The sequence below is a fragment of the Urtica dioica genome, chromosome 7, assembly GCF_054948205.1.
Source record: "Urtica dioica subsp. dioica isolate 48M chromosome 7, U.dioica_male_clone48M_v1_H2, whole genome shotgun sequence".
In the NCBI taxonomy this organism is placed as follows: Eukaryota; Viridiplantae; Streptophyta; class Magnoliopsida; order Rosales; family Urticaceae; genus Urtica; species Urtica dioica.
The window spans coordinates 27,077,959-27,150,047 of NC_142762.1; the positions used below are offsets into that span (position 1 = coordinate 27,077,959).

At 39.9% G+C, this 72,089-nt stretch overlaps 3 protein-coding genes across 3 annotated transcripts; 1 reads left to right on the plus strand and 2 right to left on the minus strand.

The window, feature by feature from the left end:
• The first annotated feature begins 19,510 nt into the window (after window positions 1-19,510).
• Window positions 19,511-22,652, plus strand: LOC149390603 (L-Aspartase-like family protein). The gene is made up of 6 exons (XM_089619444.1): window positions 19,511-19,920; window positions 20,271-20,651; window positions 20,946-21,094; window positions 21,268-21,559; window positions 21,809-21,973; window positions 22,053-22,652. The coding sequence occupies exons 1-6, from the start codon at window positions 19,630-19,632 to the stop codon at window positions 22,302-22,304; spliced, it is 1,530 nt and encodes a 509-aa protein (XP_089475570.1). The 5' UTR covers window positions 19,511-19,629; the 3' UTR covers window positions 22,305-22,652.
• A 33-nt stretch (window positions 22,653-22,685) lies between these two features.
• On the minus strand, window positions 22,686-26,017 carry LOC149390604 (chromosome-associated kinesin-like protein). Its single transcript, XM_089619445.1, has 11 exons — window positions 25,778-26,017; window positions 25,209-25,322; window positions 24,980-25,096; window positions 24,821-24,901; window positions 24,565-24,636; window positions 24,393-24,486; window positions 24,241-24,272; window positions 23,974-24,047; window positions 23,704-23,766; window positions 23,477-23,621; window positions 22,686-23,398 (listed from the first exon to the last, which is right to left on the minus strand). Exons 1-11 carry the CDS (start codon window positions 25,880-25,882, stop codon window positions 22,964-22,966), a joined length of 1,332 nt encoding a protein of 443 aa, XP_089475571.1. The 5' UTR covers window positions 25,883-26,017; the 3' UTR covers window positions 22,686-22,963.
• Window positions 26,018-38,267: 12,250 nt separating this feature from the next.
• Window positions 38,268-46,533, minus strand: LOC149390605 (P-loop containing nucleoside triphosphate hydrolases superfamily protein). The gene is made up of 27 exons (XM_089618991.1): window positions 46,430-46,533; window positions 46,184-46,324; window positions 45,282-45,428; window positions 45,034-45,186; window positions 44,681-44,934; window positions 44,311-44,489; window positions 44,097-44,221; window positions 43,909-43,945; window positions 43,739-43,830; window positions 43,532-43,648; window positions 43,328-43,441; window positions 43,141-43,224; window positions 42,840-43,041; window positions 42,319-42,416; window positions 41,932-42,033; window positions 41,730-41,843; window positions 41,530-41,646; window positions 41,345-41,425; window positions 40,862-40,933; window positions 40,674-40,781; window positions 40,484-40,569; window positions 40,265-40,336; window positions 39,927-40,154; window positions 39,705-39,849; window positions 39,506-39,580; window positions 38,949-39,419; window positions 38,268-38,832 (listed from the first exon to the last, which is right to left on the minus strand). The coding sequence occupies exons 2-27, from the start codon at window positions 46,307-46,309 to the stop codon at window positions 38,488-38,490; spliced, it is 3,744 nt and encodes a 1,247-aa protein (XP_089475117.1). The 5' UTR covers window positions 46,310-46,324; window positions 46,430-46,533; the 3' UTR covers window positions 38,268-38,487.
• Between the last annotated feature and the right edge of the window lie 25,556 nt (window positions 46,534-72,089).

Here is a 72,089-nt window from a genome sequence, read left to right on the forward strand (position 1 = left end):
ACCACTCCAAAACCCTATTCTATCTCCAAAAACTAAAACCCCTAATCAAAACAATCAAACCACAACGTAACAAACACAAAGCAAATCTCGTCTCCCAAATAAAAAACAATGGATGAAAAAAAGTAAAATACCATTTTTATCCTTAATTGTTTAACACCGTCACAAAAATTTTGACAGAGGGAGGTGTTTATTACAATGTAAAAATTCAGGGTTTATGGTGCACAATTTCATATTTGAATGGGTGAAACGTTACGCGTGATATAGTTGAGAGGACAAAAATATAATTTATATATATATATATCTATATATATATATATCTCTATATATATATATATATATATATATAGTGTAGCAAAGTTTGTAATCTATTTTCTCATCTTATGTTCTCATTTTTACAAGAAGTTGAGGTCATCTAATAGCTAACGAAAGAGGTCCAGCCACTAACTTAATCTTACAATAATTAAATACAAAAATGGGAGTTTGCTTTAGGTATAAAAGTATTTTAAAAATTGACCCGTAGTTGATAACAGTACACGCATTAGCGTTCAAGTCTAACAAATTGCTTCAAAGAGACACAGAAAGAAGTCAATTAAATTATTCGAAGAAGTTGCTCTTTTCGTAGCCAATATCTGGCCTAGATAATATTGAGGCTAACTTTTGCATTTACCATCCACATCCAAGTGGGGATTAAGACGCTAACAAGAGAAAAACAGCCAGTTTTGTATTTGTCTTTCAGGCTCTCTCAAAGCCCAAAAAACGAATGGTGTCCACAAATTTGCCATATATTAGGATATTTGCACTCTCATTTTGGGACCCCTTATTTTTATATAGATAGTATAATATTAATCTATATCTTACGCAAAGTTCGAAATATTGTTTTCGATGCCGTTTCGAGCTTCATGATTTACTAAAAATGACACATCAATAAAAAAATTAAACAAAAAAATGTGAAAAATGGCAACTGTTATGTCGCTTTCCATTGAAACCCAACATGTCGATGAAAAACTGAACGAAAATAATGTTGCAAAAGAAATTTATATATAAAGATACTTATAAATATAGTCTAAATTTAAAACTCTACAAATCATGCATATCAAACACAGATATTCCACACTTAAATCACATCACAAAATGTATAAAAGACGAAAACGATAAGTATGCAATTTTTAAACATATAAATATATGATATTTAAGATCTAATAATGTCTACATTAGTAATACGTATTTATATGTATTGGTATCTATTTTTTTTATATAAACTCTATATATTAAGAAAAAACAGTTTCTTTTATAATATTATTAAATTTTAAACTTATAAAATACACGAGGACTGAAGGCCTTATGTATTTTTTAAAAACTTATAAAATTCCCTTTCTATATATATGAGTTTATAGGCCTTATGTATTTTTTTAAGACTAATGTATAATTTATACATTACATATACATTGATAAAAGTATATGGAGTGTCGCAGCATTTTAGTTAATATGACAAACATTAACAAACAAACCAAAAAAAAAAAAGGTTTATAGAAAGGGAATCCAAAAAGAAAAAGCCCAATTAAAAACCTACTTCAGCTTTCTCTCAGATGTTGTAATTGTATAGCAGCTTTTTGGAGGGCAATCAACGGCAAATCCGACAACCTTGATATGTGATATGTGATATGTGATATGTGTTTTTAGTTTGTTTTTTTTTATTATTTATTTATTTTCCTCTTAATTTTCTATATCTCATTCTTTGTCGCTGTCTATTTTCTATTTCCATGGTCGCGAATAAGCGACGACAACTTACAAGCTTTGTTCTTTAAATACAAAAAAACTTTCGACAGTATTTTTTGCAAAACGACATCCGACAGCGAAATGACAAAACTTGTCTTCATCGTCCATCAGTGCCCCGACAGCAGCTTCTCCGACATTTGGAACCTTGATCTTACTCTCTTTTACATCAATCATTTTTTTTACCAGAAGACATCAATCAGTCATGAGTTGAGTATGTGTGAACCAACAAATCATACAATTACACATGGCAGGTGATCCACTTGACAAAGACAACAAATCAACCCAATAATGATTCTTTTGTGGCGTGCGTTTTTGGAAAATACGTAAAAATCTTTCTTTCTTGTCAATATAACAATTTTGAAATTTAAATGTCATCTATTTCATGGCATGTTGAAATTGAATTGAAAATTAATCGAGTTATCGGTCAATTTTTCCCCTACAATAGTTACACCTACCATTTCTTGTGCGCGACTCCGACTAAGCCAAGGCTATAATGACATGTTCTGATACGTATTCGAAAAGACTATAAAATTTGAAGTGTCTAGAAGGGTGTCGCGGCTCGTAGTTTGTTTGATAGACAGGATAAATGATGATGAAAAAAATGTAACTAAAGCGCTTGAGCCTCCCCCCGATTGATGTGTGCACCCGACTAGGTCCGTATCCAGCCCAGCCTGATGGAGGTACGCGCTTGGCCTATCCGAAAGATGTGTGATTGTGACCTAATGTAACTAAAGTACGTGAGCCTCCTCCGGCTGGGTCCAAATCCAACCTAGACTAATAGAGGCCCACGCTTGGCCTAACTGAACGAATTTCCCGAGAGCACGACCAGGACTCCCAACAACCATGTTCAACCTGTGTCCGTACCACACCCGCGCGGCATCGACCTGGGCTCCAAATAGCCAAATATCTGAGCGCCAAACCCAATAATTGGTGACCTCACCGAGCCCAACGCCAATGCTCAGCTAAGGTATCCTCCACACCTCATAGCTCAATTCGCATACATGGGCATATTTGATGATAATAAAAAAAAAAAAAACTATAGCTACTACTTTTCCTTTGAATATGAAGTCATTTCAAGGCATTTGGACGACTTTATTTTATGAAATTATTTAATGTGACTAAGATGATTGTTCAACTACTGGGTGAAACAACTTGTTGAACAACTAATTGTTTTTAGCAAGATTAATTCAAACAAGCAATCAACAAGAAGAAATAACGGACGAGATTTCTAACCATCTTTGGTAATAAAGCACCTACTAAGAGGGGTTGATATGTCCAGGGGTGAAAAGCGATCCACTATCTCAATAGTCAAACATACAAGATTTAAGTTTGCAGACTCACTCTCAAATACCTTCGTCTTTCACTTCTCCAATGGATGGTAATTTGAGCTCACCTCATATCACAGACACGTTCTCTCTTTCACCCGATCTTTTCCCGACGATTGACAAGCACGTCAATGCAAAAAAAAAACACGCACTTATAAACTCTGCAAAAATAAAGATAGAGCAGTTGCAAGCACCAAGAACTAGTTGTCGATGAAAATCTCCAATGCAGAGATACTAGTTCGAGGTTTAACGCGACGTGAATTTACCTAACAGAAAATTAATTAATCTAATTCGACTCATAAGGAGCTTTATAAGGTTAACACCAAATCTCTCCCGAATCTGTTATTCTCATAAACCAAAAATCCGAGAATATCTCACCATTTAGTTCATTTGGAAACATGATATTTCCAGTTATATTCATGCGGGAGGAAAGTGATTTTGAGTAACCCAAATCTTGAACATCTTCTTGCAGCTTGTCGCGAACAACTTAAACGAAATTTTTTGTCAAACTAATCATGCCACAGAGGATCCAACATTTTCAATTATATAGAATGACTTAAAGTTGTCAACCTTTTCAAATTTCTCCTCATATTCACTTAAATAAAACCACTCTTTAGTATATATATATATATATATATATATATATATATATATATATATATATATATATATATGTATATATAAGTGTTCAACGCACCATTTTATACTATAGTGACATCAAGCCTCTATTTATGGTTTGCGCGTGTTCTTACTCTTTGTAGCCATTCTTACCAAGGTTTTAAATGCCGGCGAAATTCCCCGATTTTCGCCGGCGAAGTCGCTGTCGTAGGGTCAGCGGCTGGCGACAGCAATATTTGTCGTTTTTCGTCTGGATGTCGTTCGAAAGTCGCCGAAACGACATTTCGTCCGAACGAAAAACGACCGACCCTTTTTCATGGTCTTATAGCGTTAAAAAAAACTTCGATGTCGTGGGTTGTCGACCGAAAGTCGGAGAAAAGAAAAAAAAATCAGGAAGGAAAGAAGAAGAAGAGGAGAGCGGAGGTAGTTTGTCGGCGATTTTCGGCGGCAGTCAACGACTTTCCACTCGTTTCGGTCCGACAGAGAACAAATTTAACGCATTTTCGGAGAAAATCGGCGAAGATTCGTCGTCTAACGTTTGTATCCGAAACCCATTACACATTTTTTTTGTGCGGCTGACATGTGATGAAGAAGAAGGAAGACGAATAAGTTTACGCGCTGGAGAAACCCTAGTAGAATAAGCAAAAACGTGGGCTTAAAGAAATTTGCCCAAATGAGCTAATGGGCCAAATTTTATTGCCCAAATAAGTTAAATAAAGAGCCTTTAGTTTAGTGTATAATAAAGAGGTACAAATATTATAGTTTTTTTGTTTGTTAAAAAAACGCACTAAATAGTATGTGTATGTATTACCAAAAATAAATTGTGCAATAGGTATAAATATATTTACTCACAGATATATTTATATATAGGTAGGTATACATATTTATATAGAATGTGTATCGGATACATAGGTACAATTTTCTATATAAAAAAAATTATACACATAAAGTTTTTTTTTTCTTTATATATGGTTAAAAATTGAAGGATGTATATATATAATATATACATTATATATATATAATACATCCTTCAATATTTATTTTATTTTCTATGTTAGATATGTACGATTTGAAGTGTTTCAAATTTGGACTATATTTACAAATATATATGTATTCGTTTGTTTCGCCATATTATTTTCATTCGGTTTTCCGTTGGCACGTCGGTTTTCCATCGAAAACGGCATTTAAAAACGGCATTTCATCTGTCATTTTCCACATTTTTTTCGTTCGGTTTTCCGTCGGCATGACGATTTTCCGTAAATCAAGAGACTCGAAACGGCAACGAAAACGGCATTTAAATCCTTGATTCTTACTCATCAACACTTGTTAGGTCAAAAAACAGGAAGGTTCCTAAAATTGGCCATCCACTTTCATTTTATTTCATCCATAATTTTGGTTTGGTATGTTTAAGCGTTATCTGACACACTCGGTATTACTCATCGACTCTTGTGCTTTGCCAATCATCTCCCACGAGGTTAAAGTATACATCTTTCATGATATTTAGTTCATCATTCCTTAGCACCTTGAACTCACTTATGCTGTATAGGTGTTTCATAAAAGTTGGAGTAAAAGAAGCGAAACATAGAGCTCGTCTACATGATTTCAATATTATAAATAGAAGAGTTTGAATAATATCTTTGTAGAAGTGGTCAATGGAAAAAATTAAAACAATACATCGGCAAAGCCTAGGTTCCCGTTGTAAAAGACTTTGTTTCGGGCTAAAATGTGTTTCTTTTAAAGCATAATGCGCAAGCTTTAAATGGGACTTGGAGTTTCAAGTAAAAATAATTCCAATTTGATTTTAGAAGGTGAGATGGAGAGATCAGGAGGTAAGAGCTTTGGCGATGAATTTTTTCATGACAAAAGTGAAGATTTAAGCATCAATACTTCATTGTTCTTCATTATATTCATTATTTCTCATCTCCAACTCTTTGATTATGGATCATGTTTATTTTCATTTGTTCTTAGTTAGTATTCTAAACGGTCGAAAGACATTTCAAATTCCTAAGCATGACTTGATCATTGTGGCTTCTTTTATTGTGTTCAATATTTATTTTTAAGTTGTTTTCGTTCTTTCAATAAAAAATATATTTATAATTCTCATTAACCTTGTTTATCTTGATCACCTAGACAAAGAATTGTGATTTTCTATTGCTTTACTTAGGTTTTTAATCTGTAATTGCTTCAAACCTAAGTAACTCGAGCAGGATTATGCTTACGATTTATGTGAGGGTTTATGTAATTATGAGTAAAGAACAAAACGTAAGTTGATCGATCGCGCGTACTGAATCTTTATTATTTTTTCATCTCACTTTCAAATTATAATGCTTTTGTTGAGTTAAAGTTAGGACATAATGCGCTTTCTCGCATAACATTTATGATGCACGTATTGTGGAGGAGTCCAACTACACAATCTTTATGATGTACGAAGAGGTTTTCCATCCCTTAATTTCAAGGAAATATAGCGAATTGGGGACGAGACCCAAATGGCCACAATTTTCAAGATCCTTTGAGAAGGTCAACCAAGATGGTGGTGGCGGAGATCTCTTCCTTTGGCTGCAAAAAGATCATAGCAAATTGGGGACGAACCCGAATGGATCTTGTCTCCAAGGAGCCTTAGAAGAGTCGATCTTGGTTATGACAAACCTCTTAATGCCATTCACGTAGTGGTAATTGGGTTGACTCCTTGTATGTTTCCTTTCCCTAAATCAAGCACAGAGATAGGGAAAAGATTGGGATGTTCCTTATTTTGGAGGTGACGAGATTAAAAATTAGATTCAGTCAGCTCTTAGACTTTGAGAAGGAATGTAATATGGCATCGTCCAAGCCCTGGCTTGTGTGCGTGAGAAAATATGAGAGAGAAAGAGACTAATTATTCTTCAATTCTAGAGAGAAATGAAGGATAATGCTCCTCTTTTATCTTTGTTCTTTGAGAGATTAGAGATGAAATCTGGTAATGAGAGATAAGATGCCATTTTGATGTCAACTTGCTTTTGAAATTATGTTTGTTGAGAGAAATTGGGTGGAAAAGGATTTTGCTATAGTTTTTACCTTGATTTTTGTGTTCTCATATTCGAGTGATGAAATTTGGGGTTTCATACTGTTTTGAGATGTTAGGGTATCTTTGGTGAGTGTGGGGACCATTTTGGGCATTAAACCGAGGCATGGGCTGCCAAAATGGCCATAGTGAGCTTATGGGCTCGGAAAATGAGGCTTTGTGAACTTATGGGCTCAAAAAGGAGGGCTGGCAAGCTCAAGGGCTAAGAAAGGGTGGGGTGGCAAGCTCAAGGCTCAGAAAGGGTGTTTGGTAATCTCATGGGCTCGGGAACATGGTTTGGTGAGCTTATGGGATTGGAGAAGGAGTTTAGTGAACTCTTGGGCTCGGAGAAGGAGCTTGGTGAGCTCATGGGATCGAAGAAGGAGTTTGGTGCGTGCTTGGGCTTGGAGGAGGAACATGGTGAGCGCTTGGACTTGGAGAAGAAGCTTGGTGATCTCAAGGGCCCGGAGACATGGTTTGGTGAGCTCATGGGCTCGGAGACATGGTTTGATGAGATCATGGACTAAAATACATGGCCGTTTGGGCATATGGGTTGGCAGAGATAGCCGTTTGGGCTCGCTCGGTGACATGGCCGTTTGGGCATATGGGTTGGCAGAGATAGCCGTTTGGGCTCGCTCGGTGACATGGCCGTTTGGGCTCGGTGACATGGCCATTTGAGCTTACGGGCTAGGAGATATGGATACTTGGGGTCATAGGCTCGGATACGTGGCCATTTGGGCTTATGAGCTCGGAGAAATGGCCATTTGGACTTATGGTCTCGAAGACACGGTTCTTTGGGCTCATAGGCTCAAAGGCATGGTCTTGAGGGCTCATGGGCTCAAAGACATGGTCATGTGGGATCATGGGCTTGGAGACGTTGTTTGGATGGGTGGAGAGCAAACCATGATCAAGCGAATGTTGTCAATGGTACCCACAAGAAGAGTTGTAGTCTTTATTTTATACATTTGATGTAATAAAGTCTCACGAAGACTCTTGCTTGTAATTGCTTATTCATTAATAAAAAGTTGAAATGTTCATTCATTCTTCCTTGTCTGTTTGAAGCTTTATGATAAAACATTAGTCTTTAGTCCATAAACAAACTAAACAACTTACGAAGAGACAAATGTAGATTTGCATGAACAAACTCTTCGTAGTTTGCTTAAAACAATATATTCGCAATCTAAGGGTCAAAAGACTATTGACCTCAGTACGATTGTTAGGAGAATATATGATGTCTGGTTATGGGACATTGAGAGTTGGAGGTTCTATAGTTCTTCTAGGTATCTTCCGAAGGTACTGAATTGACCAGTGCACTTCTAGAGACAAAATAAGAACAAAACCATTTAATCTCTTATGTCTCGAAGTCACTACGTATGAATTGCATCATGCTTACCTTAATCCTGAAATGAGACATGCCATTTCACAACTTACGTATTCTCATTTGAGAAAGTCAGAGTTCGGACTCACTATGTGATTCCGAACAGGGCCTATTGGTGAAGTACTAAGTTGTGAGAATGTCATGAGTAACTTTGTGAAGTTCTCATAGATATGGAATTCATGTACAAGATTGCTGAAATGCAATGTATATCACCTCATGCTTTGTTCCTTGGAGTGTGAATAAATGAACTGGCCAGTGTCCAAATTGAGTCTTGACACTTTTGGATGAAACAATGTGACTTGTTAGCTCCTCGTCGATACATTGTTTCTAACTTATTCACAAGCGACAAAGGAGTTGAGGAAATAACATCTAGAAGGGTAAAATGGTAATTTTGTAAATCCCGAGTAGCTGATGATATTCATGAAGGGTAGACACTGATAATATTCTGTGGATCCACTCATCATAATTTGGTTGAATTCTTGAGTAGAAAATAAATTCATTTGAACCGAGAGATTTTCAGTGTCAACTCTTTAGTGGAGTCAGTTGACATTAAGCTAAACTTGGAAAAGGTTTGTGAACTTTTGAGTCCAAGTGTCTAGCTCAAGCTTTGTTCATTTGGGTCCATGAGGTCACTGTCACGAATCACATCGAGTAAGAATAGTTAAACCGGAAGCTAAGTCAAAACAAGAACGAAAATTGTCAAAAGGGTATTTTTGTTTTTTGAGACATAGGATGAAATGAATGTCAATAAATTTTTTGACATGGTCATTTGATGACATGCATCACTCGGCCAAAACTAGATTTATTGGGCCTTGTGGATTAATTTCATTTCATAAGAATTTTATTGAAAATTCTTAATGGGTCTTTTTCATGTTGTCATGAACAAATGGAAAAGCTTCTAGAAGGCCTTTCTAGAGTAGAATAGGCGCCTACCACCCAAAGAGAGAGATAATATTTTGTGCATGAATGTATCAAGATACTTGCCAAAAGAAAAAGAGGAAACAAATTTCCTCTAAGAGGAACTAAGAGAATCGGCCAAAGAGGGAGAGAACAAAATAGGAAAGAAATCCAAGAGCTTCATGAAGCCTTCTTGGCCGTGTGAATCAAAGAGGTAATGGGCAATATTTGCTCATGAATATGTGATATTCTATAGAAGAGGAAACTACCTTATTGAAGGTGAGACCTCTCCTATAAATAGGAGCCTCATTCCACATATTTCATTCATCCAAAGTTTTAGAGATTGAGAGCTTCTCTCTCTAGACTTGGCCGCCCCTCTCCTCTCTCTCTCTAGTCAATTTCGTTTTATTGTTTTGGCACCTAGGTCCTCATTTGACCTAATGTTTAGCTCTGCGACTTCAAGACTCGTTCTTAAGTCGTAGTGTTTAAAAGTTCCCACTCACTAATTCCTTTCCTCTCGAGTGATTTAGTGATAGAAACTTTCGTGGTTGCTCGAGTTGTCGAGGAAGGAAGAGAGACGTGCTGCGAGGGGAGACGAACGTTGCAACCTTTTTCCAAAAGCTTCTCAACGTTCAAGCGTCTAAAAATGTTAGTAAACTTCTATGCTTATAATAGTTTTTATTTACATGTGCTTGCTCTTTGTCTAGGTTAGTAAAATCGTTTTACCTGTTAAAATAAAATTTTTAAAATTCCGCCGCTTACCGAAGCGTTAAACTTTTTCTTAAACCCTAGATCAATTCCAACAGCGAAGACCGAGTCATGGTCGAGGAATTTTGTCCATGCCGCACCAGTGCCATGAGCTAGAGAATCTCTAGGTTGTTCTTGTACCATGACCGATAGCCTAACCGAGAGGTTTGTCTATGTCACTCCTATTCCATGACCGAGAGAATGGTCGGGCTGTTTCCATGTCATGAACGAGAGCCTCCAAGAGGCTTGATTGTGTCACTCTCATGCCATGATCAAGAGGTTTTTCTATGTCACTCGCATTCCATAACCGACATGCATGTCCATCACGTGCCATAACCAAGAAGTTTGACCATGTCACTCTCGTTCCATGAACGAGAGGCATTTCCGTATCACTCATGACCGAGAAGTTTATCCGTGCCACTCTTGTTCAACGACCGAGAGAATGATCAAGTTTTTCCCATGTCATGACCGAGAGGCTCGTCTGTGCTGCTCTCGTGCCATGAATGCAATAATGAATTATCCATGTCCCGATGTCGCTTCTTGATAATTTTCTCTATTTTGATCCTTCTTTCTCGTTTGAGTTTTTGTCACATGCCATTTTTATTGTTGAAGGTCCATTTTTAACAATGTGTTCTCAAGATTGCTTGATAAATACGATAGCTTTCAAAATGACTTAACAATTACCTATTTTTATAAGATTGCATAAATTATCAATCGTGTGTATTGATCATTTCTGGAGGTTGACTTTGTGAAGTAAATTGCAAGCATAATCAATCATTGGTCAAATTGATCATTTAGTTTCTCACAACCAAAAACTCATATTTCTATTGTGTACTCTTATTTGTATTTGTTTCCTAAAACTCATTAGTTAATTAGTTTAAACAAGCTTTGTGTGAGATCGACCTTTAAATATCACTACACTAAAGTATTCATAAGGTTTATTTTCATAGTATATTAGAATGACGCGCGATCACTACATTCTATCGTCAATAGGTAAGAGCGGCTCTTAGTCCCACGTTATTGCATCTTTCACTAGTGTTGGGGATCGTGGGTTACAAACAACGAATATAACCCTCCCACTTAGTTTTTGGAGTTGGTTCATCGACTCTTATAAGTTCGGAAACAAATTTCCTAGTTAGAGAGCGACAGAGCGGACAACTAGAAGAGAATCCTAGATCGACATGTTCAGAGCAGTATTAGTGCATAAAGGCACAAGGTACATACTCGATCTTTTCCTATTTTCTATTTCGGGAAAGTGCGTGAGGGAAGTGTGAACTTCAACTCACTCGAACACTTGAAAGTTTGAGATTACACATCTTTTTATTTTTCGGCTTGTCTACAAGGAGACCTCCCACTCAAATTTTCAAGAGCATATAGATTTTGAACATATGTGATATAGATATAGTTTTGAAAACATTTTGAAAATTTATTTGATTTGGATGACAAAATATTTTTCAAGTTTGAAATTGAAAACGGTTTTTCAAAATTCAAACTAGTTTTGTAAAAATTCAATTTCAATTAATCTTTCAAAAATCAAAACTCTTAATCTTACACATCATGTTTATAATCATACGAAAAACATTTTTGCTCAAGAAAATTTTCTCATTAGAGTTCTATAACTCATGGTAGTGGGGTTTGAAAATCCGGATTTCTAAAAAACTGGAGTTTCAGACAGCCGCGCACCTCGGAGTAAAATCGCCATATCTGGCGGCTCCGATGTCTTTTTGGGCCGAAACCGGTGGCATTGGACAGAGGACAGACAGAGCTTTAATTTGATTCAAGAATCATTAAATTTCGATTTCTGAGCAGAGAGTTATGCCACTTTTAATGCGGATTTACTCCAGCTCGAAGAAAAAAAAATAAATTAAAGCTTGGTCCTTTTTAGGTGCGAAAAAGAATCGAGTGTAACGGAACGTTTTAAGATGTTGTTTAAAGCTTTTATTTGTGTTTTATTAGCAGGGTAATAACATAGAATAAAAGAAATAACAACATGCATAAAACGATTCAAGTAAAAATAAGAAATTAGCAAGATATCAAAACTAGTCACAAAATTTTACTCGAAATTTCTCAAACCTTTAAAACACGTTTTTCAATATAAAACAGTTTGAGAAAATAATTAACGCTTCGATAAGCGGCGGAATTTTAAAAATTTTCTTTTACAAGTAAAACAGTTTTTACTAACCTAGACAAGTGCAAGTACATGTAATTAAAAACCAATATGAGCTAGAAGTTTAATAACCTTTCTTGAAGCTTGAACTTTGAAGAAGCTTTTGGAAAGTTTGCAACGCTCGTCTCCCCTCGCAGCACGTCTCTCTTTCTTTCCTCGGCACCTCGAGCAACCACGAAAGTTTCTATCACTAAATCACTCGAAAAGAAGGAATCAGTGAGTGGGCACTTTTAAACACTACGACTTAAGAACGAGTCTTGAAGTCGCAGAGCTAAACACTAGGTCGAGTGAGGACCTAGGTGCCAAAACAAGAAAAATCGAAAATAAACTAGAGAGAGAGAGAAGAGGGGCGGCAACCACAAGTTCTAGAGAGAGAAGCTCTCAATCTCTAACTTATGTGGAATGAGAAAAATGAGAAGAATGAGGCTCCTATTTATAGGAGAGGTCTTACCTTCAATAAGGTAGTTTCCTCTTCTATAGAATATCACATATTCATTAGCCAATTTCCTCTTTTCCTCTATGATGCACTCGGCCAAGGTGGGCTTCATTAAGCCTTGGATTTGTTTCCTTTTTTGTTCCTTGCCTTGCATCTTACTTGTGTTGGGCGCCTACCTCTTATTTCCCTTAGAGGAAATTTGTTTCCTCTTTTTCTTTTGGCAAGTATCTTCATACATTTATGCACAAAATATTCTCTCTTGTTTCTTGGGTATTTGGGCGCCTATGACTTATCTAGAAAGGCCTTCTAGAAGCTTTTCCACTTGTTCATGACAACATGAAAAAGGCCCATTAAGAATTTTCAATAAAATTCTTATGAAATGAAATTAATTCACGAGGCCCAATAATCAAGTTATGGCCGAGTGACATTAAGTCATCAAATGAACTTGTCAAAAAATTTATTGACATTCATTTCATCATATGTCTCAAAAGACAAAATTACCTTTTTGACAATTTTCGTTCTTGTTTTGACTTAGCTTCCAGTTTAACTATTCCTATCGATGTGATTCGTGACAGTGACCTCATGGACCCAAATGAACAAAGCTTGAGCTAAACACTTGGACTCAAAAGTTCACAAACCTTTTCCAAGTTTAGCTTAATGCCAGCTGACTCCACTAAAGAGCTGACACTGAAAATCTCTCGGTTCAAATGAATTTATTTTCTACTCAAGAATTCGACCTAATTATGATGAGCGGATCCACTGAATATTATCTATGTTTACCCTTCATGAATGTCATCAGCTAGTCGGGATTTACTAAATTACCATTTTACCCTTCTAGCTGTTATTTCCTCAACTCCTTTGTCGCTTGTGAATAAGTTAGAAACAATGTATTGACGAGGAGCTAACAAGTCACATTGTTTCATCCAAAAGAGTCAGGACTCAATTTGGACACTGGCCAGTTCATTTATTCACACTCCAAGGAACAAAGCATGAGGTGACATACATTGCATTTCAGCAATCTTGTACATGAATTCCATATCTATGAGAACTTCACAAAGTTACTCATGACAGACTCACAACTTAGTACTTCACCAATAGGCCTTGTTCGGAATCACATAGTGAGTTCGAACTTTGACTTTCTCAAATGAGAATACTAAGGTGTGAAATGGCATGTCTCATTTCAGGATTAAGGTAAGCATGATGCAATTCATACATAGTGACTTCGAGACATAAGAGGTTAAATGGTTTGTTCTTATATTGTCTCTAGAAGTGCACTGGTCAATTCAGTACCTTCGGAAGATACCTAGAAGAACTATAGAGTCCCTAACTCTCAATGCCTCATAACCAGACATCATAGATTCTTCTAACAATCATACTGAGGTCAATAGTCCTTTGACCCTAAGATTGCGAATATATCGTTTTAAGCAAACTACGAAGAGTTTGTTCATGCAAATCTACATTTGTCTCTTCGTAAGTTGTTAAGTTTGTTTATGGACTAAAAGACTAAGGTTTTATCATAAAGCTTCAAACAAAGAAAGAATGAATGAACGTTTCAACTTTATTAATAAATGAATAGGCAATTACAAGCAAGAGTCTTAGTAAGACTTTATTACATCAAATGTACAAAATAAAGACTACAACTCTTCTTGTGGGCACCATTGACAACACCTTAGACGGATGATTCCCTTTTGTCTAAAGAAAATAATAATACATGATAACATTAACGGATCTAAGCCCTCTACTTATATTCGGTTTCTTAAGAAGGTCATCAGAGTAAGACCAAAAGCAGCGCATACAAACCACTAGAGGAAAATCACTAGCTAATGTAGATTCTACAGTTGCTAGGCACATTTCGTGTTCTTTGGATAGTGTCAAGGAACATAAAAGGCAAAGTGAACTTGGTAAAGTCGATAGGCATAATAATATTGGGTTTTGATAGTTCATATATCCTTTTGAGAATAAGCTTTTCTAACAAGGGTACGGAGAATTTTAGCAGTAATTGTTCCGTTACTTTTGCTATAGTTTTGTCACGACCCACGAGCGTCATCACCTCGCCCGTAAGTCGCGACTCATCGGAACCAACATCACGTATTCCGAGCATGTCATCATATAAGTAATAATATTTAAATAAATAAATAAAATACAAAATACTCAAAGCGAATATATAATTTATTAAACATATAATAAACAAAATACAACATTATTTAAAGTGCGGAAACATTTAACACAAAAATGGTTATAAAAACTCTCGGAAATTTTTTTCGTTTTTTGTTTAGAACTTAGAAGTCGTATATCGACCCTTATACATATATATGTGTACATAGAAGCTCCCGAATTTACTCATATACACGGGATATTATTCTAGAAAGAGTCGATATTATACAAAATATTATATAGAAGATTACTTCCCGAGTCAGAACCCATAGCCCGTAGGTGAAGAGATACCCGTCCTGTCTCGGTTTCCCTTCTCGCTCCTTACATTGCCGTCTTGCCATTATCTACATTACCAAGGGACATAGAACTATGAGTCGAATGACTCAGTAAACGGGAGTCTAACTTAGGAAAGAAAAAACAAGCTAATGCAAAGCATATGACGTGTGAACAAGCATATAAGAATGCATGATGCAGCTATCATCTAAAAGTGACCAATGAGTGCGAATCCTAGAAAATACTTGCCGTCCCGTAAGGTTATACACTCCCCACTGCTATAACCCCCGGTCCGACCAGAGACTAGCTTCAGACTTCGAGCAGCAGTCGTCAGCTGATCTAAGTTTTAACACTTGTCTGAGATCTACTAGTGGTACTTTCTTCATCGTGACGTCAGCGTCGCTGGTCTATGGCATAGTGAGCTCGCAAACTGCGACCTTCATCCACTGCGCCCCGGTCCGCTCAAGGCAGCTCCCATTGAGTCTTCCAGCTAGCAATGAGCTCGCGATGGGCGACCTTCACCCATTACTTAGAGTACTCGGCGCACGGACCGGCATGGCCCGCTAGGCACAAGTCGTTGACTTGTGAGTACCACCGACACTAGTTTAGTTAAAATTTGGGTACTCTGCAGCTAGTAGCATACACGTTAAACTTATATACCGAAGAGCCTAACGGGATAAATCCCGAAAGAACTTATTGTTTTCCTTTGAAGCTCGTAAATGTTTTAAGCTGAAAGCTCGAAATGTGACTTTCGAACCTTCTACTCCCGATTGAATCCGAGAGTCTATCGTTCTTCCGTCATCTCGATTCTAACCTACTTCTTAGAGTTAGAAGAGAAGTCTAACTATACACATTGTAAACATGGTTGGTTCAAGTTAGCATTTGAACCTAATGGGCGTACCCGATATAAGTTTCCAAGCAAGAGTGGCCGAAGCCTTAACTTTCAAGTTTATATATTTTAGGGCTTTCACATACTCTTGTTTACTAACAAATAAATGCACAAACAAACAGGGCTATCCCCTTGGTAAGTAGTTGACTTATGTCTCCTCACTTATCTGGAATAGTTTGACCGAAAGCTCGACGACTTCCGGCGATGTCTTGCTTTTCACATTCTACGAGACACTTGACACTTGTCGAAACGTCGAAAGAACTAGCATCCGAGGTTGGAAGTACGTTCGTTATTGGATTCGAGATTACTTGAAGAAGATAGGGTTCGTTATCGGGATTAGATTCGAGTCGGTTCGGAATTCGAGAATTTAATTCATTATTCTCCGGTTTTTCGGAATTTAAACTTATTTAAGACTCGCGTACTTTCGTATCGAAAATTATACGAAATAAAATCCAACAACATATTTATGAGTCTTAAATAAATTAGTTAATCCGAATCAAAATAACCGAGAATAGCAAAGCGAATAATTAAATTAAATTCTTAAATATTGTTAAATAAATAATCACAAGTTATTAATTTAAATAAAGAAATACGCTATATAATCAATTTCGAGAGTATTTAAATGCTATAAGCGATTAATACACTCATGAGTTAATCGAGCTTTAACTTTGATAACTCTATATCGAAAACTTCAAATTCCGGCTTCGCTACCTTCGACTCTGCCAGTTCCCGCTCGTCGGCCTAAATTTGCAATCAAGTCGCGGAATACGATAACGAGTCAATTTAATTATTTCAAACTCACATAAATTTCCGAAATCAAAATCCGACATCTCGACCCAAAACCCGAACCCAATCAAATCAAGCAAACCCAACACGAATCCAAACTAACCAAAACGTTATAACACATAACGATCACGAAAATAATTCCCGAGGCTCAGATTTACGTCTCGACACATAACGGCCAAAACAACCACTTGGCCAAACAAAACACTCGGCCAAAACAACCACTCGGCCAAGACAACAATTCAATCCAAAATATCCAGAACCTCATACAATCATCACAGCCTCAACAACTTAAAATCCAGAATTCAAACAAAATATTCATCAAAATCACACGGCCAAGGCAATGAATCAACCAAAATTCATCCAAAAATTACCATAACTCACAACGAAGATTCTCAATCAAAATCCGAACACTAAAAGAGCTATAACACGTTTCAGAACATCAATCAATATACAGTCCAAAAAGACCCAAAAATGTACTCTTCAAACACTAGTTCATGAGACTTTCGGCCAATTTCATACTCAATCCAAGAAATCTGAAACCAAACATCAAATCCAAGACATAAACATCATCAATCGTGCTCCAAGACCAAATAACACCAATCAATTTCACATAATTCATCACGGATTCAAAACCCCCAAATTATTGAACCATGAGCCTAATCACGAATCCAATCCAAGGAGAGAAATTTCTCACCTCAAATCGTGAAATTAGGCCTCCTTGGTGAATTCTCAACCTTCCCTGACGTCTTTCTCTCGGTCTAGCGTCACGCGGCTCACGGCGACGACGCTTCTTCCTCGGCTGGAGCGCGCGGTGGAGGGACTCGATGATGGAGCGCGAGGAGAGGAAAGGAAGAAGAAGGGAGATGGAAGGTAGAGTTTAAATTTTGTACAGGCATACCATGTTCTCATGCAATTAGTTGCATTTGGTTCAATAAGGCTGACCCTATGAGTTATGTGTCTGATAGGTACAAGAAGCCAGCTTACCAGAACACGTATGCTCACAAGATTATTCTAATTAACCCGTTAGAACAATGGCCACGAACTGGTTTGGCACCTATGTCCATGCCACCAGACAGAGTCAAACCTGGACGTCCAAAGAAGCTCAGACGACTCCAACATGATGAGATTGTTCCTAGGCGAGCAACAAAAATTACAAGGAAATATGTCATCTCAAAGTGCTCTAAGTGTGGTCAAGACGGGCACAATATCAAAACATGTTTCAGACGGGAGCAAAAAAATCAAGTAAGGTTCATTTCAGTTTATTATGTATAACACATTCTCATATAATGTATTCTGAATGGTATACGTTTGTTGAGTCAAACAGAGGCATGGAAGACCATCTCAAGCATCACAAAACACACAACCACCTCCAATATCACAGTCTACACAACTACCTCGAGCTGCACAGTCTACACAACCACCTCCAGCATCACAGTCCACACAACCACCTCGGGCATCACAGCCTACACAACCATCGCAGCCTATGCAGCCATTAAGGGTATAAATTGGTACACACTTAATTCACTGCCAAGTTAGAAGATAGAATTGTAGAAGATAACATACTTATTTTGTTTTGTACAGAGAAGCCCTAGGTTTAGGACTCAAAGCACAAGGAAGGACATGATGCAACCCCGGGTTTTATTCAGAAACACTTAGACACAATCGAATGGACTAAGATCCAGCCTGTCAGACGTCTTCATTTTGTAACTCTTTTGGTTTACTGCTTTGCTTATGGACAAGGTTGTTTTGTAAAAAAGGCTAATACATTGTTAACTATTATGTATTCTATACTTTGCACAGTTTATGTATTTTTCTAAGTTCACCTGTATGCATGGTTTTGCACAGTTTATGTATTTTGTATATATGTATTGGACCATATTGCAATCTGAATATTGGACCATATTCTCAAATTCGGTGTGTCAAGTGTCAACGTCATTGCTTTCACAAATACACAACAAAAACAAAGTTCACAAACATCCAATAAACTACACTGCAATTCGTTCATTTAGTTCACAATCAAGGTTCACAAAAAGAGTTTACAACAATTTGTAAATTGTTGTAATTTACTAGACTTACTTATACAATAATACCCAACAAAAACTACAATCAAGGTTCTACAACTACAATCAAGGTTCTACAGTCGATCACCAAACCAGGATTGTGCATTTTTTTGTAAATCAACACCATCTTCTACCTGACCAAAAGTACAAAAACAATAACTAATACAACACATAGCATCAACTTAATATGTTTCAGATCGGTTGACTCATTTATTGCACTGTGTTCGGTGTCGCGAAATTCTTCAGTGATCGACTCTGACATCGTTCCGTCAAACGCATTAATCCCCTTCAACAGTCCAGGTATTATCACCTTGGATCTTGAGCACATTGGGGGGTCTAGCCACTCATGAAATTCACATCCTGGCATGTCCTTGTTCTGGTAAAATCGGGATTTTCTTAACCGATTATTTTAAAAATTTAAAACTTCTTATTTGAAAAATTACACGTACCTTAAGCCCGCAGCGACACTCCGGAGCTCGTCGCCGCACACTTGTCGACTCGCCGACATAGTTCACTTGTGTGCACGATTTTCTTCGTGAAGACGATGTGTTACTAGATTCCATCTATCTTCTACTTGGCTAGGCTCTAAATGAACAAAAGAAACTTCAAATCGCCATCTTCGTCTTCAGCCCTACCTTACTCGATTTGGGGATTTTATCAAACTAATATTTGACCAACGCGTATATTAAATATCAAAGAAAAGAATTTTTAAATTAAATAACGGCGAAGGGCAAAACAATAATTATCCATTTCATGCCCAACACGTGAAATACACGTGGTCCAATTCCGGTATTTTTTATGACCATATTAACAGAAGGACCAAATTCAAAATAGTGACTCAGACGGAGGACTGATTCGCCGTTTTTTTTGTTCGGGATTTAAGTCATTAAAAGCTACAAAGTTGAGGGATTAAAAATGACATTAATTCTAATATATTAATATATTTTGGTCATACAGCAGAGAGAATCCCTATTCATTTAAGCGGATATTTCCGAGAGTTTGAACTCGAGTGGCCGCCTCGAAAAATCGCCCAGCCGCAATCGTCTCCCAAGGTAAGCAAACAACAGCGGAGAGAAAGTTGAACTGATGGACTCTCTGACATCACTCAAAACTCTCACTCCTCGCACGCTCTCCTCCTCGAAGCTCAACACTCTCTCCCCTTCTCCGACCTCCCTCGCCCTCCGTCGCAGATCGACGGCGATGTCTCGCGCCCAGTCCCAGCCGGCCGGGAAGGAGGCGAAGCTGTGGGGCGGAAGATTCGAGAAGGGCGTCACCGACGCCGTCGAGAGGTTCACGGAATCCATCTCCTTCGACAAAGCCCTCTACAAGCAGGATATCAGAGGGAGCCGAGCTCACGCCTCCATGCTCGCCCAACAGGTTCGAATTTCTCCGCTTCTTTTATTGTGTTCAGTGATTATCGGAATAATGTGATGAAAGTATTTGAATTCGAGGCTTGTAGTGACATCTTTATCTGTTAGGAACACCAAGCTGTCAAAAAGCTACGAGCTTTAACATATCAATTTCCAATGTAGTTATATTTATTTCAGTTTCATCAACAGGGAATGAAATATTCTATATGAAATCAAGAAAATACAATGTCGAACCTGGTAGATACTCAAAGATTATCACAAAACATTAAAGAATATTTGTATGTGTTGTGGCCTGATCTTAGTGTTACATTGAAGATAAAAAAAAGGGTTGGTAACTGAGAAATAATAATGTTTCAGGGATTGATGAGTATGAGTGATAGAGATAGTATTCTTGAAGGCCTGGATAAGATAGAGAGGAGCATCGAAAAGGGCGAGTTTGTGTGGAGGACTGACCGGGAAGATGTGCACATGAACATTGAGGCGGCGCTTATCGATATGATCGGCGAACCGGCGAAGAAGCTTCACACGGCTCGGAGTAGAAACGATCAAGTGATGACCGACTTCCGATTGTGGTGCCGTGATGCGATTGATTCGCTGGTCGACCAGATCATACATCTTCAGGTTTCGCTGGTGAAGTTGGCGGTGGAGAACGAGGGTCTAATCGTTCCAGGCTATACCCATTTGCAGAGAGCACAGCCTGTTCTTCTGCAGCATCTTCTGCTAGCATTTGTTGAGCAGGTTTGGATTGATTCATTCTTTCGTTTCATTTATTTGTGGGAGGAAACGATTTTATTTCCATTGATGTCTTGGTCATCGAACCTTGTAGTGCATTTATGCTCTGATAATTTGTAAGATAGTTAGACACGAGCTTAGAATACATGAATATGTCTCTTTGAATCAAACATGTTACCAGTACTGGACCAACCATTTATAGCTCAGTCTATGCACTTGTTTTTTTTTTTTTTTTTTTTTTTTTTTTTTTTTTTTTTTCTGTAGTGTTTTCATTGTGGGAAAATATTTTCTGTTTTACAGCTTGAACGTGATAAGGGGCGCTTACAAGATTGCAGAGTTCGTTTGAATTTTTGTCCTTTAGGTGCTTGTGCGCTCGCTGGTACTGGCTTGGCAATCGACCGGTTTATGACTGCCAAGGCCTTAGATTTCTCTGCCCCGATGAGTAACAGGTATTCCCGTTGGTGATTTTATTAAATCCATGACAGAATTCGTATGTTGACTTTGGTGTTGTTTGTGCTACTGCAATAAGATTTTTCGTATCGTGTCTTAATGGGTTTTGCATTAAACTTACATAGTAAAGTATGGTTCCTTTGGATAGCCAGTTAACTTAATTTATTGGCAGTATTGATGCAGTGTCAGACAGAGACTTTGTCATGGAGTTACTTTCTGCTAATGCTATCACAGCGATTCATCTTTCCCGGCTTGGGGAAGAATGGGTATTGTGGGCCTCGGAAGAGTTTGGATTTATCACTCCTAGTGATGCCGTTTCAACGGGAAGTAGCATCATGCCTCAGAAAAAAAATCCAGATCCTATGGAGCTTGTTCGAGGGAAATCCGCTAGAGTTGTGGGAGACCTGGTGACCCTTCTCACACTCTGCAAAGGGCTTCCACTTGCTTACAATCGTGATCTGCAGGTGAAATTTCTCTCTCGTACTTTATAAAAAGCTGACCTAAGCAGTCACAGTATATGTTGATTAGCTGAAGGGTAGGTTCAAAGTGTCGTTTCCTTTTCCTTTTTGGACGAACATTCCCTTTGAACTATTTTCTTAGATTTTAAATTTATTCATGGAATATCCGTGTACCTGAAACTCGTATGTTTGGTAATCTCCTACTTACAAATCCATGTTTTATTAAGAAACCCTTTATGTTTTATTTCGAGGTAGGAAGACAAAGAGCCTGTATTTGACAGTGTGAAGACAATATTGGGGATGCTCGAAGTGTCGGCAGAGTTTGCGCAGAACATCACTTTCAATCAAGAAAGAATTGAAAGAGCATTACCAGCTGGCCATCTCGATGCAACGACACTGGCTGATTATCTTGTGAAAAAGGCAAGTTCCATCCTCTTACTCTTGTCCAAAAGTTTGAATTCGTAAATAATGGAGCTCATTTTATCTCTGGTATCTGCAGGGAATTCCCTTCAGAACTTCTCATGATATAGTTGGAAGGGCCGTTGCGATGTGCGTTTCAAGAAACTGCCAGCTTCTGCATCTGAGTCTTGATGAGCTAAGAAGCCTGGATCCGGTGTTTGACAACGATGTTTACGAATTTCTCGGTGTAGAAAATGCCGTCAATAAATTCAGCTCGTATGGTTCGACGGGCTCATCATGCGTTTCCGATCAACTCAAACATTGGATTAATAATCTTGGAATTAGCGAATGATTCTTCACGGACCCGATGACTCATAACTGTAACAATCTACTGCCAAATTATGAAGCAATCGGCTTAGTACCGTTCAGATATACGCGGTTCATGGAAAATCGACCAACAAGCCCATGTTATTGCGATGTCTTCTACTCATTTTATTAGGCTTATTTATAACTATTTGTCCTTAATTTATCGTATGGTTGTAGTTGAGTTCTTTTGTTATCGGAGGGAGAGCGGTAGAGAATATTTATGTCGTATTCGATTTCAGGCTGGTACCTGCCTTAGATGATGGCTTAAGAATCATAAATTTTGGTTGTCTTGTGTTTTCAAACTTCTGTTTTCTATTCTCTTACCCTTTCAAAATTCGTGTTTGAGAAATATAAAAGTATTATGGCTTCTACGGCATGTAATTTGAAATAATTTACCAGAATTAGGGTGTGGAAAAGTTGCTTCTTTCCAAGCTAATATGAATTCAATGGCAACGAGAATTATTACACACAACAGGATCTGCTTCCATTTTAGCAGCAAGAAAAGAAAGAAGTGCAATCAGTGAGATTCATAACAATGGTCTCTAGATAATGGGTTTCTATCAGTAGACTCATGGTGTAGTACCAGATAGTGTGTCATAATCCAAACTCATGAACACAAGAACAGCACAAGTTGCTGCCAGAATTTTATGCCTTGCGTCGCAACCGTAAATTACCAATGTCAGACAAAGGCTTCTTCCCCAGCCCAAGAAGGTCATTCTTCTCGGCAGAGTCGTCGAGCAACGCACACTTCACCGGTTCCAACGGTTTTTTCTCAGCGGTGGTCTGTGTTTGAGGCGACTGGACCGGAGATGGTTCTCTGTTGCTGCACTTGGCGGCCACGCAGCCACAGGAAGCCCCACAGCTTCCGCCGGCGTGACGGCATTGGCATTTTGTCGTTTTGCACAGAGACTTCTTGCTGCACGAACAGCACACACCCGATCCGCTTTTGTTCCGAGTAACATCACTCGTTTCTGAACACTCTGATCCTAACAAGCTCTTCTTCTCCTTCTTCTTATTCTTCTTCTTCACCGACTGCTCGCTGGTGGTTGCAACCCTCACCGATAGATCGCTCGAAACGCCCTGTATATATTCAGAGTTGTTTATTTATCACAGGTGAAACTGAAAGAAGAAAACAGTCCTACATTTTGGAATGCTTACCTGAGATTTGTTGCTACCGTCGAGTTCGGTTTTCTGTACCCTTAACTGTCTAAGCATACCACTCAGGTTCGCTACTTGTTCCTTCAGCTCCTTGATGTCCAGATCCTTCTCTATGGAACCAAAATCCTCTGCTTGAATTACGTACCTGAAGAGAAAGGATTGGTTCAAAATCAAATATAGTCGGATGACCAAACACTGAGAGTAACTATTATATGCCTTCTTCTCACCTCGACTTTTCTTCTTTTAGTACTTCCACTTCTTCCTTGAGCGTGGCATTTTCTTCGACCATTCTACCAGATCAAACAAACGGAAATAAAAGACACCATTAGTAAAATTGGTTCCGTGGCATACTCTCCCACCATTCTAACAGATAAACCAAAGAGAACCAAAAGATATCATTCCTAAAATTGGCTTATGTGGCTACTTAGTGAATTCTGCCAGTATGTTAGCGGGTATATCACATGATTGAAGATTTAAGAAATATTTTTGAAACTCACACATCCATTTGCCGTTCATAATCAGAACATAGTGCATGCAACTGTGTTGTAAGGTCAAGCTCATTCTCCAAAATCTGCATTGATATTGTCATTTAATTAGTGAGAAGCATAAGCCCCGAGTGACCCAAAAGAAGATGCACTGTCAGGAGAGCATCCTTGATAATTTGAAGTTATCCAACATTCATCAAAAGAAAGATATTCATGATTCATACGATGAAATACAATTTTTTTTTATACGGATTCAACTTTTACATATTAATAAACTACCTGAATTCCTGGATTGCTCACATTTCTGGCACCTGCATCAATCATAATTAAGGGGTTGTTAAATATATATTTTTTTTCTTTGATGTGTCCAGGTGTGATTATATGTTTGCATGAATCATTTATGAGCAAAATAAAATTGGTAGGTTGCTTACCAGCCCTCTTTAGTGACAAAGCTTTTCGAGATTCTAACAGATCTCTTAGCCGTTTAGTAGCAATGGAAGCTTCTAAACTCTTTCGTTGCAAAACCTACCACACAAGGATGAACGAATGGAAAAGTTTAAGTGTCAACAACTCATCGATATTCGTAAGTTTGAGTATACCTACCAGCTTTAGTATCTGATTGGCATCTGACAGTTTCTGCATCTCATACTGATTCCTTCGGCCATCTCTCTTGATCTGATGATGAAAAGAAAGATATCTTGAAACACTTCTAATAGGTTGTAATTTAAAATGTTGCAACAATCATACTACAATACAAGTATTAAACACCGCAAGTGCAGCAAGTTTCCAGCAAACCTAAATGCTGACTGGTGTGATATGAAATATGGAATTGCATTTTAGTTTTGTCTTGAACTATTACCTGCAAAACCTCTTTTTCCAGAGAAGCTTTGCATAGTCGGAACTGCAAAGATTCCACCTTCATCTTACATTGCAATTGGACCTAGAGAGTAGTTCACAGCTCAGTAATGAAGATAATTGTTGTTTAGAATGAATAATATCATCTAAAATTATTCCAAACCTTCTGAGCCTTTAAACTCTGAATCTCATATTGGGACTGTTTTGTTGCATCATCGCCTTTTGGTCTTTGGACTGAAAACTGCGACTTGTATTCTAGCTTATTCTTCAAATCAGCCACCTAATATCAAAATCCATTGTAAGTAACCAATCTCAAAAGCCTTCATAAAACACTCCTTCTCCAATCAAGATCTTGTATAACACATAACATCTACCCAGTTAAGGTATTCAACCTGATCTTCCAGGAGTGTCAGTTTTTGAAGATATTCATCTTTGAGCTTCTCAGCGCTGCCACTTGAATTCGATGGGGCATTTCCAAGTTTTAACCTTAGTTCTTCAATTTCTTTCTGCCAATTATTATCAAATGGAAGGTATTGAGATTTTAAGACAATAATTTAGTTATAAACACATTTTGGGTCTCAAGACAACTGTTCTTCATGACTCAATTTCTTTTACCATATCAGACATAGTACGGAATTGCATACAATTTTTCTAAAAGAATTAGAAAATTTTATACTCTTCCGATTGTGTTCAAGCTTCAAACAATTAAGAACATTGTAAATAGTCTTTCTGGAAAACTAGAGCTCAGCGGTATAAACCCAGTCATGTTTTAAGTGAAAATCCCAAAAATATAGCTCAAAAGCTAAAGAATTAGGAGTACTCCTGCCCATCTTTATAAAATTTAATGGACAGAACTAACTCATTTTGAAATTCGCAATTATCTCCACTTTCCCAAAAAAATTTACTGACCAAACAGACTCCACAAGGAAACATACAGGATTAAAAAAATTCGAGAAATAACCTGAAAATCCTTATTTTCCTGTTCGAGATCGCGGATTCTCTTCTCCTCTTCGTCGCGAGTCGAATCAACTCCCGATTGCTTCGATCCGCGCTTAGTCTTCGTCATCGATGGGCCTGAAAATCGAAACCCTAGACGAACCGTTGTTGAGAATCTACGACAATAGCGATGGGGATTGTTGTATGAGATCGGAATCAGAGGAGAGAGATAAAGAAGTATTGAATCTCTTTGCGGCGAAATGTAAGAGAAGATGTGTAATAAGAAGAGGAGGGAATGCGGAACTTCGATTCAAGTTTGCCACGTCGGATCAAGTGAACGTTGGAATTTGTTTTTGCATTATTTTATCCCCAGGCCCTTTTGGTCCACCACAAAATTGATAGTGTCTAAAAACATCAATATTATCTTTTATTTACTAAAAGCGGGTAAATCAATGTTTGAAATTGCTCTATGATGATATGTCAATGCTCTGGTTATTGGAAGGACACAAAAATACCAATTTCGATAGTAGTGTGCTTTCTATTGCTTAATGAAAGCGGTATTTTCGTTACGCAATTTTTTACTTTTTATTGTTTAACGGAAGTGGAATTTCTGTGAAATTAGCATTTCTGTTGATTTTCATTATGTAATAAAAAAAATTAAAAATCAAATTTAAATGATAAATGAACGTGACTCAAATGTTAAAATTTTAAAAAAAGGTACTACTATGTAAAATGAATTGCATCTTTATTAATAACTTTATAAATAAATAAATAAAAAGGTAAAAACATTACAACAAGATTATGAGTAAAATATTACAATAAGACAACTCTTCATTAATAGTCATGTTTTGGAAGTTTATATCAAAATTATCAACAAGATCAATGTTCACAAATGTTCGTTGAGAATGGTGTTCGTGTTGACACCAATATTTGTAAATGGTGAGTGCCTCGACCATTTCGGATCTTAAAATGTGCTTTCGATCCTCAATGATGCGACCTGAGCTACTAAATGCTGACTCGGTCGACACCGTTGAAACAGGGATCGAATGTACATCTCGGGTCATTTTGGACAATATCGAAAACATGTTTTCGTGTTGCCGCCAATGCCAGCAAATTGATGTCGTCTTGGTTCACGGAGGCAAATTGTTGAGAGGTAGCGCGATCTCGTCGTGTTCAAACGTCTCTTGAGTGGTTGGGGGATGTGGTGACGATCTTGGAGATGAAGTTCCGCCTCGGACAAAACGAGCTACATATTGAAACATTCATTTACTTGTTGATGAATGTCGGGGTGGACTCGGCTTGGGACAAGTTAAAAATTTTCATTGGTAAACCCTGAAAAAACTCTTCCACGACCCTAGTATGATCATGTGCTACGTAATCTTGTCCAGTATAACGTTTTTTTTAAACGAGAACATCATTCTATTAAAAACATGCGAAAACCGATTACATGAGTGGCTACGGGAAAAACCCGAAACAAGCCCCAAAAAAGGAAACAAAGAAACAAAAGAAAAAGAAAAAGGGACACCCCAAAAGCAAACTTCCTACGAGCCTATTTGAGAAAAAACTTCCTAGAGTTGCAAAACAAAAACCCGCCCGTTGCTCCTTGCTCGTTGTTCCGTAGGAAAACCAAAACACCAAACTGAAATCCACGAAAACCAAAAACATCCTCCGAACCTCCTCTCAAACCAAGCGAAAAACTTCATAAAAACCGGAACGAATCCTCATGAACTTCGGTTTCCGTAAGCTGAGTAGATAGGCCATTTTCTGAAGATCTCTTTTATCCATTTCGATCTTCCTATCCTTCCCTTTTCTCCGATCGGGAGAAGACACCACCTGATCTCCGCCACTTTGCACTAACCCATTAGACTTTGGAGACTCGGAATCCCGAGAAAGCGCGGAAGGAAGAGGGATTCTGGAACCCGGGAAGCCGTCTTCCTCGCTGCAGGAGGATGCATCGCACTCGAAGAGAGCCGCCGAGCCATCCAAAGCCTCGAACGTATCATCACGAGCTGAAGCCGACTCCAAAATCAGCCCATGCCCAACATCTTGGGGGGGGGGGGGGGGGGGGGGGGGGGGGGGGGGGGGGGGCTGTGAACTGAGCACATTCGGGGGAGTGAATAAGAGCGATGTGGTCACTCGTCTTTGAAAGAGTATCCTCACTCTTCAATCCCAAATCGAAGCCCTTTAGGATAAAAGAGTGATCAGGCTCGTTAATGCCCAAAACCTCCTCTGCTTCCCCAACTCTGAATTCATCAGAGATCCTCGAGCTGAGCGGGGAGGCAGGAACAACTGGAGAGTTACGAGTGCTTCCTTCTTCTCCTAGAAGCTTAACTCATTTCGAACCCTGAATCTTTCGAGAACACCTCCTGCAAACACTTCCTACGATCCCCCGATCTTCCCAAGGAGCGTGGGGGACAAAAGAATGCTCGGGCTGAACTTCCTTCCCAATTCTTTTCTGGCCAAGCACTGCCTCTGCAAAACTGACTTCCTTATTGACTTCCTTGTTGACCTCGCTGCGTTGACCCTTGTTGAAAGACAGATCTGCTGACCATTTTTTAAGAGTCGAACTCAGAATCCTCGCAAAACCTCTCCAACCGTTTCTCCGAGAGCCCTCTGGGATTAGGATCATCCTGCCTTCTCCTTGGGCCACCTTCAAGAGCCTCAAACAAGAACCTCTCTTGTTGACCATAACATCCACAATTAAAGAAAAACCATTTCCGACATATCTCCTCCAAAATCTGACCTCCGAAACGAAATCCATACATTCTTCCACGATCCCGACCAACCAACAAGCAGTAACCCTACTCAGAAGCAAACTGAAAGAGAAATTTCTTCTATCCTCCAAAAGACGAACGGTTCCGCCATCCCTTCCTAGAAACGCTTATCTTCTATCTCGTAGAAATCTACGTAAACATTGTCTCTTATAACAACCATGATCAGGCTTCCAGGTTAGAGCTAACAGAAACGAGGGAAAAGAGCAGTGGAATGAAGCATTTTTTTACCCGGAGAAAAAACCTTCTTTTTTGCCAAAAAATCTGCTCACCAGTATAACGTTTTAAATACTGTAAAAATGTAAGACAACCCACAAATTTCATTCGAGGGTCTAGAATGCAAATATTTTTAAAAAAAAATTGCTCTCATAGTTGCGACATCTGGTTGAAATATTTCAAAATGGTTGCAATCGTGAAGATGTTCGATAATTTTTTAAACACTATGTATCGCTAAATAAGATGTGGGTGTGTAAACGGTGGACAATGCACATGTTTCATCGTAAAAAGTGAAGAATGAGTAAAACACGTAGCCACTGCGATGTCTGTTTCGGTTATGTCATGGCCACCGTTTATGTTCACATATTCACGTGTAACCTCTACATATCTATCGGCCAAGAAGGAATTCAACATTAAAAATGTTAAGTTCCACCTAATCCTGTTATCGGTGTGGAAGTTCCTCTCGTCAAGACCGTTAAATAAACTATATAACAACTTAATTATATAAATTATGCTATATAATATAAAGTGTATAGAATATTTGCAGAGAGAATTGTAGTTTGTGGAGAGATGAGAATGATATTTGAGAATATTGGTTGTAAAAAATTGAAAGAAATTGGTATGTATATATAGTGTAAAATGAAAGTGGGGTTATAGTGCAAAAAAAACGGACACATTTTTTCAATCTTTGTATTGGCCAACGGATACATTTTTAAAGGCTGAGAAGTAAAAAAAAATATTTTTAGTATTATTTATTTAAAGGAAACGGTAAGAAACGATAATAAAACTCATTCTCCTCTTCTGCATGTCTCACTGCCGCTTCTGACGCGTGTCGGAAGGCAGTCTGCCATTTTCGCAAGCACGAAAATAAAAAATTCTGTCAGGCTCAATTTTGCCAACGGAAGTTTCCTTACGTGTACTTCCATACCGAAATTCCAGGATGAGTCAATGCTCTTGTATTAAAAAATATTAAAAAAATGACATTTTTTGCCCCTCAACTACGTCACCAATAACAAGTTGGACCCCGAACAAAAAAATCTAAAGCGTTTCCCCATCATGATAGCCATTGTTTTGCATTTAGCCATTTTGTTATATATGACGTTAAAATAGCAAGCATTTGACCACGTGCTTATCACATGTTGGGCACAAAAAGAAGGAAATTATGATTTTTTTCCCATTTAACTCTAGTTTTAAATGGTTTTATTTTCTTTTCTTATTGTTTTTTTTATGTATATGTGTACAAGTAAAAGAAATCTCTGTCTAAATTCCCATCCTCGAACAAATCAGACTGGGGTTTTCGAATTAAAACCAAGGTTTGAAATCTCGCATGAGATGGGGGTATCTCGCGTTTGGGATGGGTGCGAGAGGGATACGAGTATATCTCGCGAGTTTGGTCAAATCTCGCGCCCTATCTCGCGTCTTTAATATCCCCGAATCTCGCCCGCCCGAAGTTATGTTTTGCGAAAATTTCCCCCATTTCCGCATGTATTCCGCAGAAGAAGAAGAGAAAGAGCACCTCCGGATCTTGCGCAGCTGAAGACCGGATCTGCGTAGATCTCACTGGATCTCGCCGCGTACCCCCGAATCTCGCGCGCTGGAGGTGTAAAAGTGCTCAAATCTCGCCGTGTACCCCCGATCTCGCGTGGTAAGGTTCGAAACTGATTATTTTTTTTGAATTTTGAATGATTTTTTGATTGGATTGTTGAGTATTTTTTAATGGATTATTGATATGAAGTTATTATAATCCGAATGTATGTAGTAATTTTGAATAATTTGATGATGTTGTTAATGTTGATTGTGATGAGTTTTATTTTATTCCGAATTTAGTTGGTAATTTGAATCATATGTTGTTAATCTTGAAGTCGTTTTGATTTTGAAATGGTTTATTTTTAAATCGAATTTAGGTAGTAATTTATTTAATTAAATGTTGTTGTTAATCCGAATTTAAATGGTGATGAGTTTTATTTTATTCCGAATTTAGTTGGTAATTTGAATTATATGTTGTTAATCTTGAAGTCGTTTTGATTTTGAAATGGTTTATTTTTAAATTCGAATTTAGGTTGTAATTTATTTAATTAAATGTTGTTGTGAATCCGAATTTAAATGGTGATGAGTTTTATTTTATTCCGAATTTAGTTGGTAATTTGAATTATATGTTGTTAATATTGAAGTCGTTTTGATTTTGAAATGGTTTTTTTTTTTAAATCCGAATTTAGGTAGTAATTTATTTAATTAAATGTTGTTGTTATTGTTGATGTTGTTGTGAAATGTGTTTTTTTTAAATGGTAGTAATTTAATTATTATTGATTACTGTTTGCTTGTTTTATTTAATTCTTGATTATTCGTTATTGTTAGTTGTTCATTATTGTTGATGTTGACATGTTTTGATCCTTGATCTCTTGCTTTAGATTTACTACTTGAAGAATGAGTTCAGATCCGGCCCGAAAATATTGTACGCCCATTGCGGGAAGGACGAACGCTTTTGTGTGCAACTTTTGTGGCCATGAGATGAAAGGCGGATGTGTTACTAGGGTAAAGAATCACCTTGCCGCTGCAGATAATCGAAGAAGTACTACGGTGTGTGATAAGTGTCCTCCGGAAGTAAGGGAGGAGATGAGAGAGTGTCTTTTGACCGTATCTGATAAGAAGAAGTCAAAAAGTAGTTTTGGAGCGTATCTTCGATCCAAAACCACGAAAGGACTTCGTAGATATGAGTCAGATGAAGAGGACGAAGACGAAGAGGTCTTAGTCCGATCAACTATGAAGAGGGTGAGACAGCAAGAAGCAGCTAAGCAGTGGAGGGAAGAACGAGAGGGACCCGGTGGATCTTCAGCGGAACCCCGTTTGCAACGAACGCGACCACTAGCTCCTTCTTTATACAAATCCCCCAGTTCTCGGCAGCAAAGGGTTGATGTGATGTCCATACCAGCATATGCAATGAAACTCGGAAGAAACATATGCAAGTTCTTTGTTCACGAACAAATTTCGGCATCTAAGGCAGACTCGCATCATTTTCGAAACATGATACAGTCCGCTCAGGAGTTTGGTAAGTAAATTTGAAGTTTGTCATATTTAATTTCAAATTTATCATATTCAGTTTATTTATTACGTATTTTGAGTTGCAGGTCCTAACGTTCCATTACGGTCTCCGTATGATATCCACAACAAGTATCTTGATGCCGAGGTTGTTGACATGAAAAAATATGTCGATGACCAAAGGCCAAACTGGGAGAAGTTTGGATGTACGTTCTTATCTGATGGTTGGACGGGCCCTACAAGGCTAAGTATCATAAATATAATGGTGTATTGTGCTGGAACGACGGTATTCTTGAAGTCGATTGACGCATCCAACAAGATCAAGAGCGGAGAATACATTTATGGCATCCTCAAAGATGCCATGAACGAAGTTGGGAAGAGCAATGTTATACAAATTGTGACGGATAACGGTTCTAACTACAAAAGGGCTGGACAAAAGATGAAGAGGTAAAACTTTTATTTGTAATTTTTTATTTTAATTTCAAACGTATCATATTAATTAAGTACGGGGTTTTACAGATACAATGTGTATTGAACTCCATGTGCCGCTCATTGCATGGACCTGATGTTTGAAGATATCGGAAAGAGAGGGAACGTCGCTGCCGTCGTTAAGGCAGCTAGAATGATATCAAAGTTCATCTACAATCACGGTCAACTACTATCCAATCTAAGAGACATTTCCCCAGGTGAAATTGTGCGTCTTGGGACGACAAGGTTCGCTACGAAATATTTGGCTCTTAGAAGTCTTCGCGAAAAAAGAGCTGCGCTGAAGCAAATGTTTACGAGTCAATGGTGGGATGAGCACAAGCTAGCTCGTACGCAGACAGGTAGATCTGCTTTGGAGAACGTTTTGTCACAACGATTTTGGCACGGAGTTGACGACGTTTGCAGTATCTTTGAGCCGATGTACAGTTGTCTCCGACTGGTCGATACCGAAGTTCATCCAACCATGGGATTACTATACTACGTATTCCATGAGATGAAAAAAAGATTGGAAGGACTTCACGGGAAAAAATGGGTTGTTGATATTGTCGAGAACAGGTGGACCAGCCAACTTTGTCATCCCTTACATGAAGCAGGTAACTGTTACGTTTAACATTTTTTAATAGGTTTTACTAATTTAGATTTAGATGTTAGAGTTATTAACAAATATCTATTTTTTGTATGCAGCTTTCTACCTTAATCCAAAAAAGGCTTTATGGAAATGCTACTCCGACATTGCAAAAATTAGCTATGCGAATCCTTTCTCAAACCGCGTCTTCATCAGCATGCGAAAGAAATTGGAGCACGTTTGCATTCATACAAAGCAGCGGAACCGCCTAGCATACAAGAGGTTGGAGAAACTTGTATTTTGCAGTTACAACATGAAGCTGAACATGAGAGACATGAAGTACAAGTTCGAAAATTCAATGGTGCCTTTAGAACCTTTGGACATGATCGAACGGGCTTTTGAAAGATCGGGAGCCGAAAATGAAGGAGATGATGAGATGTTACACTGGATTGACCCTATTCACTAAGATGATGAAAATCAGAACCCAGATATGCACATTGCTGAAGAGGCTGAAAATCTTGGAGTTGATGTCAACCGAGTTCTGAACGAACACGTCCGCCCCCCCTCTCCCTCCCATCGAGAGACTCTAGACGGTTCAAGTTCTTCAGATGATACTGGTAATGCCTCGGATGATAATGCAGGTAAGATTGCTCTCATAATTTAATAAAACAAGTTTTTATTTTCTAATTCCATTTTTATTATAATCATAGGAGGTGGTGGTGAAGAACGTGGCGGGCAATTCGGCGACGGTGGTAGATATAGCGTACCACAAACGGACGATGAATACGACCGCATGAATCCAGCCTTTTTTGAGTCAGGATATGGAGGCAATACGTACGGAGGTTTTTCTGATGCAATGTCATTCTCTTCTACTAGCAAAGATGTTGATCAATTGTCACAGTTTTTAGGTGGGTTCTTGATTACACTGGAGGACTCAGAATCCTCGCATCCAGTTGAGCCGCATGGCGGGTCTTACACTTATCCTGAGTATCCCATGATAGTCCCAGTGCCCGTGCCTGTCTCCGTCATCCCCGTCTCTCCCCCCATTTTAAGGGATTTTTACCAGCCACATAAGCCCCAACCTCGTATTCATTACCGACCAGGTTTTCCAAAATACTCCATTTATGTTGCATTAGATCAGTGTAATTACGATCGTCACGTGGAGACTTATATGACTACATATGCTCACATGATGACTTGGTACGAGTATTGCCTGATGCAAGACCAACAATCTCATACATTTCAGGGCCCTCGACACTCTACATACGAGTAGCGACAATGACTGTGAACTCTACTTTTTACTATGCTTTGGTTTGTAGTACACTTATTATATTGTGTGTTGTTTTGTGTGAGAACTCTCTATTATGTGTATAATTATTTGTTTTCTTTATTTAGTGTGACTTTGCTTGAGAACTCTATATTACATGTGTTATTTGCACTCTACTTAAAATTTCATGTCTGGAATTTTGTAAAATTTATTCTAAAATTTATATAGATTGTGTATCCTAAACTTATACAAAATCATAATTAAAAATTTGTTCAAATACCCCGCGGAATACCCTTTTTTTGCGGTATATCCCGCGAAATGCGGTATACCACACGATACGAGATACCCCGAACGTTCATCAAATACCACGAGATACCACGGTACGAGACGAGATACCAAAAAAAAAGTGCGGTACGGCCGCGGGATGCGAGATTTTAATCCTTGATTAAAACCAGATAAGAAGAAATCTTTTTGTAAATGAATGTAAATGATGAACTTTTAATAGTGTCGATCACCGAAAATAAAATACAAACCGCCGAAGTTTTTTTTTTAATAGTCGAACCCATCGATCCGGATAAAAGAGGCATATCTTGAGCATCCTCCAAAGTTTAAAAGAAGAAAGAGTTCCAAGGCCAACCTCGCCGCTGAACTCCGCTGTCGCGTCGAGCTCGTAGACGACCTCGAACGACCTCAACTTCATGGCCAGCATCGCCGCCGCGCCGGGCTTGTTGAGGATCTCATCTTCATGGCCAGCCTCGCCACCTAACTCCGCCGTCGTGCTGGGCTCGTAGACAACCTCATCTTCACGGGCAGCCTCGCCGCCAACCTCCGTCGTCGCGCCAGGCTCGTAGACGACCTCAAACGGCCTCACCTCCACGACCAGCCTCGCCGCTAAACCCTGCCGCCGCGTCGAAGTCATTGACGACCTCGAAGAGCCTCCCCTCCATGGCCAGCTTTGCCGTCGCCGAGTGAGAGAGAGCTCTGATGGAAGAGAAAAGGAATCATGAGATTGGGTTTTGAGGGTGTAGAAGGAAACAAGACAAAAGGATACAAAGAAAAAAAAATATTAATTAAAGGGAAAAAATGTATTTGCACGTTGAGCCTAGTAGTAGAATTGGCCAAATTATCATTTTGATTGATTATGGAAAAAAATAGACAAATTTCGAGCACAAACGGTAAAAAATGGACACATTTTTTCAGCTTTTGGATTGGCCAACGGAGTGAATCAAAATAAATTCTTTGAAAAAAAAACATCCTATTAATAAATAAGGACACATTCTAACAAATAATAATAATATATATTAGAACTAGTCACCGTTGACGTGAAGAATCACACAAAAAATAGTCTCAGCAATTCGTGGTTGAAAAAGGTCGATTAAGATTTATTGAGATGGACCTCAGAATTTCGTAATGAGATTAAATCCAATTTTAAAAAATTAAGATTGCAAATATGTAATTCAAGAGAAAAAGGAGATCAAAAGATAGCTCTGGGCTTTGTATTAAGCATGAGATAATTACAAAGAATTAATTCAAAAGTGGATTACAATAATACAGTGTGCCCATGAAAGCATATTCATCATATATTTATATTCGAGGGGGCGGCACTTGAGGAGCTCTGGTCTTCTCGGGGACACGTCATGCGTCGGTTGTTGGGCTCATCATTATCTGAGGAGACACATGTCGTTGAAGATCCAATCTTAAGCGAGGCAGTTACGTGGTGGATGTAGTGATGGATACGCATTGTTCGGATCTTCAGGAATGCAATTACGCCATTTGACTGAGCGAGCTGGGCAACCCGCGAATACGCGCGTTGAGTTAACCGAAATCGGCCCAATTCTCAAAATGAACCGATTTCGTGGGCATGGGCCCAATCACAATTATAGTGGGCCCAAACGTTTACTTATCGATAGAAGACGAAATCCAACATCAATAGTAACTATAACATTAACGTTTGTGTAATAATCGCTATGAATAAGAACCATAGTAATATTGATTAATTTTCACATATACAAGCAAGTCTATCATTTAAAGAACCAAATTATAATAAAATTCGTTACTCATAGTCTAAGACCATATAGATACATAGATAGTAGGTCATTGAATAATTATATAGGATAAAAAATTCATAACTATATTAGGAAAAATCCACGTACGACGAACATAAAATAGTTGCATAGTATGTTTAAGAGAGTATACATGGTTCATGTCATTTTTTGTATTAATACATGAGAGATAATATAGTTGAATGAAAGACCGGACTCCGGATCACACGTAAGTTAAAAGGTCAAAGAAACACATACCACTACTCATCACGTCTGAAAGTTGTTTATCATACTTCATCACTTGAAAAGATAAAAATAAAAATAAAAAAAATAATAAATAAAATAAAATAAATAAATAAAAAAGTTATTCGAGTGCATATACATTTTCTCGGATACATTTTTTGACCTTCAACATTATCCCATCGAAAATGTGAGGTGCGGGTTCCTTAACTTGTCTCTAACTTTTAAAAATAAAAATAAAAAATTTACCCCAATCAAGCCCTAAATGCTTAATTTTTTTTACTAATAATTTACAATTTTTATTTTTATATTTAGAAATTTGAGCTATGTTACAATTTTCTACCGAGTTTTACACTCCTTGTTTATTTACATTGTTTCATGGAGGATTGTTTTCGACTATTTTTTAAACAAAAAATTGGCTACGTAAGCTACCTAAACTATATGAATTGTAAATTAGCCAACCTTTGGTAAATAATTTGTAAATAGCCAACTTGCATACGTGGCAGCCTATAAACTACCTAAAATATATGTTTGGTTGTGTTAAATAAGGCTTTTATTAATTTGTTAATAAGTTTACTTGGCTATTTACAAGAAATTAACCAAAAGTGGGCTATATCTCAATCCACTATATCTGTGTGGCTATATAACTAAATAACAGGGTTAATGACGATAAAGATACCCCATATTTACTAAAATGATACTTATATACTTATTCTTTTTTTGTGCCGGACTAATCATTTAAAATATGGTCAAGCGGCTATATAGCCAAATAGAACTTAAGTTTTTGCAAAATAGTCATAGGCATCGTTTGGTATAGCTTTGTTTTACAAAAAAACGCTTTTAGATTTTTTTTTAAAAACTGACAGGTGTTTGGTAAGCTGTTTATAAAACAGTTGTTGCTGGTAACAAAAGCTGATTTTGCGTTTGGTAAAATAAATATATTATAGTAAAAAGACTAAAATAAACATAAAATAAATATTTAACAGTGCTATGGATAATCACGTGAGGATATTAAAGTAATTTTATATCAAATACAAAAACGCTTTTTCTAAAAGCTAAGATTCGTAGCTTTTGTGACTCATGTACAATTTTTAAAATCGTTTTTGAATTTTTTTCTAAAAACTGTTTTACCAAACAGTAATATTACAGTTTGGTTTTTGCTAACAGCAAAAACAGGCTTAAAAAAGCTGTGCCAAACACGCCCATAGTTTGTCAACTATAAACAAACTAGCCAAAGTAAGATTAATCTAGGTTGGATTAAATTTAATCCCAACGAACTATAAAGACATAATGTAAGGTTTATGAGGGCTAGATTAAAATTAATCGAGGCAGGATTAAATTTAATGACAATCTGGAAATCGAGGATTTGAACCAGAACCGAAACATGGGGTTCTTCGGCGACGCGATTCTTCCGTCCTCGACGCTCGCGATGTTCCCGATCGCTCCGTCGATCTTACCTCCCGTCGGACTCTCCGTCACGGCGGCAAAGGCGAGGAGATCGACGGAGATTCGGGACTCTCCGTCACGCTACGGCGACGAGGAGGGCTTCCTGACTGGATAGGTTCGTCGGACTTTGCCTCCGGCGGCGGTGCCGGCGTTCTTCTTCGGAGTGATGAGTCCGAAGTTGCAGAGAAGAGCTCTTAGAAAAATCTGGCGACGGTGCCGGCGTTTTTCTTCGTTATGTGGATTATCTTTTTTTTTTCCTATTAGAGGTGGCTATTTTGCCTAACCTAATGAAACTATGGCTATTTTGCAAAAGCCATAGTTTGAATTGACTAGTTCATGCCGTTTTTTCTTTAAAATATAACTTTAAACTTCAGCTTACTAGAAAATACCACTCTTTAGTTTTCCATTAATATTTATATTTCCTTCAAGAGGAGAAATAAGGCGTGTTTAATTATTTAAAATATAACTTTAAACTTCAGCTTACTAGAAATCATCAAAGCATATGACAAAAGCGCCAAGTAAGAAGTAAGAACCAGTCGAAGTCTCGTATCCAGACAACAACAAAACAATGTTTTCTCAAAGTTTTTCAAACAAAACAATGAGTAAGACACTCACTAATATGCTACAATAATGTCTGAAAAAAAAAAAAAAAAAATTAGCAACATGTTAGTGGCCGAAGTTCTCCTTCTCCTCGGCTGCTCTATTCCGCCGAACAGGACTCCTCGGAGGCGGCGCTGCAGAATCCTTGTCAACGGCGTCGGTTGATCTTTCCGAGTTTCTCTCCCTGAACGGTCCTCCGTTCACAGTGACAGACCTCATCGCCCTCGGTAATCTAACCGGAATGTCGGCCTCGCTAGACGCAGCTCCGGCACCGGCATCGGAACTGTCGCCAGTGCTTCTCTCCGGGGCCGGCTGAGATGGTGGCAGAGGAGCAGGGTCGGTGGTGACGAGCTGTATCGTCGACGTCCTCCACTTTTTTCTCTTGTTCGCTTTCTGTGCGTTAGACTTTGCCTATCACAGTGAAAAACCTTTCATAAGTCTACTGGGTAAAAATCAGAATACAAAATTTATGCCAATAATGGGGATTTAAGGGGAATGAGAATTAGAGTAAAGAAGAAGCATAGTACCGCGGTGTTTCCAATGTTGGAGAGAGGCTTTCTCTTCTCTTCCAAAGCGCTCTCTAGAAGCATTGCCCCGTGAGAGGCCATAGCCAGGCTCTCCGCCGAATCTTCATCGGCCATGATCTCGATAACCTCACCTCTGTTGGCACATTTCGACGCCGCACAGCCACACGATGCACCGCACATCCCATTTGTGGCTCGGCACTGGCATTTGCTCGTCTTGCAGGAGGAGAATTTGCTGCAGGAGCAGCACGGTACAGCGGAGACAGGTTTCGCGGCCCCATCTTCGCCCGACCCCTCCATATTCTGGGTGCTCTCTTGGCTCCTTGGTTTCGAGTTTCTTTTCTTGGGAGCGGGTTTTTCCAAGTCAATGACCCACTCGTCGTCGTCGTCATCCTCCTCCTCAATGCCTTGTTCAGATTTCTCCGATTCGGATGTGTCCATGTCCTCGAAAATGGCCATCGAATTCCGATAATTCTACGAGATGTGGGTGAATATAGTTAATTCATGGCGCTAGGGTCAAAAATATAATTTTGGACACAAAAATATTGAAAATGGTGCACCTGTTTGCGCAGGTCATACTTGTGCCCTCCCATGCTAAGGCCATCGTCCATTTCATACTTGTTCAGGGCTGAGTTCTGGTGAACAATAATGTTTATGAAAGCTGAAATCAATGAAGAAAAAAAGGAACCTACAAGCAAACCAAAATACTATTTGGTTCACCGTCATTGTTTGCAGACTTGTATGGGCAAAGACACTCACCAGAGATTTCACCTGATGAACAAGTTCTGCCCTCTGCATCTCTGACTTTCTTAGCAAACTACTCAAACCAAACACCTTCTCCTTTAGATCTCTGATCTGCGAGTCGTTCTCACGGAAAGCAACTTCTTTGTCCCGCACCAAGCACCTTTGGTAAACCAGGAAATAGTATTAAGAAATAAGAAGACAATGGTTGTGGCTTTAGTTTTGCAGTGATACACTTACCGCGAGGAAGATGCTACGTTGAACAGGTGATTCATCAAATTTTTTGCATCTGCAAGATTTCGAACTTGGTTCCAACGTCCCCGGCCACTGAAAACCCGTTCCCGCTCTTCTGCTTCGGACAATTGTGATGCCATTGAGACGAGGGTGCTAGATGTGGTAGCAAGCATGTTTTCCAGGGCATAGATCCTCGAATTTCTCGCTCCAGGTGACATGTTGTCCGGAAAATTCCTACAAATATCATTCCGAAAAGTAGTTAAGTCAGCATTGCATCTAGAGTATTGAGAAGATGACATATATGTTTTAGCTTGTTTTAACATTTTAGTGGCAATTATCATCACCTTGCATTAGCCTGTTTCAACATTTCTGCTTCATCCTTCAGCTTTGCAATCTCTTTTGCAATCATCGCCCGCCTAAATGTTGAAGAAAGCATTAGTTATTCAACTTTTACACCATTATAATATTATTTCGCAGTGAGAAAAAGTTGCCCGCCACTTTCTGGAGAATTGTTAAGAAAAAAGGTGACACTGACGCTGAAGATGTAAAAACTAAAAACTCACGCTTCCATTTGTCTCTCGTATTCTGAGCGTACTTCGTGTACCCGAACTGTTACTTCAAGTTCATGCTCAATTGACTGCAACAAAGCCTACTCGGAAGAAATTGCATTAATTAAGAACCGAGCAATGGTACAAAGAGCTTCAGAAATTAAACTCAACCAAATATTCTAATCAGTATTTGTGAGTATAATACCTGAACACTTGGACCAGAAGTATCCCGTGCAGAGGCTTTTCGAGGTTCTAAAACCTCTTTAAGCCTTTTTGTGGCCATAGAGGCTTCTTCAGTCTTCCGCTGCAAAACCTATTTGAAAAAATAGAAAGAACGTAAAGGAGACAGTCTATTGTAAGTATTTCCATCGTCGTGAACTGGCATTTGCTTACCATTTTTTGCCTTTGGTTCAAAGCTAATAGTTTGTGCATCTCATATTCATTTCGCCTTCCCTCCTTTTTGAGCTGGTAATTTGAAGAAAAAAAAAACGAGCAAGGAAAACAATATTTTCATGACATGATTTTCAACCTAGAACAGCAAATAGTGTGATAACTAGCTTCCCAAGATAAATCAACAGGAAGAATGCGCAAAGTAAATACAAAGAAAGGTACAATTTTAAGTTGATTGTAACAAACATGTGCCGTTAACACAATCTAGAGTTTTTTACTTGGTAGTTGGTAAACAAATATTGATGTCAATCTGTTAATGGTGGAAACAGCAGCCTCGTGACATGTGCCGTTAACACAATCTAGAGTTTTTTACTTGGTAGTTGGTAAACAAATATTGATGTCAATCTGTTAATGGTGGAAACAGCAGCCTCGTGACATGTGCACTAAATCTCCACAAATACAGTGATTCATTTTTCTAAGAACTACCTGCATAACTTCTTTCTCTCTCGATGCTTTCCACTGCCGAAACTGCTCCGATTCTTGTTTGATTTTATGTTGGAGTTGGACCTAAGAAAAGACCACTGAATTAGCAATTAAGGGGGAAAAAAAAAAAAAAAAAAAAAAACCTAATTTTGGGAGGTCGTTGTCAGAACAAATGGTGTGTGTGATACCTTTTGACTCTTGATCCTCTGGATCTCATCCTGTAAGCGTTTGGCTGCATCATCACTTTTTTGCTTTTGCCTCAGTAGCTGTGCTTGGGCATCTTGCTTCTTTTTCAATACAGAGACCTGCAAGGGAAGTGATTAGAGCCCACCGAGAAAAAACTGCTAAATTCTTCCGTACTAGGTGAAGTTTAGCAATTGAGGATCACCTGTGACTCTAAGAGTGTCAACTTCTGCAAATAGTCTTCCTTCAACCTTTGAGCACCAGCATCAGAATTTGACGATATGCTAGAGAGGTTGAATCTCAGGCCATCAATCTCTCTCTGCCAAGTCACAAAAGGAACTACTAATTATGCATCACTCGATAATGACATTTCAGATCAATGATAGTGAAAGTAGACAAAAACTGACCTGCAGAGCTCGCTTCTCTAGCTCCAAGTCTTGAACTTTTTTCTCATAGTGTTGCTTAAGAATTGAGGTATTGTCACCATTTGCAAATCGCTTCATTTCAGCCTTTAACACACATAATTTAAAAAAGATTAGAAACTCTATAAAACTGCCACAAATTCACAAGAATGAAAGAGGAGAACAGAGAAAAATGCTTGTAGCAAACACTAGAACTGAATGTCTCTTGCAAAAAAAAACAAAAAAATACAAAAAACAAAAAACAAAAAACAAAAGTAAAATCGAGTGTCTTTTTGTTATCTCCATGATCAGTAAATATTACATATTCTAGAAAATAACTAACAATTTCAATTCTTAATTATAGGCAACAAAGGCGATGTTTTAGAACCTCACCTCCTTTTGTTCAAGCTTCTTGTCCAATTCTTTTAGTTCCTGGTCCAACTTTTCCTGGACAGAAGAATGCTCTTGTTCTTTTTGGTCAATGATTTCATCTGCCATTGATATATAAGATTAATAATCAACTCTCTCCAGCCAAGACAACAATAAAGGCAATTAAAAAATGACAACTAAAAAAGTTCAGAAATCTAAACTAAACTGAGAAACTTTAGTTAAAAGTCAAGCAAATATTGTGAGTAACTTTATGACATATTCATTCGTTTCCAAGAAAGGTATAGTGCGACTACGTTTTCTAATGTCAGTACTCGAATTCTAGGTCAAAATTAAATTTGCTTGCTAATAACAACCACCAATACGTTAAAAGGTATAGTGCGACTATGTTTTCTAATGTTAGTACTCGAATTCTAGGTCAATATAATTTGCATGCTAATAACAACCAATACATTAAACAGAAGACAACACATGAAATGAGGATAAATGTAGAAACAGTAAAACCAGAAAAGGTTCCCAAAGACTACCTGATACATCACCAATTTTGGATTCGGAGTCAGACGAATAATTACTACTAGGGAATAATTCACTCTTAGAGTGAAACTCATCCTCGTCTAAATCAAGGCAATCAATCACCCTTTGTCTCGAGTTCTTCAAATTCTTGAACTTCAACAATTCTCCTTCCAATTCTTGAATTCTTGATAAGTAACTTTTTACCAAGTCATAATCCTAGAAGTATCCAAATAAATAAATTATAAGAAAGCAGGAAAATCTTTCACACGTTTTAGAATAAGATGATATTTAAGGCTAAAATAAATTTCCACAAACCTGATCCGAACTCGAATCAACCTCCTCCCACGTTTTTCCTTTACGAGCCAATTCGATTTTCATGGCCAACTTGTCTTTCTCAACCTGAAAATACAAAAATTAATGGCATTTCAGACTTCAATGTTTTAATTTTGAATTCTATAGGATATTAAATTGTAGAGACGAAGACAATGAAATGGATAAGTACCTGGGCATCTAGAGCACGTTGGGCCAATTCCTCATAAGAGACCTGACGGCCTTGCAGCTCCCTCTGCAGCTCAGTATTGCTAGCTTCAAGTAAAGATACTTTCCTCTTAAGAATCTGAAAAGTTCAAGAGCTTATTTATCAAACATTATGATCACAAAAAATGATAAAAGTAAAATCGAAGTGTTATTAGGAACAATCATGCACCTGCAACTCTTCATATGGAGCCATGCCATCACCCCGATAAAACAAAAGCTCGGACTGCAATTGCTCCATTTGGCTCCGCATTCTCTGCAATTGAGCCGCCACTGGGTCGCGGTTTATCTGAATACAACGAAATGAAAGTTGTTAAGGGTTAAAGAATTGAACCTCTGCAATGTTGTTACTCATGTGGTACAAGAAAAAATTACTTACGACTGCCTTGTTCTGAATGTTGCGCGCACGATTTGCATACTTGAGAGTATTAAGAGTCTCCTCAGCATTTGTGTCAGCAGGACTAACACAAGCTAAAAAAAACAACAAAAATTGTTACACATAGTAGCAAGACCTATCTCCATCTCATTAAAAAGTATAAAATCGCATACCAATCATCACTGTCTTGCTGTTTCCGCCAAGAGAATCCTGTAGATTCAAATTGCAATACTTTTAGAAAAGTATGGCTTATCTACCGACAAGTCATGTATCATAATACTATTATATGCATGCCAAAAACTAGAACCCAAAACATAATCTCACAAGTAATGGGAACGCAAAAATATTGTGATTTACACACCTGTAGCAAGCGTGTTAACTTGCTATCACGATAAGGAACATGACCACCCTCTTTCCTCTTCTTGTCATCTCCCAACGCGCTTATCACATTTCCAAGAGCCAATAAACCCTTATTGATATGGATGCCTAGAACATAGATATTCTACCCATTAGAATTTTCTATCATTAAATCTCATGCCATATGCAAAAAGACTATTCACAACTTCCGCACATACCTTCTTTAAGGCGCATGCCATCAGCACCGGTTCGCTTTGCTCGCTCTGAACCAGCTAGATCCACCAAATGTAATTTTGCGCATAGAATTTCATCACCAATATCCCCATCGGTTGTTCCATTCAATGAGTTAACGTTCTTCTTCTGGTCCAGCGTAATTGTAAAAATAGCATGCGAGCGACTGTAATCAAAAGAGTAAATAAAGGTGTCATGAACTCCATTAAACTAACCATTTCAAACTAACATAAAAACAATTATCATCATCACAGTTAACCAAAGTACTAGATTCTATACCATTAGCATATCTTGCAAAAATTATATACATCACAAAACAACAATATATCTTTTACAAAAAACAAAAATGTGAATTACCTCGACTGAGTATTCATATTTGTGCTTCCGGTGGCTCGGGATAGGGAACCACGAGTCAAATATGACGCCATCTCTTCTTTTGTACGGACCTCAGGCTCAGTCACGCCTGCGAGTGTTATGCCCCCATTCATAGTTTCTCTAATCTGGATGGGAACTCTTGCAGGCCCTGATGGCTTTGAAGGAGCTGCCCCTTCATTCTTAGACAAAGGCGTCGAGCTTGGGTCAAGCAAGTCAAATACCTCTTCCTTGAAAATCTATCATTTAAACAAGGAATACATGTCACATACAAGTACATAATCATAATTCACTTAAAAAATTAATACAAGTCACAATTCCATGTGGCAATCATTTACCTCGATGAATGAAACCCGAATTAAAAACTCCGAATTATCTTTCAATTGCTCAGATCGCTTGAAAATAGTGTCCATAACTTTGGGTATAACCCCGAAGTTACTTCCTTCCCCCGTGTAATTCGTCCCCATTGTGTATGTCTTACCAGAACCCGTCTGCAAATTCCAACACAACAAACACATTACGTAACTAAATTCACCGATTTAATGAACGAAAGTTGAATTCCGTGCCATAAACAAAAATGGAAAACCTGTCCGTAGGCAAGCACAGTGGCATTGTAACCATGAAAGAGTGCGTCGACAAGTGGAGCAACACAGTCCTCATACATCAATGTCGAAGGCGACCCCGTACTGCCATACACGTAATCATAGGTGAAGATATGTGCACCAATTTGAACCTGCTCACAGTATCAAAATCTTAAAACAAATCAAGTTTGAAAAATCAATCAATGAAAAGAACGAATATAATCAAGCATTATTTATATTATGCTTGAAAATAACACATGGTGAGGGGAAAAAAAAAAGAGGGGAACTCATGAAGGGAAAAATGAGTAAGAAAATGATAATCAATATTATCCATATCAAAGCATGTACTCTAATCAGCCTTAGGAATGGACAACTGTCTAGAATCAACCATCATCAACATTGAAGAAAAAGCAAAACAAACAAAAGCTTTATCAACAACATAACGTAAAACATAATATTTTTTTATCTAGTTACCAGTTCGTACTAACATAACATGGGAGTTGTAACCAGCAAACACCAAACCCGTAAAGCATATTTCTCTCCCCAAAGCTATCTATCCTTTCAATAACAAAAAACAGAAAAGAAAATTTTTCTCTACTCCCATAAATAGTTTGCAGAGCATAACAATAACGCTCAAATTCAGATTGTATGTCATAAAAAAATAAGAGACCTACATCAAGATATTAAACATGGGAATGCAAGTAAAGATTCAATGTGGAGTTCTTCAAGTCTCATTAAAAATCAGCAACTCGTAATCTAATTAACGAATTAAAACAAAAAAAAAAGTGCCAAATAGAGACTAAAACAAACGGGTAAACAAACAAAGCAAGCCGAAAAATCCAGAACGATAGACAGAATCCACTTCGTTTCCAATCAGCAATCGAAATAGTAGCTAAAATATCCATACCTGTGGTTCGCCAGGAACAACAGAGATGCAATCCGTACAACCATTCACGAGCTCGGAAGTAATTAATGGGCGGACATTGACAGCCACACGAACGCAATCGACGCCCTTTGACTCCGAGTTCTCCATTTCCGAACACCAACCCTAACACAACAAATTGAAAAAAGACTCCATTGAGCTAACGAATCTAGAAGTAAATTATACGAACCCTTGACCTTCAAAAGAAGCCATAAACGGATCTGGAAGTACCTTCGCGACTTGTATACTCTGTGAGAGAGACCTAGAGAACGAGGATAGAGAGAGAGGATTTTTTCGTGTTTTATTTTTCCTGTTTCAAACGAACTCCAAAAATTTGAAAGCGGAGACTCTGGGATTTAATTAAAGCGGATTGGATGAAAGGCGCTAAAGTCCGGATTCAAATCTAGGGGAGAGAGAGAAACAAGGTGATCACGTGCGTGTCGCGTGACACTCACTCCAACGGTTCTTATTCAGTGTTTTTTTTTTGGAAAAAACTTGCCATGAATTCTTTTATTTATCAATCTGTATATTATTATCGGTGGGGCAGAGGCACGTAGGCCAAATCAAATTAAATATGCTATTTATTAGGCTTTAGTTAGACAACGGTAATTTAATTGGATTCATTATGGCATGTTGGATGTTCTAATTTTGCCTAAAACTTAAAAGAAATTTGATTATGTATACCTTACAATATTTAAAAATTGTTTTCCACAGATATTTTCTTCAAAATATTATACTATATTTATTAAGACAATATATATTCAATTAATATTATCTATAAAAAAAATTAAAAATATATCATCTCATTTTCCCTATTTCTTTCATTTTTTTACGCATCATCATCGTACTCTTCTAAAATTAAACAAATTTGTTACACTTCAGCTTACTAAAGCACATTCTCTCTATTTCCTTAAATCTCATAGAATATGTAACTATTATATTATTTGTGTGAATCGCATTACTATTTTTAGATCGTATACTAAATTTTTGGTCAACTTCTCCAAGTAAATAAAAAAGTGCAAGGAGGGATTTTCGCTTGTCCGAAAAATATAACGGCACAATCCAAAAACAAAGAAGCACGACCGGCCTGACCCAAGAAGCAAAATGGAAAGCTCAAGGACGTGATCAAAAGGAGATACGCCAAAAAAAGCGAGTTGCTTTGATCTCAACAACAAAAAGGTACGCCAAAAAGGGCAAGTTGCTTTGATCCCAACAAAAGGAGGTACGCCAAAAAGGGCAAGTTGTTTTGATCTCAACAAAATTAATCCATCCTATACTAGATTAATCTTAAGCACATAAGTAGACAAATAAATGACTCGGTTTTAATAACATCGTCTTGTACCACTTGGGCATCTATCTCTCTTTTTCGTCTGGGATCCACTGATGGTTTACTTTCTTTAGTAAGGCGTCGGGCGGAGGGTGGGCTAATCCCACTGCGGAATACCCTAGGCCAAAAAGTTATATCGACTCTTGAGTCACGAGTTCGGGGAAACTCGAGCGGGGGTACCATCGACGTCGTTCCTATCTCACTTTGCTATTCTTTCACTACCACAAAATTGGTTTTCTGATGCGCAAGACTATCAGATGCGACTAGTCGCATCTAAAATTCGCATCGAAATGACTTTTAGATGCGATTAGTCGCATCGGATAGTCAATCAGAAGCCCAAAAAATTCGCTCAAATTGTCTTTTGATTTTAGCTATCCGATGCGATTTGTCGCACCTGAAAATATGTTGAAACTTTTAGATGCGATTTTGTCGCATCGGATAGTTTAAACTTTTAGGCGGGCCTTCTCTCCCCCTCTTTTATTTCATTAATCTGACGTGGCGAATGAATTTTTTTTTTAATTATGATTCGGTGCGACTAGTCGCACCGGAAGAGGTACAGGTGCGACAAGGTCGCACCTGCAGATTTATCAGGTGCGATAAAGTCGCATTTGATTATTAGGGTTTGTTTAAAAACCCAGGTCGATTCTTCTTCTCTGTAACCGCTGAAACTTGTTTGTAAACTCATTTTTCTCTCTCCCTCTCTACGAACTTCTCTTCTCCGGTCAAGCCGACTCCGACCATCATCTCCTCCGTCCCTCTCTTCTTTGACTCTTCCTTCGCCTGAGAACACTTCGCCGACCACCAGAAGCGCCTGTCTCAGGTCCTCCGCCTCATCCGGCCATCGGACCACCACAAGCTACCGCCTCAGGTCCGACATCCTCAGTCACCACAGCCACCATCCCTGCTCCACCAGGTTATCTCTCTATCTCTCTCTCTCTCTCACTCTATCTCTGGCTCTCTCTTTCTCCGACTATTTTTCTCTTGTTTTAGCAGTCGGAGCTGCGCCAGCTCCGCCACCGGACCTCACCGTCTCCGCCGTCCCTGCTCCATCTCCGACAGTGCCTCAGCCACTGGACCTCATTGTCTCCGCCGGCCCCTGCTCAATCTCTGACGCGCGTAAGGTTAGTCTTATTTTTTCTGTTTCATACGTATTGTATATATATATATATATATATATATATATATATATATATATATATATATATATATATATATATATACACAAATATACAATATTAATACAATATATATATATAGTATTAATATCGTATATTTGTGTAATAATATATGTATATATGTGTATGTTTAGTTTAGGTTTGTTACTAATTAATTTGTATATTGTGTTTAGTAATTTTAATTAGATTAGATTAGTTTTAATGTGTTACTTAATTAGTATTAATTTGATAATTTCACATGTTTAGTAATTTGGTTGAGTTTAATAATTCTATTAGTTTAGGTTAAAAGTTTAAATTGATTGTAAATTAATTAGGTTAAAATTAAGTTTTAATTGTTTTTTGACATGTTTTGATATACTTTGTGACATTTTTAAGTTTTTTGCTTTTAATTAATTTAGATTAATTGTAAGTAAATTAATACCTAGAAATTGTAATTAGTTTAATAATTATATTTATGTTGCTTAGTTTATAATTAGTTAATTAATTTGTGATAAGTTTGTTTAGTTGATTTAACATGTAATGAAATTGTAATTTAAATAAGAAAAATAGTTTTGTGACATGTTTTGATAGTTTGTGACATGTTTTGATAGTTTGTGACAAGGATTGAAATCTCGTATCTCGCAACCTTACCGCACTTTAAATTTTGAGGGTATCTCGTCTCGTACCAAGGTATTCCGCGGTATTTGACGAACGTTGAGGGTATCTCGTACCGCGTGGTAACTCGCATTCCGCGAGGTATACCGCAAATAAAATGGTATTCCGCGGGGTATTTGGACAATAAGTAATTTTTTAAAAAAATTACAATACATACATATGTTGCAAGTGAAATTAATGGGTTTAGGATACTAATAAAAATTGTTTGATTTTCTCCTAATGAATTTTAATACTTATAAATATTATTAGTATGTTAAAAATCATTTAAAACATATTACACTTAGAGAGTAATTTTGATATTAATTTGTAAATTAGAATTTTTAGAGTAATTTTGATATTGATTTATAAATATTGTACTTTCACGAAATTAATTTTGATATCACTTAGATATTAATTTGCAAATTGTAAAAAGAAAAAGTACAAATTACATTACCAAACATAGTACAAAGTACAAACCAAGACTATATAACATAGGATAGAAGTTAAAATCTAATACATTACCATATACACTGTGAGAGGGTGTGGGAAAAAACATCTTGTGCTTGTGGTAATGGCACAGCTAGCAGATACTAAATGGGTATCTCGCATCTTGTGCTGTTTGAAATGACTTTGGCATACCCAAAACAGTCTATTTTTTTTTAACATTTTTTAAATATTTTTTAACATATTTTTAAGTCTTTTCGCGAGATATTCATTTTCTCCCGCGGAAAGTGCGAGAAATTTCGCGAAAAGCGCGAGAAATTGCGAGAAACGGCGAGATTTAATACATACCGCGAGATATACTCATCTCGCTCTCGCAGAGGTGCGAGAAACGAGATCTCGCGCGAGATACCCTCATCTCGCGCGAGATTTCAAACCTTGGTTTGTGATATTTTGTTTATTTCAGTTTTTCATTTATAAAATGTTGTGACCGAACCACAGAGGTTCGGTTTAGGGCTGAGCTAATTTGTAGGATAGTTCTGGATGGTTTGTATATGTCTTTAAATAATTTTGCAGGTTTTTGGTTTGTCAGTATAATAGGGAAACTCTGCCGAAATTTCGGTAGAGTTTCGAATCAATTAGTCTAAAAACTCCCAATTATTCAATCCGACTTCAAAATAACATACAATTCATAATCTCTCTTTCATTTTGTTCTCCGTCATTTATCAATAACTCTTCACAACTTTAATTTTTCGCCTTCTTTCAGCGAAATGTCCAATTCAAGTAGAGATTGGATCACGGAGAATAATCGGGTGACATTGCAGTACAAAACTGGGGTTAACGAGTTTATTCGCACTGCAAGAAGATTCCGTAACGGAAATGACAAATATCGGTGTCCTTTTAAGTCTTGCAACAACGTGAGATGGCACGACATCGGGGTTGTCAGGAATCATCTGTTGAACAAGGGGTTTACCCCAGGCTACACAAAATGGTATCATCACGGCGAGCTCGAGCGTGTCGTTCTTCCTCATGAAGAAGATTCCATCGGAGGAACAGATCAGAGAGGAATATGAGGATTGCACGGTGTTGTGGAGGATATCAGGGATCACGAGGATTTCGACGATGCTACGGAGCCAACCCAGAGCGAGGTGCGTGCAGAGGAGCAAGTGGAAGACCTCTTCGCCGAGTTGGAAGCGGAATTGTACCATGGATGCAAAGAGTTTTCTTCTTTGTCCATCTTGGTTTCGTTGATGCACCTCAAAGTCACGAACCATTGGACGAACAAGTCGTTCACAGAACTCTTGCAGCTCTTGAGGAAGTCTCATCCAGCTGGTAATCGAATTCCAGAGAAGCATTACGAGGCAAAGGCGAAGCTGAAGCGTTTTGGCATGGGATACGAGTATTCAACAACCGCGTCGGTGCTTTGGTGAAAGTCCATATCCCGGTCACAAATCGTGATTGGAATGAAGTGACGCCCCAGATGTTGGGCAATATTCTGAGCGCACTTCATTCCGAGTACACTTTCGTGTACAAGGATGATAAGACCGAGGAGCTACTTCCGACGGATTGCTTTTTTCATCAGATTGACCAGCCTATCATTCGCGATGCAAAGCGAATAAGGCGCAACCAAAAGTCTAGATTATCAGGGACGTTCTTAGGCAAATGTTGCGGGCAAATAAATGTCGCCAAGAAAGAAATCCCAAAAGGATATCAGAAAGACGATTGAGAGAAGGTGATAGAAGAGTTCGTAACTGACGATTGGAAGGTAATGTATAATTAAAAACATTATGTTATCTTTTATCAAATCGAATTGTAACGCAATTTAATATTTGCAGAAAAAGTCTGATCGCAACAGGGACAATTCAAAGAACAAGAAAACGAAGTCCACACAAGGGTTGATTTCTTTATTGGCTCATCGACATTTGAACGTAAGTTTATTCTAATTTTGTAATATTTATTTTGCAATAAATACATTACTCATATTTTGATAAAAACTGCAGAGTAGGGAAGATGGTGCTTTGGCCTCGGCGTTAGACACGTGGGACGACGCCGCCATCAGCTTCAATGCCGAATGCTCAGACCCCAGATTCGGTAGAGTTTCAGCGGCATCGTCCGAGCGGCAGCGCACCAGGACGCCAAGGCGCACGAGGAAGATCTGGCAAAAGAGGAGATCGTGCATTGAAGAATTAGAACCCTCCGAGTGAAAAAGGGAAACAAAATGAATAGGTTGTAATTTTTTTAATTTATTGAACGTAAATTATCAAATTTTATGTTATTAATATTAGAATTTCTATTAAATGATTTATATAATTATTATATGAATCAACATATAAATAATTATTATTCTAATTAATATTATATAATTATTACTATTAAAATTATTTAATTAATTTTACAAAAAAATTGATTCTAATAGAATCTTTTTATATGTTGATTCTATTAGAATCAACATTTAAAAAAAATTAAAGAGAATCAGATGTGACTAGTCGCATCTGAAACTTTAGCGCCAAATGTTTCAGATGCGACTAGTCACATCTGATCGTATTGTATCCCGCCAAAATATTAGGGAGGAAGGAGTACCAGATGCGACTAGTCGCATCTGATACTTTTGGTGCTAAAGTATCAGATGCGACTAGTCGCATTTGATACTCTATATCCCGCCTTAATATATTATTTTGGAGTAAAATTTAGGGGCGACTTTTGGTGCGACAAGTCACACCTAAAAAATCGCACCTGATAGTAGTGGATTTCAGGTGCGGAAAGTCGCACCTAAAAGCATCAGGTACGGACTTTCGGGTGCAACTTTGTCGCACCTAAAGTCGCACCTGGAATGGACATCAGGTGCGACTTTTGCACTTTCAGGTGCGAAAAACGTCACACCTGATGATATATTTTGTACTAGTGTTTGTCAGACCCTTCTCTATTGGCTAACCGATCTTCTATTTCTTAATATAGAGTGCAGAGTTGATCGGGGTGAAATATCAATCCTATAGACCCTATATAGTGATCCATTTCAAACCTCCATGGGCCCCGCACCACGGCCATTAGAGCTATTATACATGAATCGATCACTCGGATCTTTCTCTGTTTTGCTCTGGGAGTTGAATCCAAGCACTCGTGACAAGTACCATGCTCGCTTTTGAATAACGAAATATAGGTACCTCTATTTTCTGACACTCTATCACGTCAAGTCCTAAGACTCAAGACACTTCCTCACTTTAGGGAAAACAAATAACATATAATGGTTGGGTTCTAACTTCTTTAACCATATTAAAGATATATAGTCTCTAAACACAGTTTTATGTTGGGATTTCTTCGTCGAAACCCCTAATACAAGCAGAAAACGAAATTAAACAATAGCAAATAAAGGACACAAGAATTTATAGTGGTTCACTTTCAATGCGAAAGCTACATCCACTTTGTCGTTGCAAAATCACTATAAACCCAAATCGTGTTTACAATTACACTTAGCTTAAAGTGTTTCTTATTTTGGGATGAATAGAATACACCTTATGGACCCCAATTTATACACTCTTGGTGTTCACAAAGTTGCTCTCCATTTTCCATGTCGGACTTTTTTTCACTCCTATTATATTAGGTTCCACAGCTTCTAACAATCTTCCACTTGGAGACTAATCTCATCACGTATCTCCATTTAGCAGCGGCGACTCAACTCATCAGGCGAGGAGTCCAACTGAAGTCGAGCACAACTCCAGTTTGTCATGTGGCACTACCTTCGTCAACATGTCAGCTGGATTCTGACTGCCTGCGATCTTTTCGAGTACTAGCACTCCATCTTCCAACGCCGATCTAATGAAGTGGTATCGCAGTTGTATATGCTTTGTCCGAGCATGATACACCGGGTTCTTTGCCAACTGAATGGCACTCTGGCTATCACTGTATAGCACACTCCTGTCGTGGTCTTGATCCAGCTCGCGCAGAAACGTCTGCATCCATATTATCTCTTCCGTGGCCTCGGTGATGGCCACGTACTCTGCCTCGCAGCTCGACAAGGCAACAATCTTCTGCAACTTCGACACCCAACAGATTACCGTCCCTCCAAATGTATAGATGTATCTGGACGTGCTCTTCCTACTGTCGACGTCGCCTAAGTTGTCAACATCGACGTAGCCTTGAAGTCCCAGCTCGGACTTCCTTAATATCAACGCCGAGCTCGAGCTACCTCTTAGATATCGGAGGATCCACTTCACAGCCTCCCAGTGTTCTCTCCCTGGGTTACTCATAAACATGCTCACAACTTCCACTGTATGAGCAATGTACGACCTCGTACACACCATTACGTACATCAAGCTTCTGATGGCCGAAGCATAGGGGATCTTGTCCATGTACGCCAGCTCATCCTCTGTCACCGGCGATTACTCCTTGGATAGTTTGAAGTGGCTAGCCAGCGGCGTGCTGACTGACCTCGCATCCTCCATGTTGAAGCATTGGAGAACCTTCTTCACGTACTCCTCTTGTGAGAGCTCGATGCTCGCTCTGGTCCTCTTGATCCTCATCCCGAGAATCTGCTTCGCGGCTCCTAGATCTTTCATCGTGAACTCTTCGGACAACTTCTTCTTCATCTCGTCGATCTCGTGTGTCATTTACGTACAACAGAAGAATCACGTAGGAGTCTTCAAGTCTCTTAAAGTAGTAGTAGTGGTCGGCTTCACACCTGCCGAACACAGCTCGCTTCATGAAGTTGTCAAACTTCTTGTACCACTGGCGCAAGGCTTGCTTCAGCCCGTAGAGACTCTTCTGGAGCTTGCACATGAGCTCATCTCTTCCTTTCACCTCGAAGCCTTCGGGCTGCCTCATGTAGATCTCTTCGTCGAGATCACAGTGAATAAATGTCATCTTCACATCCATCTGCTGAAGATGCAGATTCTCCTTGGCAACCAAGCTTAGCACGATTTAGATCATCACAAGCTTGACAACCGGAGAGAAGATTTTTGTAAAGTCGATTCCTTCTTCTGCTGGAAATCTTTCACCACCAGCCTCACCTTCAACCATTGGCTTCCATTGCTCTCCTCCTTTATCTGGTACACCCACTTGTTGTGCAGTGATTTCTTCCCAGCTGGTAACTCCGCCAGCTCCCAAGTGTGATTTGTAATCAGTGAATCCATCTCTTTTTCATGGCGAGCTCCCACTTGGTTGAGGCATCGACCTCTATAGCCTCTTCATAGCACTTCGGCTCTCCTCTATCGGTCAGGAGGATGTAGTTGAGAGACAGAGAAAATTTGTTGACCGATTTCCTGACTCTAGACAATCTCCGCAGTTCGGTGACCGGAGTCTGCTGATTAACCTCGATAATTAAAGTATCTTCTTCTTCCACCTCGGGTGTTGAGAAGTCTTTTAGGTTGATCGTTGACTTCTCGCCCTCAGGAGCTTTCCTCGCCTAGTTCCCATTCAGCTCATCCTTGTACATTGTCTGCTCGTTGAAGACAACATTCCTTCCGAACTATCTTTCTCGCGATGGCATCCCAAAAATGATAGCCGAGCTCAGTGTCACCATAGCCAATGAAATAACACTTCTTAGATTTCGGATCAAGTTTATTTCTAGCAGAATCATCAATATGAACATAGGACAAACAACCAAACACTGTCAAATAAGAAAGGTTTACCTTCTTCCAATTCCATGCCTCTTCTGGAATTCTGAAACCCAAAGGAACGCTCGGTCCTCGGTTGATCAAGAAGGTTGTCGTGTTGATTGTATCGGCCCAAAACGTCTTGGGCAACCCAAAGTGAATCCGCATACTCCGAGCTAGCTCATTCAGCATTCGGTTCATCCACTCTGCTACGCCGTTCGGTTCATCCTGGGATCGTTCTCTGTTAGGAATATTGCCCACTGAAGATAAATTATTATTGAATTTGATAAGAAGAACACTGTAGCATTTATGATTAGTGGGTTGAATTCTGATATTAATATATAGAATCAATAACAACTATCCCCATAGCCTTCGTATTAAACTGAATTACATGTTGGGCATCTAAGTTCGGGCGGTATGCTAAAACATGGTCGATGATTGATACACGCCTGGGAAGCTGTATCTAAAATCATATATGTGGAACACTAAGTGAATGTTGATCACTTAGTGGGAGCATTCTACATTTTTGGTAAGCGTATGACCTGGACAGACCTTGCCTGAGATGTGACGTTTAAGTACTGTTACGACACACTAGCTGAGGTCATTATGATGGTCACATTGGACTTCTAGGTCTTGTAACTTAGTTCTTTGATTCATCACGTTAAAGGCCAATTGAGGTTGCATAAACAGGTGTTTTGGGAACTCGAGACTTGATTGTAGAAGGGAAGTGTTTCACAGATACGGAATTCAGCCTTCCTGAAAGAAGGTAAATGTTCTCTCACTTAAGGGTTGTTTCTAGAACCGATAGATTGCCGGCACTCTCGAAGAGAATCTTTCGCTGAGAAAGCAACAATGCTTAGGGCTTATATGTATAAGAAAGATATAACAGAATAATTGACATTTTCTCGATACGGGTTGAACTTGGAGGATCTTGATCACGTACTGACTATATCAGTGGATACTCGTCACGATGAGTACATATAATTCTAGTATTAAAGGAGATTTCAGTCTTAGCTTACACGGTGGATTATTGAGTAAGATTAGACGAATCGATCGAAAAAGAGAAATGACTTTTTTCGTCTTTTTTATCGGATTTGTTAAGCTTCAAATACTAGGTCCATAGTCCCCGATTCGGCTTTGATAAAGACGAATAAGAACTTTCTAATAATAATGTTTTTATTATAATCTCACATGTTGTAATATGATTAGCAGCATACATTCGGAAATTTGTTTATTTGTCGAATTAACTATTTATAGTGGAATTAATTATTTGTTGTTGGATCAAGTAAATAATTAATTGATTTTTGAATTGGGCCTTAGGGCATTGCAACATTCGAAATTCCTTGGCCCATGGAGAAGCAATCAATTTGTCCATACCCACAGTGGGTATATTGGGAAAACACCGAAAAACGAAATCATTTGCTCATGGGCACATGAAATTCGAAATACCCATAGTGGGTATATTGGGAAAACGCCCAATTTTTCTCTTTCATTTAAATAAAGAGAGAATAATATTTAAAAGTAAATAAGATATTTGCATTTATTCTCTCTATATTTAAATTCTTAATATCTATGAGATAATATTAGATTTGATATTATTTCACTATTTAAAAGGGAATAAGATATTGCATTTTTAAATAGATTCCTTATTTAAAGGACGATATTATGGAATAATATATCCTAGATTATGATCTAAGGGTTGAGAGAGAAAGTAGGAATTTAAATAAAGATCTAACAGTTGATCTTTGATCGGAGACTAGGGTTTCCCAAAACCTCTCCATTCTACCACTATAAATAGGGGGTCTAGGGTTGAACAAAGATGATCCAAAAATAGAGGAAAAAATTCGTCTATCCCCTCTCTGTGGTGGACGAAAATTTTCTCCATCTCTCTCTCCCCGGAATTCCGTGATTCCAATCCCATAACACGGTGAGATCCGAAACATCATTGTTTCGGATCTAAGTGAGATACAGAAAATTGCCCACTCAGTTGTCCTATTTGTCTTGGAGATTACGTTTCGGAAGACTGCGGTGTCATATTCGACGACTCAAAGCTGATCTGGAAGTCCTCTTCATCGACGAACGTTCAAGAACAAAGACGGATTTGATAAGGCTTGAAGAATTCGATTTGTTAGCCCAACTCGGAAGTCTCCTCGAACCTTTATTCTTATCGGTTGCTAAATTGCTTCTCCAACTTTCTAGTACAAACTCGTAAAGCTAGATCTTGTTTTAAATAGAGATAATGGCGGTATTAATACCTAATGTTTTCGTGTGGATACAATTTGGCACCTAATCTTTTTTTTTACGGGAAAAATACCTATAGTAGCATTTCAGTGTCACCGTTACATTTTGGCTGTTTAATGCTAACAGTTTTCCACGTGGCCTTCATTAGGTGAGTAAATTAATTCATTCTCTTTAAGAAATAAAAACAACTGATATTGAAATAAGAAACACATTCGTTCGATAGAAAAATCCCAAATCAAAAGCCCTAGTTCTGGTTTTCGCTTCTTCACAATCCCCTCAATACTGACGCCATGTTCGACGAAAGCTCGTCTTCATCCTTCGATAGCAGGTGTACGAAGTGCCATCGAGTATTGTCTGGCGCAAGCTCGCCGTCGATGAGTAAGAGATCGCCTTCTCAGGCAAGGTTTCAAGATTTGTGCAAATGTGGTGTGCCATTGGTTGAGCGCACTTCATGGACCGATATGAATCCGGGTAGGAGATTCATTAGTTGGTACAAGAAAAAGGTCAGTTCCCGTATGAGTTTTCATTTAATTTTATACTTGAAATTATTCAGATTCTGAGTAGTTTGAATTTGTTTTTTGTCGGTCAGTCTGAAGGAGGCTGCGATTGCTTTCAGTGGATTGACCCTGAAATTTGTGCCCGATCAAAGGAAATCATTCCTGGACTCCTTAGGAGGATTAACAAGCTCGAATTTGAGAACCATAGGATGACAGATGATGATGAAGAGAAACAGTGGAAAATAATGAAGATACGTGAAAGATGGAGTACTGTGTATTTTGTTTTCATGTTTGTTGTCATGGCTTTAGTTTTTATTGTAATATTGATGTAGCTTATGTATATGTTTTGACTGATCACTGGGGGGTTTGTCATCTGGATATTCAACATATTTATGAAGGCTGATTTATTGTCATTGCTGTAGTGTTTATTGTAATGTTGTTGTAGAATATTGGTGTATTTTGGCTGATCATGGGGCTTGTAATCTGGATATTGATCATATTTATGAAGGCTGTTTTTTTTTTCAAAGTGACAGTGAGAAAATTGAGAACATTGAAGGATGTTGTCATGGTGACAATTTCAGTCAAAGTGGCAGTGAAAAAATTGTCATGGCTTTATGAAGGATGTTGTTCAAAGTGAAAATTTCATTCAAAATAGAGAATTACTTCTGATACTCAAAATACATATTGAAGTACTTCTGATAATCAAAATACATATTAAAGTACTTCTGATACATATTGTTAGTTTGACAGACCACCACAAAATGATACATAAAACAACATCCACAAAATAATACATAAAACACCACCACAAAATTAAAACAGCATCCACACCATCAGTTTGGAGGTTGAATTCAGCAAACACAGTCAGTTTGAAGGTCCTTTCTGTTTAGCAATATGTTTCTGCCTCCTTTCTTTCCTCTTGATTGTCTCCGGATCAGGATTTGCTTTCATTGGTCTTCCTCTCTTCTTTGCCGGTTTCACCTACAACACAAAATAACATGTTATATGTAATTCTAAACTGAATGCCCTGTTCTAAACTGAATGCCCTGTCTATATACAAAACTCGAGATGAATGTACCTGAACAGTAGCTGCATTAGGACAAGTAACAATAGAATATAGAACCCACTTGCAACCTTTCCCTTTACATTTTGCTCTCAATCGACTCCCTTCATTGAAAATGTACTGAAATTCTTTATCATTCTTAATGAACTCTTCTCTGAGAATATGTCTCAGATGACTCATCGTTGGAAATTGCATACCTAATTTGAATTTGAAATCCGCAAGATTTGACCGTGGATTATACTCTCGCTTGCTCTTCTTCGTCGACTGCTCATCCTCATCGCTACACAAACTCTCGAGGTCACTCTCAGACACGAATCCATCAGAGTCGCCATCCCCGTTGTTGTCGTTGTCGTTACATACAGCGTTCACATCCGACCACCACTTCTGAGGATGACTCGTTTGCTCAGCTTCAAGGTCTTCATGCTCGTTGTACTCTTCCTCTTCAAACACGGAATCTTCTTCGCCACCACCCTCTTGTTCTTCATCGATTCGTTCTTCATCCATCTTCGTCGATTTCTTTTTTTTGGTTTGACCGCTCTTTTTAGGTCTCGTTGATTTCAAAATTTAAGTTGTTTCTTATTTCAATATCAGTTGTTTTTATTTCTTAAAGAGAATGAATTAATTTACTCACCTAATGAAGGCCACGTGGAAAACTGTTAGCATTAAACAGCCAAAATGTAACGGTGACACTGAAATGCTACTATAGGTATTTTTCCCGTAAAAAAAAGATTAGGTGCCAAATTGTATCCACGCGAAAACATTAGGTATTAATGCCGCCATTATCTCTTTTAAATATAATCAATATTAATTAGCTTAAGATAGCGTAATTAATTCTTCTGCGTGATTATATATAGGGGTTTAATTCCCAACATTCTCATCATCTTGATCCCATTCTCAGCACAATACCACTTGAATTCGGAGTCGACGTACTCCTCGCTGTTGTCGGATCTCAAGCACTTCACCTTCGAGCTCGTCTCCAACTCGACCATCGCCTTCTATGTCTTGAAGGTAGCAAACACATCATATTTATTCTTCAAGAAATAAATCAATACCTTCCTCTTGGAGTCGTCGATGAACGTCACGTAGTAGCGACATCCTCCGAGTGAAGGGACAGGAGCAGGTCCACATACGTCGATATATGCCATCTTGAGCTTCTTCGCCTTCAGTTCTCTGCTTGCATTCGTGAAGCTGACTCGTTTCTGCTTCCCAAGAATGCAGCTCACGCACATGTGATGTTCCACCATCTTCAGCTCCGGGATTATGTCGTCTTTCACCAGCATCTTCATCCCATTCTCGCTCGTGTGCCCGAGCCTGTTGTGTTACAACTCGGTCTTCTCGGTGTTGTCGACCACAGCCACCATGTCTCAGCAGCTCGATGTCATGTAGAGCGTGCCCGTCTTCTGTCCGCGAGCTACCACCATAGCTCTCTTTGACAACTTCCACGAGTTATTCCCGAACGTCGTGGTATAGCCTTCATCATCGAGCTGACCCATCGAGATTAGGTTCCTCATCAGCTTCGGCACGTGTCTAACTTTGTTGATATTCCAGACTTGCCCATTTCCTATCTTTAGCCTGACGTCGCCGACACCAGCAATGTCTAGAGGCTCACCACCAGCCACACAGACCTTCATGTGGTTTCCTGCGACGTAGTTCTCCTGGATGTCGATGTGTTACTGCTAACTTTTGAGTGCTCGACTTAGGAGCATCTTTCCTTTTTCTTTTCTCTTTCTTTCTTTCTCTCTCTATTTTTCAAGCTCTCCACACATCTCTCTCTCTACAGTTCAGACCATAAGTGAAGCGAGGAAAGAGGGAGAAATTCTAGGTTTTATTTAAAAAATTTGGAGATTTTTATTTTAGTCCCTGAACTTTTTTAAATTCTCTTGCTACCTCGTTTTGAGGACAACTCGGCTGTTACCGGTCGTTTTCGGGACACCGAAAATTCAAAAACAATTCAAGGCCTGCCGGGCTTCCCCGACCGGAAGGCCCAACGGGCCCCGACCCACTAGGCCTGAGTGCCCCGACGCACCCACAGCCCGATGGGCTTGCGTGCGCGCTAGCTTACCCGCGCCCACAGGCCGCGCACGCACCTGCGCTCCCAGCCTAGTGGGCCTGAGCGCGCGCCCTAGCGCGCCCTGCGCCCCGACCGTCTCGGCCTGCGCGCGCTCCCGCGCCCCTGGGCGTCCCCGCCCGCCGGCGCGCGTTCCCGCGCCCCCGGGCGTCCCCGCCCGCCGGCGCGCGCTCCCGCGCCCCCGAGCGATCCCCGCCCGCGCACGCTCCCGCGCCCCCGGGCGTCCCGGCCCACGCACGCTCCAGCAACCCGGCCAAGCACGCCTGCTGCCTCGGCCGGACGTCCCTGCTGCCCCGGCCGAGCGCCCCTGCTGCCTCGGCCGGACGCTCCTGCTGCCTCATCCGGGTGCCCCTACTGCCCTGGCCAAGCGCCACTGCTGCCCCGGCCGAGCGCCCCTGCTGCCTCGGCCGGAGGGTCCTACTGCCCCGGCCGAGCGCCCCTGCCACCTCGGCCGGAGGCTCTTGTTCCCCTGGCCGAGAGCCCTGCTGCCTCGGCCGAGCACACCTGCCGCTGGGCACCCCGCGCCCGGTCAGGACTCACACCATGCGCGCCCCGCGCCTGCCAAGACGTTAGGCCTCGCGTGCCCCGCTCCCGGCCACCCGGTAGGCCTTGAGGGGACCAGCCCAAGGCCTCCTCCAAATGCTATAAATACCCCCCCCCCCCCATAGGGGGAGGAAAAATCATCCTGGTTCATACCAACACATCTCCACTTCTCTCTCACTCGAGAGCTCTCTCATCTCTCGCGCTCTTGTGACATTCCAAGAGCGCGCGCTCCTCCTCCCTCGGCTCAGAAATACAAGGACCCCCCTCCACGAGAGGGAGCGCGCTCCTCTTCTGCGACCCAAGCTTCTGCAGTACACACTGCTCTCCTGCTTCTTGGCCCTTGAGCTAGAACTCCGAGCTACGAGGCAAGCGATCCCTCTAAAGTCTTCACTAGAAGCTACGAGCCGGGTCCTACTCTAAAGCCTTGGATTCTCAAGCCTCCCCGTGGAAACAGAGGTCCCCACATACCGGGTCGACACTTTCGACGAAAAAGAAAATGACGAAGCCATACGCCTCGAATTGGATCTAATCGACGAGAAAAGATCCGAGTCCCTCACCAGACTCGCTGCACAAAAGCGAAAGGTTGAGAGATACTACAACGCCAAAGTCAAAAGGCGGATCTTCGCCGTTGGCAACCACGTACTCAGGCGCGTGTTCCAAAACACCCAAGTACAAGGCGCCGGGGTCCTGGGCCCGAATTGGGAAGGACCGTATAGAGTTTGAAAAGTCATACACGACGAAACCTACTACATCGAACACATGGACGGAACTGTAATCCGGCACCCGTGGAACGCCGAACACTTGAGGCAGTACCACCAGTGATTGAGTCCCCCCTTATTGCTCTGATTTCCCTTTTTCAATAAGGCCTATGCGCCACTGTTTGAGGATGTTCCCCGTTAGCAAAAAAATTAATAAAAAAATAAAGTTTGCGGTCTTTTTACCCACTTTATTAAAGTTTTTAGTCATCACGGCACGACCTATAATCTAAAAACTCGGGGGGCTATGGGTCCTGCGTTATACACTCAAGAATTTACGGCCCAACAAAAAAAAACCTTAAACCTCCCACTCATGTCCTGCGTTATCTACGTTCGCTTGCTCTAGGGCACGAACTCAAAAGACGCCGGCCCGACCTGGCGCAACATGCACGTCCAGTCGCCGATGGCACGGACGCAGAGCCCCCGGGAACTACCCGGTGCGACCTCTTTGATCGCCGAATGGCACGAAGCGAAGTCACTGGGCCACAGCCACATTAGACGCACTGAATCGTCGGCCTAACCCGACAGGCCGATATCACCGTTCGACACGGATCGGCCCATCGCCTAACTGGGCACAAACGCCCCCTCACCTCGAACGTTAAACGACGACGAGTCGTAACGATAAAATGAGCGGAGGATGAATCCCAGCTAAGGACGCAAAATCTGCCAAAACTATTAGTAAGGATACAAGCCATTCGGACCACGTTAGCCCACAAAGAAGGCACATGCGAGCGAAACTGCTCAAAGATGAGATAAGCATTCAACATGAAAGCGACAAAGTATCTCGTAAATAAAAAGAGCCCTGCTCTGAATCCAATGAACACGAGCTGAATGAAAAAGTGCGTGGGGAATAAATAAAATCTTGAAAAAAAAGGAAAAGAAAGCAAAGCGCTAAACATATGCGCTATAAAGAAGCCACACAGCTCACGCAGCACCCTCATCTAGTAGGGGAAACAAGGTGTCGAAGAAGTCAAAAGTGACCCCCCGGGCGTCGTTCTCGGTTGCGGTCGCATCTCGACATTCCACCGCTCCGACACGACAGGCTTCCTCGGTCCCTATGTCGTAGTCATCCTACAAGTCGGACGCTCTTCGCTCCGCTTCAGCAAGCTGGGACGTGAGACGAGCATTCTCATCCGCCAGAGAGTCGCGTTCACGCTCCGCTCGAACACGCGCCGCTTCACTCTAAGTGAGTTGGCGGTGCGACGTCTCCAAAGCATCGGATCGGACATCCAGCTGTCTCCGGAGGTCGGTAACCTCAGTGCGAAAAATTTCCGCTGATCGGGATGCCACCTCGCAAGCTCGCCGTTCTTCGGTCAGCTCCCCAACCTTCTTGCCCACGGACATTTGGGCTCCGTCGCGCTGATCCCGTGTGATTTGGAGTTCCATCTTTGCCTCACGAAGCTGGTCACAAAGTGTCTCGGTCTCTGCCCCCGGGCGCGAACCTCGCTCGACCTGAGCCAGCCTAGCCCTCGTCCGAGCAAGCTCTTCCTGGGCTGCCCCCAAGCACTGGATGAAGTCGTGCAAAATCTTGTTGCTCCGCACGGCCCTCACATACGCCTGCGACGACAAAGAGCGAGGGTTAAGACTAAACCTATGCTTACAACAGAATGAATAGAAATACTGACCCTCTGAGCGTCGGTAACCCCCGCCTGAAAGAAGGCGATGTCGCTCTTCGACACTACGCCCTTCCACCAGGACAGTGGGGACTCCTTAAGATGACGGAAGCAGTCACCTCGAGCCTCTATCGCCTCCAGCTCCACTGCCGAATTTACCCTCTTGGGTTCGGAACGCTCGTCAGGAGTCGCCGATGTCGAAGCCCTCTTCAAAGAGGCGCGGGGCTCCGGTTCAGTTGGACTAGCAGTCTCGGCACGCTCTCCCCTCGCGTTGTGGTCAGCGACCCTAGAGCGAATCTCCGCCATCAACTCAGGGTCCTGAGAAGCGGAAGCCAGTCTCCTAGCTCGCCTCTTGGCAGCTACACGAGGCAAAGAAGCAAAGGTCAGGTTTCTGTCCAACAAAAAATTTATAAAACCGTAAAATTACCTCGAGAAGCAGGAGCGACTGGCTGAGCCTCGGGACTCGGGGGCCTGCTCACCCGGCGCGCCTCCTCGGTGCCCGGAGCAAAGGGCGGGAACCACCCGGTAAGCGCCATCAGCTCGGGAGAATGGAACCGCTCGCCAGCCTTGCGGGCTTCCGACATCCCCGATATCTCTCTCACAAAGGGGAGCTAAGTTGACCCCTCATCCGCTGGGAAGTCGGCCAAACGACCAAAGCGAATGGGCGCCTCACCAAAGGCGTCCGATGAGACCCACACCCACGCCCGGCGACTAAGCGGGTCACTGTCCTCGACCAACCTCACGTTGCCCCGGGCACGGGCCATGTGAAACCCCGGCTGCCCTGGCGCAGGGAAGACAGCAACCAGATTGCGAAAGTCATCCACGGTCATGGCACGCCGCGTCTGACAATGCCACTCCATGAAGCACGTAGCCAACAGGCGATAGAACGCCGAACTCATTTGACACGCATGGACCCCTAGCCGGGTCAGAATCTGTTGGAATTTTGTCGGGAACGGGAGGCGCAACCCGCAGACAAGGCTCCCGATCGTCACGGCCGCGTACCCGTCCCTCGGATGAGAGGGCCTGTCCTCGGGGGCAGGTCTCAGCAGCCCCACCGAGGGAGGGATGTTATACGTCTCCCAGAGCGTGCTAAAGACTCGGGAGGTGAGCGTGCTCGCGGCATCGATCCCCCTGCAGTCTAAGCCGACGGGGGCAATAGAGTCGCTTACTCCGTACATGCGAGTCCTTTCCAGAGCCTTGGCATAGGTATAGCCCGAAGACTCCGCGGACTCGAAAGCCGACCAGGCCGTCTCCAGCACTTTTCCATTACGCTTCTCCTTTCCCCTCGCGGTAGGAGCCTCCAAGTCCTCTCCAGGGCCTTCTGAGCCCGACCCTAGGGGGTCATCGGAGTATATCTCGTCCAGAAAAGATTCAGACGGCACTATCATAAGCTCGGCACCCGAGGCATCTAAGTTAGACGCCCGGGGAAGCCCAGCACTCGTCATCGCTTCACCTCGCTGCTTGAGCGAGGGGGTGTCAAAGGACGCCTCGCGGGAAACCAGGTTGATCACCAGCCGCGACGAACGCGAGTCCTTGGACCCTTCATCCTCCCCTTCGGGGTCGCACCTGGTAGGTAGGCCACTCCCGGGTCCCGCCAGCTCAGCTACCGCCGCAGCGTCAGTCTCCAACTCTGCGAGCCAATTGTCGGCCGTGCCAGAGTCTTCCTCGACAAAAATGGGAATCCAGTCGAGTTGCTCAAAGGGATCCTTGCCCCCCCCCCCCCCCCCCCCCCCAAATTTTGGGGATGGCAGGAAGAGTCAACCTTGGGATCATCAACATGGGAAAAAAGCTCACTCTCCATTAAAAAAGGGTAAAAAAAGTCGGCTGACCAGAGGGAAATTTCAAAAACAATTCAAGGTCTACCGGGCTTCCCCGGCCGGAAGGCCCAACAGGCCCCGGCCCACTAGGCCTGAATGCCCCGACGCACCCACAGCACGATGGGCCTGTGCACGCGCCAGCCTACCTGGCCTAGTGGGCCTGAGCGCGCACCTGCGGCCCTGGCCTAGTGGGCCTGAGCGCGCGCCCTAGAGCGCCTGGCCCGCGCGCACCCTGCGCCCCGGCCGTACTGGCCCGCGGGCGCTCCAGCAACCTGGCCGAGCACGACTGCTGCCTCGACCGGACGTCCCTGCTGCCCCGGCCGAGCGCCCCTGCTGCCTCGGCCGGACGCTCCTGCTGCCTCAGCCGGGTGCCTCTGCTGCCCTGGCCGAGCGCCACTGCTGCCCCGGCCGAGCGCCCCTGCTGCCTCGGCCGGAGGGTCCTGCTGCCCCGGCCGAGCGCCCCTGCCACCTCGACCAGAGGCTCTTGCTCCCCTGGCCGAGAGCCCTGCCGTTGTCAATGGTGCCCACAAGAAGAGTTGTAGTGTGTATTTATGTACATATGATGTCATATAGTCATACGAAGACTCTTGCTTGTAACTGCTTATTCATTAATAAAAAGTTGAAACGTTCATTCAATTTTCTTTGTTTGAAGCTTTATGATAAAACCTTAGTCTTTTAGTCCATAAACAAACTTAACAACTTACGAAGAGACAAATGTAGATTTGCATGAACAAACTCTTCGTAGTTTGCTTAAAACGATATATTTGCAATCTAAGGGTCAAAGGACTATTGACCTCAGTATGATTGTTAGAAGAATCTATGATGTCTAGTTATGAGGCATTGAGAGTTGGAGACTCTATAGTTCTTCTAGGTATCTTCCGAAGGTACTGAATTGACCAGTGCACTTCTAGAGACAAGATAAGAACAAACCATTTAACCTCTTATGTCTCGAAGTCACTACGTATGAATTGCATCGTGCTTACCTTAATCCTGAAATGAGACATGTCATTTCACACCTTAGTATTCTCATTTGAGAAAGTCAGAGTTCGGACTCACTATGTGATTCCGAACAGGGCCTATTGGTGAAGTACTAAGTTGTGAGAATGTCATGAGTAACTTTGTGAAGTTCTCATACATATGGAATTCATGTACAAGATTGCTGAAATGCAATGTATGTCACCTCATGCTTTGTTCCTTGGAGTGTGAATAAATGAACTGGCCAGTGTCCAAATTGAGTCCTGACTCTTTTGGATGAAACAATGTGACTTGTTAGCTCCTCATCAATACATTGTTTCTAACTTATTCACAAGCGACAAATGAGTTGAGGAAATAACAGCTAGAAGGGTAAAATGGTAATTTAGTAAATCCCGACTAGCTGATGACATTCATGAAGGGTAAACATAGATAATATTCACTGGATCCGCTCATCATAATTAGGTTGAATTCTTGAGTAGAAAAAAATTCATTTGAACCGAGAGATTTTCAGTGTCAACTCTTTAGTGGAGTCAGTTGGCATTAAGCTAAACTTGGAAAAGGTTTGTGAACTTTTGAGTCCAAGTGTTTAGCTCAAGCTTTGTTCATTTGGGTCCATGAGGTCACTGTCACGAATCACATCGATTAGGGATAGTTAAACTGGAAGCTAAGTCAAAACAAGAACGAAAATAGTCAAAAGAGTATTTTTGTCTTTTGAGACATAGGATGAAATGAATGTCAATAAATTTTTTGACAAGGTCATTTTATGACATGTTTCACTCGGCCAATATTAGTCTTATTGGGCCTTGTGGATTAATTTCATTTCATAAGAATTTTATTGAAAATTCTTAATGGGCCTTTCTCATGTTGTCATGAACAAAAGAAGAAGCTTCTAGAAGCTCCTTCTAGATGAGAAATGGGCGCCCAAATACCCAAGAGAAAGAGAGTTCCTTTTGTGCATTAATGTATGAAGATACTTGCCAAAAGAAAAAGAGGAAACAAATTTCCCATACTTGTATAGGAAATTTTGGCCAACCTAGAGAAGGAACAAATTAGGAAACAAATCCCTTAAGGGAATGAGATGTTGGGCGCATATGGAGAAAAATGGCAATAAGAGATTGCTCATGAATGCTTGGAAAAAAGTGGAAACTCCCATTTCTAAGGCTAACCCTTCTCCTATAAATAGGGCCCTCATTCTCATTGTTTTCTCATTCCACACAAGTTAGAGATTGAGAGACTCTCTCTCTAGACATTGTGGCCGAACTCCTCTCTCTCTCTCTAGTTTATTTTCGATTTTGTTTTGGCACCTAGGTCCTCATTTGACCTAGAGTTTAGCTCTGCGACTTCAAGACTCGTTCTTAAGTCGTAGTGTTTAAAAGTGCCCACTCACTAATTCCTTTTCTCTCGAGTGATTTAGTGATAGAAACTTTCGTGGTTGCTCGAGGTGCCGAGGAAAGAAAGAGGGACGTGCTGCGAGGGGAGACGAGCATTGCAACTTTCTAAGAGCTTCTAAAAGATCAAGCTTTAAGAAAGGTTAGTCAACTTCTTAGCTCATAATAGCTTTTAATTACGTGTACTTGCTCTTTTGTCTAGGTTAGTAAAAACTGGTTTTACTTGTAAAAGAAATTTTTTAAAATTCCGCCGCTTACCGAAGCGTTAATTATTTTCTTAAACCCTAGATCGATTCCAACACCTGCTGCCTCGGCCGGGCAAACTTGTCGCCGGGCACCCCGCGCCCGGTCAGGACTCACGCCACGCGCACCCCGCGCCCATCCAGACAGCGCGCCCCGCGCCTGCCAAGACGTTAGGCCTCGCGCGCCCCGCTCCCGGCCACCCGGTGGGCCTTGACGGGGCCGGCCCAAGGCCTCCTCCAAATGCTATAAATACCCCCCCCCCCCCTAGGGGAAGGAAAAATCATCCTGGTTTATACCAACACATCTCCACTTCTCTCTCACTCGAGAGCTCTCTCCTCTCTCGCGCTCTTGTGACATTCCAAGAGCGCGCGCTCCTCCTCCCTCGGCTCAGAAATACAAGGACCCCCCTCCACGAGAGGGAGCGCGCTCCTCTTCTGCGACCCAAGCTTCTGCAGTACACACTGCTCTCCTGCTTCTTGGCCCTTGAGCTAGAACTCCGAGCTACGAGGCAAGCGACCCCTCTAAAGTCTTCACTAGAAGCTACGAGCCGGGTCCTACTCTAAAGCCTTGGATTCTCAAGCCTCCGAGCCCAAGATATCCCCCACCATTCAATTTGAACTACTTTCTGACCTGATCCCGACTAAAGGGTACGTAGGCAGCCAACCTTTGGCACGGTCATACCCCCCAAAACACACCTCATGGTCTGGAGGGTGCAGCTCGGTCTACGAGCTCCCATTTTTGGCCCGGGCGCGGTCACTTGGTCCGGCCTTGGATCGAATCGCCCGAGGTATTTAATCGTTGTTCATTTTCGTGCGACAACATCGGCCTCCTCTCCCGATGACTCACGAATTTTATAGAAAGGTCTCTCCGAAAGTTGCACTTTAGTCCTTTTCATAAAAAAATGACATTTTCGCCCACTCTCCTTCTAAATCGTGCTAAATAATTTTCTTCCTTTTCTAGCTACCTTAACATATAATATAAGATTCTGGAAAATATAATTATCCAAGATCGTTTGCTGATTATTCGGGATTTTCCGAATCTTGTGCTCGGAAAATTCTATTTTCTTTTTAAGTGGCCGAACCTTCTTGGAATTTTCTCAAAATTTTCAATCCACCTCAAATACATGTGTTATTTTAGATGAAAATCATTTTCCATAATTTTTCATCTTCTTACTCGGCTTTTTCTATCATGAGGATAAAAATGTAATTTTTTTAAACTTTTCGAGCAAACTTTTTTTTTTTGCAAACTCAAATCATTAACTCCAAAATTCACTATTAGAACTTGAGAAAAATTACAAACCATATAAAACTCAAATACAAATGCTTATATATTACAACTTTTGAGTTTTTCATATAGTCGTGACGAGACCAGATACCTCGGTAGATTACATGCATATACCAAAATTTAATTTTCTTAAAATATTTATGCAATAATTATGAATTTTTTTTATTATATAGAACTTAATTACATATATAAATATATATATATATATATATTTAATTTGTAAATAAAAGTCATGTCAATTTTGGTAATTTTATCAAAACCCAAACATCTCTATGCCTTTCATTATATTAACTTTTTTTCTTCAGCAAATTCATTTAACAACAAAAACGAAAATAGCACGCTACATTTTCTTTATAATTTCATAACGTCAATATGTATGAAAGTTCACAAATAAAATCTAGTACTTTTTTGAACTGTCCATTTGGTTCAAATAGTGCCCGGCGGGTAAATTTTCAAATTTGACTTCTCTCTTTTTTCTTTTCCATAACTTCGCTTTATGCCTTTTGATCAAGATTGCTTTTGATTAGGGTTCACGTTCATCATCATATATTCTCCTCTACGGTTGCACTCGTTTTTACAATAATTTAGGACACTCGGATCGATTTGTATGAGTCATGGCATTGACTTCAAGGTCGTTGTAGCAACTCAACTTGCGGAGCAGAGAAAATAATTTGTTTCTGGTATAATGTATCTTATAAATTAATTATATGCAAAACACGTGACTATTCTGTCTAACTGATAAGAGCCACTGCCATCAAAATTTAAAAATTTAAAGATTGTTAGGCATTAGCAACAAGAAAAACATAAAAACCAAAATGCTACTTTTCAACTTCCACTGAAAAGTGTGTTAGAATTGACAACAGATTATCAAATGATACATTTGAACAGCATTTGCTTTCTTATACGCAACAATTCATTTCGTGAGTAGAGCACTAATGCCAGATATATGCTCAGATTCCATAATAGCCCTTGTCCGAGAGTAATAAACCTTCTAAGTATGATATTATGCCTGTAGAAAGAGAATTTCAATGTTGTAAACTGAGAGGGCCCCTAAAACTGATCACCCTTGAAAAAAGGCTTGTGAGAAAAAACCCAAATATACGTGTCTTTTTCTGAAGAATGTTTACCACTCTAATATATATACATTATATATAACTATTTATTTATTTATTTATTTTTACAGAAATGATTAATTTTAATGTTATTGATGATAAAAAATTCAATATTTTTAGTTTTGTTACAGTTTATTACTCATTCTTTAAAAGTCGTATGTAAATTATTTGATATTGCATGCCTTTGTTAATTCTTGTTTTTTGGACGGAGCCATCATTCTTCCGGCCCGATCAACATCGCCGACGATGCAATACCAGAGCTCGGTAGGTCGGTCGAGCTCGTAGCCGGATTGCTCGGGCTTCCATGGAAAGAGCTCTAGACCATGATCTCCTCCGATCCACCTCACGAAGAATTAATTTCTATCCATGGAGCTTTAAAGCTTCATGAAGACGGCGTGAAGTCTGTCTCACGGATCATAAACGATGATCAAATTTGATGTCAAGAATGCTACTTTCCATCTTTCATCGATGATGTTGAATGAAAGTCGAAACAAGGACTTGGTGGCGTACAAGGTGATGATCAAGGCAGAGAAAGAGCAGCTTTGAAAAATTTGGGGTTTAGTTTCATGAACTCATTTTGTGTCTCACCTAAATAGTTAAAAAAAAAACAATTATTTAGCTATATAAGCTACAAAACACATAAGCATTTGCATTTTAACCAATATTTTGTAAATTTTTCGTAAATAGTCATAAATGTTTCGTAAATAACAAAAAATATGAGGTAATCAACGTTATTTACACATTTTTACTGTAAATTTATTCTGCGTAAATAAATTTACGTATCTATTTACCAAAAAATAATGAAACATTGATTATATAGAAATTTCTAACGTTTCATATGACTAGATAGCCCTTAAATTTTTTTAAAAAAATTTTGCCAAAATCATCCCCATGCTTCCAAGTGATTTGTCATCCACTTTTAGCACTCATGAAATAATAGAGGTATAATTTTGTAACACTAAATACTTTACCCACAATTTTTTATTTATTTAAAATAATGAGTATAAAATTATAACAAATCAAAAGCATTGTATTTTCGCCTTCAATAACTCTTAGGATTATATTTTAAAACTAAAATTGACTTCCGATAATTTTTTAAACCGCACAATTTTTTCACGCAACTGTTTC

Bases quoted from the DNA above. Each gene is read 5' to 3' on its own strand.
- LOC149390603 (XM_089619444.1), top strand. From the start codon at position 19,630: ATGGACTCTCTGACATCACTCAAAACTCTCACTCCTCGCACGCTCTCC. The intron at 19,921-20,270 runs GTTCGAATTTCT...ATAATGTTTCAG, and splicing joins CCTCCATGCTCGCCCAACAG to GGATTGATGAGTATGAGTGA. The intron at 20,652-20,945 runs GTTTGGATTGAT...TCTGTTTTACAG, and splicing joins TGCTAGCATTTGTTGAGCAG to CTTGAACGTGATAAGGGGCG.
- LOC149390604 (XM_089619445.1), bottom strand. From the start codon at position 25,882: ATGACGAAGACTAAGCGCGGATCGAAGCAATCGGGAGTTGATTCGACT. The intron at 25,097-25,208 runs GTTGAATACCTT...TTTTGATATTAG, and splicing joins TGACACTCCTGGAAGATCAG to GTGGCTGATTTGAAGAATAA. The intron at 24,048-24,240 runs GTAGTTTATTAA...ATATCAATGCAG, and splicing joins TGAGCAATCCAGGAATTCAG to ATTTTGGAGAATGAGCTTGA.
- LOC149390605 (XM_089618991.1), bottom strand. From the start codon at position 46,309: ATGGAGAACTCGGAGTCAAAGGGCGTCGATTGCGTTCGTGTGGCTGTC. The intron at 45,187-45,281 runs GTTTTCCATTTT...TGGAATTTGCAG, and splicing joins CTGTGCTTGCCTACGGACAG to ACGGGTTCTGGTAAGACATA. The intron at 39,420-39,505 runs GTGCACCATTTT...CACATCTCGTAG, and splicing joins AGTATGACCTGCGCAAACAG to AATTATCGGAATTCGATGGC.